We start from the raw sequence: 72,089 nt of genomic DNA, 5'->3' as shown, positions 1-72,089 counted from the left end.
AGGCCTGCGTGTGCATGTTTTCAGTCTAGCCCTGTTTGTTTATTGTGGCCCTATCTGCGTGTGCATGTTTTCAGTCTAGCCCTGTTGGTTGTTTTTGGACAGGCCTGCGTGTGCATGTTTTCAGTCTAGCCCTGTTTGTTTATTGTGGCCCTATCTGCGTGTGCATGTTTTCAGTCTAGCCCTGTTGGTTGTTTTTGGACAGGCCTGCGTGTGCATGTTTTCAGTATAGCCCTGTTTGTTTATTGTGGCCCTATCTGCGTGTGCATGTTTTCAGTCTAGCCCTGTTGGTTGTTTTTGGACAGGCCTGCGTGTGCATGTTTTCTGTTTTTTTAATGTTTTAAAATTTTTGGAGTTGTAAATTTGTGGCCAAACCCCCCCCCCCCAAAAAAAAAAATTTTTTCAAACATCATTTAGGGGCTGAACGCAGAAGCCGGGCTCGCTGCCGAATAAGACGCCGGGCTCGTCCCCTGACGCCGACTACAAGCCCAAACACATCTCCCCAACCTTCCCCCAATTCCCCCTCCACCCCTGACCGGCCACTACCTGAGGCCCCTCCCTCTCCCAATTTGCCCCACCCCCAAAATTCACCCTCCACTCCACCCCCCCTCTCTTTTCTTCACCCTCCCCTACCCCCCCCGGCGCTTTTCATCACCGTCCACCAGATCTGAAATATCTCCTCTGTCTAACGACCAGCACTGGCCCACCTCCGAGGAGGAGGAGGATGGAGGGCCTCAAAGACCCGCAATCCCAATGACCAGTATGTTTCCCTTTACAAGTTTTTTTTTTTTTTTTGGGATACATTTTTAATTTGATAGACAATGTCTTGGATATTTTCCACTGATACATATCACACATGTCCAAACACTCATACTTGGGTATTTATTGTTTACCCTAACAAGGGTACTTATTTATACAATCTTTGCATTTGCCAGTACTTTGTTTTTTTCACCACAACTGGATCTTTGTTTAGACTAGATTTATTTGTTTAGTTTGTTTTGTAAACTTCTAATGTAAGGTGTCATTTTATTAAGGATCCCTTTTTTTTTTTCCAACAGAGAACCAGAGGCGGCTGCATTCTATGCAGGAGGGATTGGCCGCCTTGCGTGGCCACGTCATAGGGATGCTAGTGGTCCTTGACCACATGGCGGCGGTCCTTCGGAGCTGACTTTTTTATTTTTGTATTATGCCCAAACTGTTTGAGTAAATAAAATTGCGTTGTATTTTATCGAGTCTCATTCCTTGTCTGAAAAAATTACATTGTTTGACCTTCCATAAGTCGACTATTTGATCATGTTCTTTAAAGTAAGGTAAATTAGATTGTACAAAGCACTAGTAAGTATGTAAGCTGCCACATTAAACACCTCACCATACCAATAGGTTTGTAGAAATTCAAACATTTTGTTGTTTTTCTTTGGGTGGGTAATGTAAATAGAAAATGAAACCTGCTTAGGCCTAGTTTAGAAAACCTACTGATTCAACCTAATACCTTTGTTGTTTTCTGAAAGACACAAAGCATGTTCAAAGACTTAACCATTTCACACATTACAGGATTAGGCATTACGAAAGGTGGCATTTTTTGTGCCAGGTTACACGTGCTTGTAATTTTAAAAAAACAGACTTTTTAACGGCAAACAAAAATTTAATACACACCAAACACATACAGAAAGTGAATTGTGACAAGCAATTCACACAGTGAAAAGACACTACAAAAAACAACCAACACCAAAAGCAAACAACAAAAGAAACAATCAAGAACTGATGAAATAAGTAGCAGGCCAACATAAATCCACAAATGAGGCGATTAAATAATTGTTCCCAAAGTTAGATCCAATGTGGCCACATGTACATAATTTAGTGGAGCAGGTAGTAGGCATCGTTTTTTGGTGGATTTTAAAGGAAGACAAGAAAAAAAAAGTATCAAAATATTAAAAAGGCACATTACAATCGTACATGTCGACATTGTGTCAATTAAGTAAATGTTTGACAATAATTACCTGAAATATCAGGCCACCACATCATCGCGTATGGCCCCCCCACATACTGACCTCCGACCAACCTCGGGGGGGCCATCCTCAGGCAAGACATCCTCTGGCTGCATTGGGACACCACTCCTTATAGCGATGTTGTGAAATATCCCACACAGGACCACTATTTTCGAAACCGTAGCCGGCAAATACATGAGTTCGCCACCAGAGCGGTGGAGGCATCTGAATCGGCCTTTTAAAAGGCCGATACAGCGCTCCACCACCTGCCTGGTGGCTGTAAGTGTGGAATTATACTCACTTTGTGTCCCTGGTGTGGGAGCCAAATAAGGAGTGAGCAGCCAGGGCGTGCTAGGTTAACCACTGTCTCCTGTGAAAAAACAAATACAACAATCAGGATCATTGTGTATCAAGCTTTGCATTGGTTTCAACTAAAGGTGTCCACTTACCCAGAATCCACGCATCACCAGCTTGTAGGTTGTCTAATTTTGGCCAAATCCCTGATTGCCGGATGACGAAGGAATCATGTGCACTCCCGGGGGAATTTGGCATTCAGGGACAGGATCTGGAGGGAGGCATCACATACCACCATTACATTCAGTGAATGATAGTGCTTGCGGTTCCTAAATATAGCCTCCAGCCTTGCTGGAGGCTGAAGTGGTATGTGAGTGCCATCCACAACCCCTATGATGTGTGAGAAGCCAGCTAGTTGGTAAAAATTGGCCTTCACCACACTAAGGGAACCCATATCCAATGGCATTTTAATAAAATGATGGAGTGTTTGAAAAGGGCCTCCATCACTGCCCTCAGGATCCTTGAAAAGGAGGATTGGGATATTCCGGCAACTATTCCCACCGTGGTTTGAAAGGATCCTAAGGAACAGAAATGTAACACTGACATTAATTGCGTAAGTGGTGGTATTGCTGTAGGACAGTCAATTTGGCATTCAAGATCACTCTCTATTAATGAGAGAGTGTCTATGATGATTTGTGGAGGAAGACGTTATCGTCTTAAAACCTCATCATCGGGCAGTCCAAAAAGGGTGACACGTGTTCTATATATCTGGGGCCTTGCACGCCTACGATGCCTTCGCCTGGGACAAGGTTGAGGTTGGTCGGGTTCCGGAAGCATGGCCAAGATAATACGACCAACATCAACCTGAAATGGTAAGCCAGGTAGTTAATGTTTGAGTCAAATGTGAAACAAAAAATCTACTTATCTTTTGGCAAAAATCCAAAGATGCTTACAGGCCGGGGTATTGTCATGAGTCCAACAACCTACATTTCCAAAATAGAAAATCGTTTTTGAATTTTTGTTTGTCAGATTTGAATCCAAACACTTTTTTAAATGCGTTAAAAGATAGAAGGGAGCACCCAATAGTTCGGAAATGCACGCTACATTTAGTGGACAAACAAGACTGTCCAATTTTTAAGCCAAAAACACATTAGTGCGCTAAATAGTTCGCATTTTGACATGGGGAATAAGGAGACATTAGTGCACTAAATAGTTCGCATTTTGACATGGGGAATAAGGAGACATTAGTGCGCTAAATAGTTCGCATTTTGACATGGGGAATAAGGAGACATTAGTGCGCTAAATAGTTCGCATGTTGACATGGGGAATAAGGAGACAGTGCGTTAATTTTTTAAGGCGGTCAAAATTACATACAACTCAAACAATATTATGCCAAAGAGTACGCTATATTTCGTGTTAAGACAGGATTGGTTAAAGAAACAATTACAAATTACTTAGCCAAACATATGCGAACACCAACACATTGAAACTGTAACTTCAGGCATTAAAAATGACTTACCAAAAACTGACAAATAACCCAAAGTCCAAAAACTTCACGGGGGCAATGCCAAAATAACTGGTAAAAGAAAAAAAAAAACATAAGTACTAACATTTCAAAAACCAATACGATTAGTTTTAAAGGAGGTTTTAGAAAATACTTACTCAAATAAGAAACAAAAATGAAAATCCAAAAAGCAAAAAGCGTACGGAAAGAAAAATAAACTGTCCCAAAATAAAAAACTCCTAAACTTCTCCAACAAACTCCAAATAACGCCAAATACTCCGAAATCCACAACCACAATCCACCATTCACCACCCGCCACCACGACTCGAGTCACCCAAAGCCATAAATAGTGTTTATTTTCCCGCTCAAATTAAGGACGGACAATAGGAGCGCACAATCAATGATGCGGACGAGTAATGCGGACGCAGGTATAAATACGTCACGGAAATCCCAAAACGGTCTGCTGTAGTGAGACTTGAAACACAAAAATGTCTAATGAGCAGCAAAGCACTGGCCAAGAGGCGCACGGTAAGTATTTGTATTTTTGGGGTAAAAGGATTCTTTTAAACCTTACTTTTGTGAACGTTTGACATTACAAATTAAAATATGTTTTATACACAAGGAGTGGAGGATGCCATGTCAGAGGCTGCTGGGCCTAGTAGGCCAACAAGAGCTTCCAAAAAAAAAAGGCAGCCACAATTCACAAGAAAGGAGATGGAGGTTTTAGTCCAAATGTGCACTGACAACCTGCCACAGGCCAAAAGGAATATGGGTGCAAGCCAAAAGTGGAAAATGTGGGATGATATAGCCAGTGCTGTCAATAGGGTGGGTGAGTTGGTCCGTACAACCCTGGAGGTCAAACGACGGTACGTAAAAACTACATTAAAAAAAAAGTGGTTACAGGGCCAAATACTGCAGGAATAACGCCAACTTTGTCACCCACAGATGGAGCGACTTCAAATATCGGCTGAAGCAAAAACTGGCTGATAGGGCTAGGTATGCAAGGGGGACAGGTGGGGGTCCCACCCCTGTGTCATTGGAGCTTAATGATTTGGAGTAGCTGGCACGGGTGTGTGTAGGATGAGGAGGTGTTTGGCGTGTCCAACATGGACACGGACATGCCAGACTTTGCGGCTCCTCATGTTGTCCCAGGTAAATGTTGTAATGTTAACAACTCCGAAATGTGTTTGTGACACTATGCAGATTGTAATGTTACTCTTTTCTCATTTTTCCAACAGAGACACAGGCGGATGAGTCTGCTCCAGAGGGAAGCGTTGGCCGCAGAATTTCTGCTGGCTCTGCAGGGGAGGAAGCAGTAGATCCGGCTGGGGACCCTGCAGCTGCCAGTCCAGGGCAATCCCCCTCGCAGGCAGTGGCCCTCCTCACGGATCTCAAATTTAAATCGGATCACCACACGGAGATTCTGCAGAGGATGGACGCCAGTCTGCTACGGGTGGCGGAGGCCATGGAGCAAAATGCTGCGGCCAACGTGACCATTGCTCAGGCCCTGGCCGACAATGCTGGGGCTAACATCAGGATTGCAAATGCCCTGGAGCAGCTCGTTCGCCAGCACATGTTGGAGTCGGCCTCCCTTCCTGCCGGAACATCAGGACCCTCCCCCTCGGGCACAACAACAGCCATCCCTCCAAATGTGCCTAGCCCTATGCCTAGTCCAGAGGCCACAATATCTGCCTCTGGACAGGCCAGCCGAAGGACCTCCCGGACACGGTCAGGCTCCCTCCCTACCCCGGCCAAACGTGGCAAAAGGCGCTGACAGCACTGGCTAATTTTCCCACAGTCCTTCTGTGCTTGCACCATATTCCTTAAGGGCCAAAACTTCCCTCTCCTTTCTTGTGAATTGTTTTTAATTTGTGTTATTTTGTGTCGGCCAACTGCCACTATTTGTGTTTGTGTGTTTTGTTATTATTTTTTATCTTTATTTACGTTATTCAGATGTGAAATATGCAAATTACACATTAAAAACAAAATGTGTATCCAAAATAAAACATCTGTAAAATCTGTTCAATTGTATTGTGAAATTTTTCAGAAACTGGTTAATAGGTAATCCTGCATAAAAATTCAACAAGAATAGAAGGGAAATCTAAACATTATTTTGGATTTCGAAACCAAAGGGTTAAAATCCATTTAGGAGTTTTAAAGAACACTTTGCAAACCAAAAAAAACCAAAATTTTTCTTGGCCCCTTAAAAATGAAGAAGTAACCTAAACATGCTGACAATAATGTTGCATTAAAAAAAAAAAAAAAAAACAACACATATTTAACACAAAAATTGGTAAGCTAATTGATTGTCTAATCCAGAAATTAGCAGCTGAGTGGTTCACCTGCGTACGGTTTTGTGCTAGAAAAAAAAAACGATTTGCTAAACACATTACAAGCTTGTTTGCAATTCTAAGTTAATTGTTTTTGTGGTCTCAATTGATAAATCGGAAAACCATCGATGAGACTCAGGAGGGACTAAGAGACCATCGCCATTGTGGTAGAGAATACCAGACCACAAGCTGAGCGAGCAGTTTGAATGGAAAGTGGATCAGACTGTGACGTATGACTTTTACCGTTCACATTGGCCGTCCGCATGAGATAATTTATGTACGCCCAAAAAACACCTCGACACGCCTGCGTTTTCCCATCTCCACCCCCGTCACCGCCACAAAACGGACTGTTCTGTCAATCACATTTGACATGTCACTTCCTGTTCGCTATTCGACGAATGACTGAAAAAATGATCGCAATCAGCCGTACGCACATGCGCACTGTTACACCGGCGCATGCGTGGTTGAACAACATCAGATCACTACGAGCGAACGGCCGCTTACGAGCGGCTCTGAATGAGGGCCATCATCCGCTTTCAGAAAGAATGGAGATGTATTGATAAAAACGTTTATAGTGCAGTGGATATTACCCTCTTCCAAGATCCTGTATTAAATAGATTATGACAGGAAATGTTAGAATATTTACCAAATGCAATGGAAAAACAGCAACCAAGAGACGTTTACCGAGAGCTTTTGCATTCATCTCCTTTGTTTCTTGGTGGTGGAAATAGCAGGGAAACATTTCAAGCTCCTGGTCCTACTCACCACGCTCGATGGATGGGTAAAGGTATGAAAGTATGTCTCTCTCTAAATCAGTTAAAGTTAACACGTAGAGAGGCAAACAACATGGTGAATTTGTTTTGTTTGTAAGTCTGGTTTACTGTGTGTAAATAGGAATGAAGCTTCATTGGGAATTAGAGCACCATAGAATGACATCGAGTTCTTAAGTCTCCTAAAAATCTACCGTGATGTAACAATAACAATTTGTAAGAAAGCTTACATTGCTTTTACCAGAAACCTCTGGTTTCTTTCTGAACACTTAGGGCTCTATTTATGTAACCCCCTTCAGTGTGCGGTGTGATACAAAGATGTATTTGGAGAGATACACCTCCTATTGCCTCAGGCTAGCTCTCCAGGGTGTGGGCAATACCTGAGAAGGGGGTCCCTGCCCATGCAGGCTTTATAACAGTCACACATATAGATACAGGTATAGATAGACACATGCAGCAACAGTTCTTTTGAATAACTTGGGCGCCAGACCTTCTCTTATAAAAAATAAACCATTTTATTTCTCTCCTCCTGCACATGACTTTAAAGGACAAGAATATGGTTATAGCAGCTTCTCCTCTCCCTCCAGCTCATATACTTGGCATGTCAGATGGTATAGGACAATCTTATGGATATGGTTACATTACATCACACTCTTCTTCACCTGCACAGTCTTTAAGCACAGTCACAATGAATGTTTTGCATTTTACACACACAGGTCCACCTGGCCCTTTGCTGGCTGGTGCTTGTAGTTCTCCACTTCATACATGCAGGTCCCACCTAGCCCTTCGCTGGCTGGTGCCTGTAGTTCTCCACTTCATACATGCAGGTCCACCTAGCCCTATACTGGCTGGTGCCTGTAGTTCTCTACATTATACGTGCAGGTCCACCTAGCCCTATGCTGGCTGGTGCCTGTAGTTCTCCACTTCATACATGCAGGTCCACCTGGCCCTATGCTGGCTGGTGCCTGTAGTTCCACAGCTTCACACACATCTCACATAACTTCTTTTGCACTCTGCCTCTCCTTTGTCTCTTCTAAGACAATATACAGAGTGTCTCATACCCAGTCTGCCTCTCTCTGCTTACCTTCTCTTTCACATGGGACAGCAATATACAGACTTTTCTATTGCAGCTATCACACTCTCAGCTGCCGCTGATCCCTATCCTACAGGAATGGCTCCTATAGCCACACTGCTGCCACAGTGACCCCCCCCTTTAATGGCTGCTGGGGGGCTTTTATGCATAAGGGACTCCTCTGGTACCTTAACAGTAAAAGCTCCTGGGAAATTCCTCTTCCCCATCTCTTCAACACATATACTTGCGTCTTTTACCCCTCTCATGGGTGCTGAACACTTCACTGAGCGGCTCACACTGCAACCTTCCAGCTCTTTCTCTGTGGTCTCTCACAGACTTTATCTCAGTGGTCTCACTCCAGACCTATTTCTCCTTTGGCGTTAGATGGGCATCGTGGCAGTCACCACGGCCCCGCCAATCTCCCCCTGCCAGGGGAGCACAAGGGCTACATTTCTGCTTCCAGCTCTGAAGCTTCCCAAAGATGTCTGCCCTCTCCCAAATTCTTCTCAACTCCTTTGTTCTCTCCCCCTCCTCCCTCTGCTCTGCCAACTACACACCCAGTCTTCCCACCCCTGCGTGTCTATCTCTCCAGCCCCTCCTTTACCTGAAAACTGATCCCAGGGTCTCAGGAATGTAATATCTACAACAGGAAGCAAGCTTTATCACTGAGAGGGGTGTATTTACAAATACCATCCCTTAGAGGGTGTTACATTTATTATCATTATTTTTACTAAAATAAAGTGAAAAAGGGTGTTTTCATACCCTTTTCACATTATTTTAGTGTCACCTAAAGTTACTACAGGGCAATTGGAGTAGAATTCGTAAAATTCTACTCCAACCCCTAAGTATCACTTATTTTTAGTAATCAGATCGCATTTCCCATAATTGTAATGGGAAATGCGATCTGTATGCAAGTTACTAAAAATAAATTGTGAAAAAAATACCTGGGGAGGCCCTGTGATAATAACGCCACCTGGAGGTGGCGTTATCCAGGGTCTCCCCCGGTTACCGGACTCCTGCTCTGCTCTAACATGCAGAGCAGAGCCCGGAGCCAGCCCCAGTGATCAGCTGTGTGGTCTAAACAGACCACACGCTGATACACTGCAAAAAAAAAATAGTAAAAAAAAAATTTACTTACCTGAGTCCAGGGACCAGAGTTTGGGCTCCTTCCGGACAGCTGGTCTCCCACACTGCACTGCGGCACGGTCATCAGGTGACCGGGTCCCAGTGCAGTATGGGATGTCAGCTGACCGGAGTCATGGAGGACATCACCGGAGCCCGGATCATGCAGGTAAGTGCAATTAAGGGAGGGGGTTCCGCAATCGTGGGGGCGGGGCTTAGCACTGGGGGCGGGGCTTAGCGCCGGGGGGGGGAGTAGCAGCGGCGGCCGGTCAGCGCATGTGCAGGCACTTGTCACAGTATTTTTTGTGAAAATACCACGATAAAGCTGCGGATGGGATTCGCAGGGACAGCGCTTTGTTGCAAGCTCTGTCCCTGCAAGGGAATTTTAGTAAATCCCTGTGATATTGCCATGCGAATTCAGTCGGTAATATCACACTACAATCTGCATTCCCAATGCGGATTGTAATAAATAGAGCCCTTGGTAGCTTTAGAATTCAGCTGTCTATGAAAATCAAAGAAAACATGGTAAAAAATCTGAAACGTCCATAGCTACCCGATTTTCCGCGATGTATTTAACTATTTGAGGACGCAGTTCTAACTCTAGAAAAGTTCAATATAGGGCAACCCTAAATATTATTTGTTTGGAAAATGTTTTGGTGTACTACCCATCAATGTACTAAGGAATAAAAATAACCTTGCTGAGAAAGAAAATTTGAATGTTTTAATTTTTGGACAGCCCTACTGAGTACGGTAAAAACATTTTCACGCTATTGCGACACAATTAGATGTGGATGCATCCCCTGATGTACTTTACAGGAGGTTACTTGTAAGGCAGCTGCATCAATGCATAATGATGACTATGCTCAGCAAAAAGGTCTAGCTGCTTTTGATTTGCGGATTATTGACTCCTCTAACTCATGTATATTCATATGGGCGCATAATGTAATTGACACATACAATTAGATTACTCAAAGGAAAGATTCCCAATTGATATTTAAAGGGTCAAATTGTTAGAAAGCAGTTCTCATCACTGTCCACACATGATGGGTTCTAGGACTCAAGGTCTTTAGGAAGATCCTAACTCTGAACTTATGTGCTTGCTGCACATGTGACTGCAGCCATAGTTTTTTTTATCACTGTATACTATGTAGAAAGACATGATGGGAGACAGTAGTCCTCTGCTTAGCTCCATGTATACCTGCATAAAGGTGTACCAGCATCCTGCACCATTTTTTGCAAGCAGCATACAATCATAGGCTGGTGAGCTGTATAGAACCATGAACCACTCAAGCTATACTCCATCTACCAGTGTGTATAACAGTGAGTACAGCTATATCTGCTTATGTTCAATAAACCAACACATGATGCTCCAGGCACACAGGTGTAAAGTACCCTGACATACAAGCTATTAGAGATGCCCAGAGAAGCATACAAATGCCATCTTAGGCACATATGTAGTGCAGACTGCATAAGGACACTAAGGGCGGAATTCAATCATTTTTCAAGCATCTCCCGTCTAAAGTGACAGGAGATCGCGGGCCGCTATTCAATTGTGCCAGCTTTTCACGCTGATCATGCCCATAGAGGTCAGGTTTAGCCGCGTAAAGCAGCTAAACCCGACCAAAGTGCTGGGCACGATCGCGAAAAGTGATGTTTGGGCGCCCAAACATGTCACTTTTCGCACATTTCAGCTCTCATCCCCCAGGGGCTGCGAGCTGAAATGTAGCGCTTGGCAGCTGATCGCGCCCGACAGGAGCAAGAATAGAATAGCTCCGTCGGGCGCGATAGGGGCTGGAAAGAATTGAATTCCGTCCTAAGTGTAGGCATCACAGTGATTCCAGTGCAATATAGCAGCAGTGAATCTGGAGCCATTCGTGTCAAATCAACACTCTTTTTGTTAAAATTTTACCTTACCTGCTCAGATTTTGTTCAAATTTGGTATATTTATTTATTTATTACCAGTTATTTATATAGCGCACACATTTTCCGCAGCGCTTTACAGAGAATATTTGGCCATTCACATCAGTCCCTGCCCCAGTGGAGCTTACATTCTATATTCCCTATCACATGCTCACACACATACACACAAGGGGTAATTTTTTTTTAGGAGCCAATTAACCTACCAGTATATTTTTGGAGTGTGGGAGGAAACCGGAGTACCGGAAACCATTACACTGTCTATGGAGAGTATATATGTAGCCTAAGAAAAATACAAAATTTTAACTAAATATCTCATGGCGTTTCCAAAATATTGCTATGTAAAGTTTTCAAAAATCTGTCAAAAATGCACAACCAGCATATTTTCAAATCGTCATAGCAGCTCTCCTACTTAAATATAGAGAGGTGGGAGTGGTGTCATTTTACTGTGTTTTGTATGCCCTAATCTACAACACAATAGGCTTTGTGAGGAAAAACTTTTTCCAAATTCAAACTGAAATTTTTATCATGATTATCTCAAAAAGTGCGTCGACAAAAAAGTTCAATACATTTCTGGAAATAGTCTATACTAATGTTAAATGATTTTCAAATTTAAAAGTGGGAGGATAATGGGTTCATAGTTAAAAATTATTTTAAACACGAGTAGGCACTACGTTTGAAAAATGAGGGCCTACTTTTAAATCCAATTATATGATGGAACAACTAAAATTAGCCCAACATTCAATATTTTAATTAAATGTAAATTCTCTTAATTACCTCTTGTCAATATCTACATGTGAGAATATATAATATAGATATAATAAATTCTCACATGTAGATTTGTCAAAAAATAATTAAGAGAATTTACAAAAATTCAAATATTGTAGGCCTAATTCTAAAAGTTCCTATATGACTTTATTAACTAAAAACAATAAGTAGTCCATTGCTTTATTGTAATTACACCTTGTAGCACAACCTTAAGATAACTTATATATTAAAATAACCACACGGACAACAGTGCATTGGTTTAAGGTCACAGCATTTATTAATTGAATTACCTTATTTTAATTCCTAAAAAGGGTGGCAAAGAAGGCGCTACCAAACCCAGCTCCAGACAATTAAAACATTAAAATAGGGAGGGCGACTAATATGATCCCCCCCTGTATGTAGGTGTAACCCGCGCTGCAAAGGTCTCACAACCCTTTAATATGGCACAGTCCGGACGCTCCCGCAAGGCAGCGCCCATTGTTCCGCCCGCATGGGTGGGACATACCCGCAGTCCTTCAAAGGGGCAAGTGCCCACAATGACCACTTACACCAGATGTGCCCGCTGGTTAGCAGTGCCTGCCCGCCAACACCAGGTTCTAAGAACCGCAGCCCTCCACCCAACAGAATGAACAAACAAAGCAAGCCAACCAAAACAATCACTTTAATCAAAAACTGAAAAAAGAGCCTTAAGAAAAATACCCATACCTAAAGAAGAAAGGTGCACACCATCTGCCCTAAAATACTGAGGACTTTGCAAAATTAAAGAAGGATGCTTCACTATCACACCTCCAGAAGATGTCACAAAGTTGGAAATGGCTGAGTTAATTTTCTTTCTAGCTTTCTCCAAAGCACCTGGATCCCTAGAACCTCTCCAAACGTATCTAGGTATGATCTCTGACCAGACTACTCTCACCATCGAGAACAAATTTCCATCAAATCAGCCTTAACCTTCAATATAAGGTCAGTTCCCTTTGCCTGACCGACATCATTACCACCTAGGTGAACTATCAACCAATCTGGCTTCCCACAAAGCTGCTCCTGCTTGCAAAGTAAATCCAACAAAGCCGACCACTTCAAGCCCCTTACACCTAACCATCTAACCCTATGCCCCTTCAATAAAAGAACAGCCTTTCTAGTCAAAGGGTGCCTTTCACCTCAATAGACATAAGTGGCCGACCAGCCACACTTGCTCTGATGATGTTATAGATGCTGTAAAAGAAAAAATCTAAACGTCAGAAAAGACCTCACCCAAAACCAGGTAATGGCAATCAAGGAATATATTATAACCAATAACAATCCAAGTGAAGGAGAAAAATTAAAAAACCTCCCGTGGACCTCTTAATAAGCCAATTGAAATTAGGCCCCCTCGGAGGAAAAATTTTAAAAATCCCTTCACACCCCCAGTTTTTGAATGCTAATCATTCAAAAACTGATAGGTAAACTAAATTTTTGGGTTAGCGCAACAGGCGCAACTTAAACCTTATCACAACGAACATAACTCTTAAATGCTGCTGACTTCCATCGCCCAATGCGCTGAATCTCTGACGCTGAGCAACCGCTAGCCGCAGCGGAAGTAGCTGCTCCAGGGCGAAAAGAGTGAGCACTGTAATCCTCACTCTTTAGGCCCAACTTGGTCAAACAGCGCTTAAATATGGCAGAAAACTGGAATACTGTGAGAGGCAAAGAGTTTAAATGAACAAAGAACTGAGTGCCACCTGCCAGGCGCAACTGAAGGAATAGGGACGCTAAGCGAAATGGGCAAAGCTCCCCTTTAGGGTGGCTTTTAATCAATATCCAACGTCCCCGACCTAATTGGTCTGTTTTAGAACGGGGTATTTTGCCCTAAAATTTATGTTAAAATGAAAACATGTCAAAACTAAATGCCTCAAAAGCCGCAAGGCCTGAGGTGTTGAAGGCCTGCTGGTTATTAACTGCATGCACCACCCCTAAATTATCGCACCGAAACTAGGAAATCTACCCATACCCGCAAATCTTCCTTAATCTCTCTAGACAAACGTATGGTATGATGTGGCTTTGTAGCTCCTGCGGATGCTCTCTCCAGCTTTCGGCAAAAAACCCTCCCCATTGGGATGACCCTGCATGCAAAATTAATGGAGCCTAAAAGCAACTGCACTTGGTGCAACCTCACCCTGTCTGCGCTTAAGCACTCTTCAATTTGCCCCAAAAGCTTATGAACCTTATCTGCAGGGATACGGCAGTACCCTGCCCCCGTATCTACTTCAATGCCCAGGTATAGTATGAGAGACGACAAGTGGGACCCTCTGTCTTATCCCTGGCATCTGGAACCCCCAAAACCCAAAATAGAACACTGGCAGAGAACAAAAGCTCCTGGCAAATGTTACTATAGTTTGGACCTATGAAGAGAAAATCATCCAAATAATGGGTGATGCCCTGATGCCCGGCACCTGCTTGAATGCACCAATGTAAGAAGGAACTAAATTTCTCAAAATAGGCTCAAGAGACAGAACAACCCATGGGCAAACATTTATCAACATAAAATTGCCCATCTATTTTAAACCCCATAAACTGCAGGGAATCGGGGTGTAATGGCAAAAGCCTGAATGCTGAGTCAATGTCTAACTTTGCTAATAAGGCCCCAGGGCCAAAACTCCGAATCAAATCAAGTGCCTCCTCAAATAACTGATCACGTTGGGATGCTCATTGGGACTGGTCTCTAAGTAGCAGGCTGCAAATACCTAAAAACCCCTTAACCACTGGTGGTAACTCCTAAAGGCATTCTCTCCCATACCCCCTGACTTTTTTGCCTTCTAGAAAGCCTGTCTCATATCTTCCGTAAGGGTAAAAACATCCACGTACTTCCCTTTTCTAATTTTTTCCCGCATCCTTTTTCTCAAACTCCTAGTTACTGCCGTATTGGAACAATGTACCATTTCTGAGCACAACGTTGGTTCCGTTTGAACGGCGGAAGCATTGGAACATTTACGCTTTGTGCTTTTCTTAACCAGCTGATGTGCTATCAATTTTGCCAGGTTATGCGGGTGCTTAGGTGATCCTGATGACTCACTGCTAACACTAGAAACAGATGAAGAACTGGCAGACAAATCATGCATAACGTCATGCTCACCGGATCCAGATGGACCTGGAAGTTCGGACACTTCCTCAGCAGCACCTGCCGCCGTGCCGCATGAGTCCCTCGCTGTCTCCAACTGCACAACATCAGGCTGTCTCCTTTTCTGTGCTCTCGCAACCTGAACCGTTTGTTCTGATAACATGCTAGTGAACCTCGGAGACAAATGCAGAAACCGTTAAAGGAGGCAGGGGTGCAGGTTCCACGGATGAAGGAGGTAGTGGGGGAGGGGGAGAAGCTATGGCTGTCGAAACAGCTGAGGTGAAGGCTACTGAGAAATTGGTTGGGTATAATTGCCCGGCATGTGCACCGCAGCCCCAGAAAGTTGCAGTATATTAGAGGTAGGGTAACCTTGCAACCAATGACCCTGTGGACCATAAGCAGCCTGCCATGGTGACATGTACGTACTAGGTAGTTGTGGCGAAAGTGCATAAGGAGGCTGCCAATAGGGAAACTGCCCGACCACCGATGTGGGTGGGGTGAAAACCGGATATGATACAGGCAATGAGGCACTACCCAAGGGGAGGGACATTCCATGCCGAGCTGGCGAGGACCATGTGGGTTGAACATGTGCAGGAGAGGAAAACGATGGAGGGAATTGAGGGCTAAAAGGAGGGTTAGCAGAGACTGGAAAGTAAGGCAGTGTTGAGGTGACAGAGGACGGAAAAGCTGAATAGGAATAACCTGCTGCAGCCCTAGAAGTGAAAAACAGAGAAGGATGCGTAGGTAGATTAAATGTAGTAGCCATAGAATGATGAGAAACAGAAAATTGGGTCACTCCTGCAGGGGGCGCCCCTGCTAATGGCAGCATGCTGTTTGTCTGTGAAACAACCACAGGAGCCACTGCAGTTGACACAAGCAGACCTGGTGGTGGAACAGGTGCAAGGGGCGCTGTCATTGCCCCGGCAACTGCCAAATCGGACCCATGCTGGGATACTGCCGCAGGAGCCGCAGGAGCCGCAGGAAGCGCACCCGCATCTGGCATCATGTATCCTGGCTGAAGCACAGCTGCAGGAGCTGCTGAAAGTGCCCCCCACAGCTGGCCTTTTATCCCCTGACTGCAACATCACTGCAGAGACTACAGACAAAGTCCCTGCTAGCGGTGATATGCTACCCTGCTGTGCGCTGGCGGGTGCAGGTCCCGCGACCTCCGGACGGGGCTATCACATACAGACGCGGCCGGGGACTCCCAGTCCCTGGCGCTCGCATCATCAACTAGCCCTTCAATGGCCCGAGCGGCAGTCTCGCGGCTCACGGGAACACTCGAGCCGCACTGCACGCCGAGGCCGGAGACAGACGCCGGAGCGGGAGCTTGGCAAGCAGCTTCCCGCTCCGATGCCACAGCAACGGTTGAACTAACGCCCACGCTTGGGCGCCTATAACCCGCAGCTGACAGCAGGCGGGCTGACTAAGCCAGCTGCTGGAGGGGCGGTGGGGGGGGGGGGCGGAACGCATTGGACGGGGCATAACGGCAAGGGGAAAGGAGCAGTTGAGAAAATATGAATAAAAGGGGAGGAGAGCAAAAGAGAAGAAAATAAAAATAAATGACAATAAAAATTTCACTGAGAGTATAAAATGTGAAGGAAAAAAGGGGTAAATTAAGAGAATTAAATGTAGAAAGAAGAAAACAAGGAATGAATAATGAAAGAAATTGACAGAATTATCTGAGGTAACAAAACCACGAAACAGATTCTACTCAGCCTGACTTGCAACTGTAAAGGGGCTGGACTAAATTCAAACTGGCCCTTAAATACCCCTGCAAAGTATACGCCGCCTTGCTATCTTCAAATTGGCTACCCAGCACCCATGCAAAACCTACTGACCCTGCCTAGCAACAGCTTACTTACACTACACAATTACAAAAAAATTAGGACTCTTAAATAGCCTCGTGCCTAATCAGCACTCATCTAGTCTGAATAATAATTGCAAGAAATAAATAATGATCTTCAATAATCTTAATGCATTATTAATCATGCTCATGAATCATTGTTCTCATGAATCAATGGTCAGGAATCATGCTCAGTATTGCAGGACAGTTTGTAGCATGTCTGTGAAAGCCGTGCAAGAAAAACTTCACAAACTTGTGTTATCATAAGCTAGACTTCGATGTTGAGGCCGAGTGACATTTTTCAGCCACAGCGCATGGGAAAGGCCCCTGTGATGGTGTTGACGGCTCAGTCAAGAGACTGGCAGCTAGAGTCAGCCTAGAACATCCATATGAGAACCAAATCCTCACAACTATATGAATGGGCAGTAGAAAATATATCTGGAATTAATTTGACATTCACAGCGCAAGAAGACTATATTGAGTCTGAAACATTTTTGAATGATCGTTTCAGCCAATCAGTAACTATTCAGGGAGCACAGCAGTATCATGCTTTTTTACCTGTTGATTCAAGTACATCAAAAATATCTGTGAAAACCTTTTCTAAGGTTATAACATCATCTATAGTATTTGTTACAAAATCTCTAGACAAACTCCAATTGAGAAAATTAAATGGCTATATAGTATATCCGTGTATAACAAGAAATGGTGGCTTGCTTATGTGATGGACAAGAATGAAGATGAAGACGAATTAAAAGTGACCTTTCTTCATCCAGCTGGACCTTCGCCATCATGCAAAGTCTTATGCAAAGTCGACCTTATAACTCCAACTGGAAGAATTTATGTCATGTCTCCTGATGACACTTTAAAAACCACTGAGGCATTGTCCAACTATCTTCAGCTAACATTGTTGACTGACTAATACAATGTCAATTATTTCTATTCGATTTTATTTATTTAATTAAGCTAATGAAGTCATCAAATCTATTATTACCTATTGCTACTTGTAATACACCTGGCTTTTTTGATTAAACTACCTTGCTTTAAAATAATTTTTAACTATGAACCCATTATCCTCCCACTTTTAAATGTTGACAAACATTTAACATTAGTATAAAGTTAAACTATTTTCAAATTTTTTTTAAACTTTTTGTTGATGTACTTTTTGAGGTAATCATGATCAAAAATTTAAGTTTGAATTTGGAAAAAGTGTTCTCTCACAAAGCCTTTTGTGTTGTATATCATAGAAAAGGGCATAAAAAACACAGTAAAATGACACCACTTCCACCTTTCTAGTTTAATTAGGAGAGCTGCTATGGCGATTGGAATATATGCTGGTTGTGTGTTTTTGACAGATTTTTGAAAACTTTACATAGTCATATTATGGAAACGGCATTTAATTATATTTAGATAAAATTTTGTATTTTTCTTAGACTACAAATAAACTCTCCATATAACAAATTTTAACAAAATCTGAGCTTGTGAGGTAAAATCAGTGTGTTGATTTGACACGGAATGACCCTCTGATTAAAGTACAGAAGCTGCACATTTACAGTATGTATGTAAGAAGCATAAATACAGGAGCTAAACTCATAATGGGGGTTATCAAACTAAGGTGCATAAAATTATACAACCTGGAAATTTGCTATGGAAATGCAATTAAAATGTGAAAGGCTGTGGAAGGTTATTGTAGAACCAGATGCAGGTTCAAGCCAAAGTTAAGAAAGAACCATGGGGATCGTAGGCTTAAGTGTAGAGCAACATGTGTACTCTATAATACATGGGAAAGATTCAGCAAAAGACATGTGGACAGCACTGCAAGTAGCATATCAAGATGTAGGTCTCATGATGAGGATACATTTAAGACATGTTATGTATAACACCAAATTGAATGAATGCAGCAGTATGAGTGATTACATAAACAAAATTATGCCTGTCTCTCAGAAACTAACATCTGTTGGAGTGCAAGGGGAGTATGAAGAGATTGCTCCAGCAAACTTGACACCTGAGTTTGACTTTTTGGTTGTGGCATTAGAAACAGTCAAAGCAAAGTTGTTACCGTTTTAAGAATGTGTGCCCTGTGATTCAAGTGCTGAGACTACTCCATTACATACAAAAAATAAGAAATTCTGAAAATTTAAATTCAAGTGTTACAATTGTCAAAAGATAGGTCACAAAACAAATAAGTGCAGACAAAAGAATGTGAATCATATGCAAAGCAAGAAATGCAATGGCAAAGATGAAACAGCCCTGAGTGTAACAGATAGTCATAGAAAGGTTTACTGGTATATCGATTAAGGTGCAACAAAGCATTTCAGCTGCAATGAGGAATGGCTCACCAAGTTAACCAAATGTGAGCCTATCACTATCAAATGAATGGCAATCAAGTTCTTACAGCTACTAAAGTTGGGACAATTAAAGATCACTTAAAAATTGGGAAAATAACAAAAGTTACGCAGATACAAGGTGTGCTTTATGTACCAGATTTGGGAGCAAATATTATCACCATCAATGTCCTAGAACAGAGAGGTTGCAGAGTTCAATTCACTGAAGGAAAGAAGAGTGCATTGTGAAAACAGAAGTGGGACTGTCATAGGTACAGGCACAACATGTTAGCAATTGTACTTGATACACGGCACTGTTACATTATGATGACAACTGAGTCACTAGAACTCTGTCATAGAAGATTTGTTCACCTTGCATATGACAGTGTTCAGAAGCTACATAGCAGGACGGTCACAGGAATGTTGGTGACTTACGCAGAGAAACCCATATGTGAGATCTGTATTGCAGGAAAACAAAGTCAGCATTCATTTACAAAATCAACAATTTTCCCATTGCTGTTTAAAGGGTTAAACTGAAAGAAAGCAATCACTGTGTATACATGCTGGGTAATAGGACTCTAAGGAAGGTACTACCTCTAACCTCATGTGCTACTGCACATGTGACTGCAACCATCTTAGTTTTTCACTGTTTACTGTGTAGACAGACATGGTGGTAGACAGAAATCTTCTGCGCAGCTCCATGTGAGAGACCCCAGTGTATACCTGCATAAAGCTGTTCCAGCAACAATATCTGCAAGCAGCATACACTCACAGGCTAGTGAGCAGTATAGGACCATACTCCACACAGGCTACACTCCATCTACCAGTGTTTACAGCAGTAAAAATGGCTGTACCTGCTAATCTTCAGTAAACTAACACCACTGGTTAAGTAACTGGGCTGTTCATATACATCATTTACAGCACAAACCACACTTCTGGCAAATGCTGTTGCTGCTGCTGAGCGCAGGCTTACCAGGTCGGTACTGCAGTATTCAGCGTTTACCTTGTTTTTTTCCGTGGCTACATCAGTGCGTAATGATGTCATGATGCGGCCGCGTCATGACGTCATTACGCGACCGTCGGCCCGTGCAGCTGGAGGTTATTTAGCCAGCTCCTGAGCTGCCTGGTGTTAAGTGTGGCCGCATCATGACACGACCGCGTCAAGACGTCATGACGTGGCCAGGTTCTATACGCAGTGGGGGTGGGACACAGCCATTAGCTCCTGTGAGCTGACTGCAGGGGGACTGACTGGTGCGCGACAGGCGCCGTGACACCATGCTGAGATCCACTCCAGACTCTCCAGTGGAGCGTCACGTGCGGTCCCCGGAATCTGTGCACTGGACCGACGCCATCTTCAGACCTCATGAGCTGCTGCTGAGAGGCTGACAGACACCAGCTGAGACTGCAGCCAAGACCCCAGACAATCGTGTGTGCAGTCACAGTGAGTGTGCACAATTTTTAGTCCCCTTGGTGTGGTGGGTGGGCTACTCTGTGGGGACTACTACTGGGGCCACTGCATAGGGGGTTCTACTACTGGGGGCACTGTATAGGAGGGGGTAACTACTAGGTGGACTACTACCACGGGCAGTGCATGGGGGGACCACTACTGTGGGCACTGTGGACCACTACTGGGGGGCACTGCATAGGTGGGGTGGCTGCTACTGGGGGCACTGTATGGGGGTGGCCGCTTTTGGGACAAAGTATAAGGATGGGGCACTGTATAGGGTGGGCCGCTACTAGGGGCAATGCGTAGTGGGGACTACTACTGGGGGCACTACTACTGGGGGCACTGCATAGGGGGGACTACTACTGGGGGCACTGTTAATGAGGCACTGTATATGGAGCACTGCATTTCCCCCTATTCCTTCTCTCTTTTCCAAGTTACCCTCTTTCTCCTATGTCTCTCCCGTCTCCCCTTATTCCTCCTCTCTCCCAGATTCCCCTCTTTCTCCTATGTATCTCCCGTCTTCCCCCTATTTCTCCTACCTCTCCCCCTATTCCTCCTACCTCTCCGGTCTCCCCCTATTCCTTCTCTTTCCCAGCTTCCCCTCTTTCTCCTATGACTCTCCCATCTCCTCCTATTCATTCCTCCCTCTCCCATCTCCCCCTATTCCTTCTCTCTCTTTCCCAGGTTCCCCTCTTTCTCCTATGTCTCCCCCATTCCTACCCTCTATCTCCCAGCTTCCCCTCTTTCTCCTATGTCTCTCCCATCTCCCCTTATTCTTGCCCTCTACCTCCCAGCTTCCCATCTTTCTCCTATTTCTCTCCTGTCTCCCCCTATTCCTCCTCTCTCCCAGATTCCCCTCTTTCTCCTATGTATCTCCCGTCTTCCCCTTATTTCTCCTACCTCTCCCCCTATTCCTCCTACCTCTCCCGTCTCCCCCTATTCCTTCTCTTTCCCAGCTTCCCCTCTTTCTCCTATGACTCTCCCATCTCCCCCTATTCCTCCTCCCTCTCCCATCTCCCCCTATTCCTTCTCTCTCTTTCCCAGGTTCCCCTCTTTCTCCTATGTCTCCCCCTATTCCTACCCTCTATCTCCCAGCTTCCCCTCTTTCTCCTATGTCTCTCCCATCTCCCCCTATTCCTACCCTCCACCTCCCAGATTCCCATCTTTCTCCTATGTCTCTCCTGGCTTCCCCTATTCCTTCTCTCTCTCCCAGCTTCCCCTATTCCTCCTCTCTCTCCCGTCTCCGCCTATTCCTTCTCTCTCTTTCCCAGATTCCCCTCTTTCTCCTATGTATCTCCCGTCTTCCCCTATTCCTCCTACCTCTCTCCCCTATTCCTCCTACCTCTCCCCCCTATTCCTCCTACCTCTCCTGTCTCCCCCTATTCCTTCTCTTTCCCAGCTTCCCCTCTTTCTCCTATGACTCTCCCATCTCCCCCTATTCCTCCTCCCTCTGTCTCCCCCTATTCCTTATCTCTCTTTCCCAGCTTCCCCTCTTTCTCCTATGTCTCCCCCTATTCCTACCCTCTATCTCCCAGCTTCCCCTCTTTCTCCCATGTCTCTCCCATCTCCCCCTTTGCCTATGCTCTATCTCCCAGCTTCCCCTCTTTCTCCTATGTCTCTCCTGGCTTCCCCTATTCCTTCTCTCTCTCCCAGCTTCCCCTATTCCTCCTCTCTCTCCCGTCTCCCCCTATTCCTTCTCTCTCTTTCCCAGGTTCCCCTCTTTCTCCTATGTATCTCCTGGTCCCTCTCTCTCCCCCCCTATTCCTCCTCTCTCTCCCGGTTTCCCCTATTCCTCCTCTCTCTCTCATCTTTCCCTATTCCTTCTCTCTTTCATAGGTTCCTCTTTTTCTCCTATGTCTCTCCCGTCTCCCCCTATTCCTCCTCTCTCTCCCAGCTTCCCCTCTTTCTCCTATGTCTCTCCTGGCTTCCCCTCTTCCTTCTCTCTCTCTCCTAGTTTCACTCTTTCTCCTATATCTCTCCTGGCTTCCCCTCTGCCTCCTCTCTTTCTCTCTTCTTTCCCAATTCCTTCCTACTCTCTCCCAGCTCCCTTCTCCTATGTCTTTCCCAGCCTCCCCAATTCCTTCTCTCTCTCTGCTTCCCCTATTCCTTCTTTCTCTCCCAGCTCACCCTATTTCTCCTATGTCTCTCTAGCTTCCCCAATTCCTCCTCTCTTTCTCTCAGCTCAATCTGTTCCTGCACTCTCTCGCAGCTCTCCCTATTTCTGCCCTCTCCCGGGTTCAATCTATACCTTCTATTTCTCTCCTGGCTCTCCCTATTTCTTCTCTCTCTCTTCCCACTCCCCATATTTCTCCTATGTCTCACCTGGCTCCCCATATTCTCTCTCTACCCCAGTTCCTCCTATTACGCCTCTCTCTATTTCTCTCTCCTGGCTCTCCCTAATTCTCCTATGTTGGGTCCCCTCTTTCCATCTCTCTCCCCAGCTGCTCAAAATTCCTCCTTTTTTTCTCCTGGCTCCCCCCTTTCCTCCTCTTTTTCCTGTCTCCCTCTATTCCTTTTAGTATGTTGCTATTTCAAACCTGCAGATCCATGTACTATTAATATTAATTGTATACAATATATTGTTTATAATATTTCTATTTTATATTATTTGTTATGTGCAAATATTCATGTTGTGTATGTGAATAAGGGACACTATTGTGTGACTTAACATGAAAAAGGGACACTGACGTAATGTGAAAAAGAGACACTACTGTGTGTTGTAACATGAAAAAGGGACACTACTGTCGGACGACAGGTGAAAAAGGGCACTACTGTGTGATGTAACATGAATAAGGGACACTACTGTGCAGTGTAGTATGGTGAAGGGACACTACCGTGTGGTGTAATGTGACTAAGGGACACTACTGTGTGACGTAACGTGATTATGGGGCACTACTGTCTGATGTATTGTGAAAAAGGGACACTACTGTGTGACGTAATGTGAAAAAGATACACTACTGTGTGACATAACGTGAAAAATTAGGTGGCTACGCCCCTTGTCAGCAAGACCACACCTGGATTTTTTTGCGTGTGCCATCGGCACGCACTCTCCCTGCTTCACCTATGGATGGCGGCACACATGCTCTTTTGTCAAAATGTGTAGTTACAGCTCTGCTTTGGTGTCCTCTGCGTTCAGCACCCCTGTCCTAAAAAAGTCCTACAGTGAACACTATCTAATCTTCTACAACTGCTAAAATAGGGCTTGGAAAAATGCCTTCCCCTTTCTTTGTGTATGACCTACACCAGTGAAGTGCCAGCTTTACCTATAGATATCTGTCCAATCTGTCTGGTGGGAAAGAAAATCTGGTCCATTCTCCAGCATCTGGGAGCAAATTATTACTGTTATTTGCTCCCATACATTTCCAGATTTTGTGTCCCACCACATGAATTGGACAGATGTCTATAGGTGTATACACAGTTTAACAGAACCAACACAATACCAAATGTTTGACTCCCCTGCAGGATGTGCTCTGTTGTATGTATTTTAATAGAGAATGATGTGTACTTGTCTGTTGTTCTAAGATTAATTATATATGTAAGAGCATAGACTAAGAAGTGGGAGGGGTCAGGAATAGTAAGGGGAGGAGTCTATGCCAGCCAGATGCTGACACAAGGTGGGCCTGTGTGCTCTTTAAATGCCAGGGCCTATTTTAAGTCCCAGTCCGGCCCTGATCATGGGGCATAAGTATAGACATCTGTTAGCTATGATGTACACCTGACACAAGTGCTACTGTTATCGTGTGATGAGTCCAACTTAGCTTAAGGCCCCCATACATCAGCGACGGATCGCCACATCAAGTTGCCGGGTCGGCGGATCGGTGAAATCCAACAGATTGGATTTCACAGATTTGCCGATACGATCAAAAATGTATTGCGATTGGCAGATCGGTGAAATTTAACATGTAGAATTTCACCGATCCTGTGATGGATCGCAAAACATCGATGGCCACCGGTCTGCATTTCCGACCGGCGGGTCCGATCCCATCGCAACGATCCGTCGCAGATGTATGGGGACCTTAAAATGTGTAATATTTTCCTACAGTACATATCCATAATTATTTGCTTCCTTCCTTAAATGATTACTGGGATATTCATATACTGAGTTTAGTTACTGTGTGACCCTCATCTCCACTTAAACCAGTGATAAGAATTGTCTGTATAAATAGTTTTTTTTATATCTGTGATCTATATGTCTGTGCAGAGGCCATGCTGGAAAGATATCTAGCTTTTAGAAGTATGAAAAACTTACTAGAGCTTTATAACCACAGTGGGAACAGTGCCACCATCATGAGGAGAAAAGGGAAGATTAGAAATGGAGATTGCTGTTCCCACAGACACTGTTCTAAACATAGAAAGTTTTACATAACGTAACCCTGTAATTAAATGCCCTGATCAGCAGTAACATGAAAGACTTGTTGCTTACCCTGGTTTGAATCCCAGTGTCAGCTTCTTGTGTCCTTGGACGAGTCACCATGTCTCTCTGTGTCCAAATACAATAAACTAGGAGGCTTGCTTCACTGGGCAAGGAAACTAAAAAAAAATCTGCATTGAGCACTGTTTAAAAACTGTATAGAACACATATAAAATGTACAGGTGTGGTATCTCTTGTCCAGACATGTGTGATCGCTTACCTCCTAACTGTCCCGATTTAGGCAGGACAATGCTGATAGGGGGGCTCTGTTGATTTGTCCACATTGTCTACATTGGGTACAGTTGTGTCCCGATTGGGGTGGTAGTTATCGATTCCTGCCTGTCTATACCTTCTAACAATCGATTCCTGCCTATACCTTCTAAACAATATTGTTGCTATTCAGCGTTATGAGTTGCACAATAAATAAATGCTTTCAGACTTTGAGTGTGGTTCCAAAGCACAAAAATATATTATTCAATATAAAAACAGATGGTTACACGCTGTGATCTAAATACAATTAGCGCAGGCAAATCATACAGACCCAAGGTACAGTTGTTACATACGCACGCGCTCTGGACCCAGATACCTGCATCAGCAATAGAAACCTCTGTCAACAGCACAGCAAGAAGACTGAGGTCTGAGTTCAGAGAGCCCACATATATACTCTTTACAGGGATAGGCAATACAATAGACAAGTTTGGCATGATTCCATTGATTCTTCTTAAAAGTGCTTCTGTTACAGGATAGTTCATAGGTCAATTCAAATGGACACAAGTCAGCCTCCAACAGCCCTTTGTGTCCTATTTCCCGCTGCATGCTAATCTAAGTTGATAACATTACACAGTACATTTTAATGTTTTAACTCTCTATAGTCCATAGTTTGCAGACGCATGTTGCGATTTTCTCACCGATGATACTGGAAATCTGTTGAGACATAGTGGATCAGTACGACACTAAACACTGTCTGCTTACCATGTACTAAACCGTAGATATCAAATAACCTTTATTTCACAACATTAATAATTACTGAATAAACCTTGAATATTACACTTTAATGTTAAGGAACCTTTCGTGTAAGTGTGTAGTGTGTAAGTATTGGGGAATTGGGAAAAGACGCTAGTTAGTGCTGTGCGACTATGTCTTTTGTGGAGTATACCATGGTACGTGTTTTCCAGGGTTAATCATTTTATATGTTTTAGTGACTGTCTGTATTTGTATGGTGAGGACTTTTAACTTCTTTCTATTGCGTGGGAATCGCACGACGCAAAATAATAGCATCGCCATATGTACTTACAATGGCGTGATTCACTAAAATGGTGCTGGGCGGCCAGTCGCAAAATAGCGTCTTGTTGCCATTCGCAAAATGGCATCGCCCCAATCTAATTTTAAACCGACTCTGTCTCAGCCAATTATCCGGCTTCGACATAGTTGTTGGCTTATGTTCCATTTACTGCCTCTCTGCAGTGTACTGTGCACATCTGCCATGGTGGTTATTGTTATTATTATCCTTTATTGATATGGCGCCACAAGTGTTCCGCAGCGCCTTACATAGTACATAGAACTAATAGGTGAACAAGAAACAAGTAACTTACAGTAAATTACAGTGCAGGACAAGGACGTGATTTATATACATTGCTGCAATAGCGATTAAAGCACTCACAATAAGCAGCCGGGAGTTGGCAGTCACGTGTTAGGTCCCCTAGTGGGGAGTAAAGAGTAGAAGAAAATGTAAAGAGAAGCACATGAGGGAGGGGCAGACAGACAGGCGTGACACAGAAGGGGAAGATAGGGAGGAAAGAGCATGAGGTGGGTTAGGATGAGTGCTGGAAGGCCTTGATGAAGTAGTGGGTCTTGAGAGCCCATTTGAAGATTTGTAGAGAGGTGGAAAGTCTGATGGGGAGAGGGAGAGCATTCCAAAGGTAGGGAGCAGCACGGGCAAGATCTTGGATGATTGAGTGGGAGAAGTAATCAGTTGGCAGGAGAGGCGGCATGCATTTGTTGAGCGAAGTGAATGGGCGGGAGTGTGAAGGGAGAGAAGGTCAGAAATGTATGCGGGAGAGGATTTGGTGAGGGCTTTGTAGGTGAGTGTAAGAACCTTGAATTGGTATCTGAAGGGGAAGGGGAGCCAGTGTAGGGCTTGAAGGACAGGGGAAGCAGATGTAGAACGTCTGGAGAGGAAGATGAGCTGAGCAGCAGCATTGACAACTGATTGTAGTGGAGAGAGGTGAGAGACTGGGAGGCAAGCTAGGAGAAGGTTACAGTAGTCCAATCTGGAGATGACCAGTGAGTGGATGAGGGTTTTAGTGGCATCCTGGGTGAGGAAGGGTCTAATCCTGGAGATATTTTTAGATGGAAATGGCAGGACTGCGAGAGGTGCTGAATGTGTGGTTTAAAGGAGAGGGAGGAGTCTAGGATAACTTGAAGACAGCGCACTTTGTGGCTAGAGGAGATAGTTGTGGCATCAATAGATAATGAATTGAAAGGATTTGCAGGTGGAGAGGGTGGTCTACAGTGTCAAATGCAGCAGAGACGTCAAGGAGAATGAGCAGAGGTGGTGAGGAATCGTGACAGGATTCCAGGAAGTTGGAAGACTGGGAACACCATATGATGCATGAGCTATTGGCATGACCTATAGGAGTTGATATAGGTTGGTGGCAGCTCTGTGTGATGGAAATAAGTGCACATAATTAATAATTCAACCAGGATGTGGTTTATTAACCAGGCAGAATGGTTTTTAGAATAACACAGGGTTAATGCAGTAGGCATACAATATATGTAGCAGGTTCTACTGATCCAGACAGGTGTGCTATATAGTGAGGCACAAAACTGTGTTAACAATGGTTGCAGTGGAGTATTTAGTGCAATGAGTGGTAGTGAGACAGTGGCACTGGCAGGGTGTCTGGCATTGAAATGTGCTATGATAGGCAATGGCGCAAGCAATGTTAAGCAATGTTAAATAATTATCCTTCATAAGTAGAAAAACACACAGCCTCAAACGCCGTCAATAGGTGTGAAAATAAATGTCAATAGGACGACGCCTTAGTATCACCCAGAGTTGTTGCCGACCAAGCCCAGCCCCTAAGAGGTTGTGCAATTACAGAACTCCTAGTGGGATCATGACATCCATACAATTTAACAGGCTCTCTCTCTAAATCAGGCCCTCCATCACTACAGGGAAACTTCCATAGTGTAATACTTAAGAGGCCTATCCATTAGCAGATGTATTTCTGAGCGATGAAAGACAAAAGATATCCCTTGAAAATTCCGGGGGCTGTGCTGAACGATATCTGTCATGTACTGTACATGACAGATTTTGGCAAACAACGAACGATGAACGATATCGCATGACATCATTCAGGGAGTGGATATTTTTCTCTGCAGCGCTCTGTACCTGTTGCTAATATCTTTCGTCGTTTACTGCATATAAACTGCACGATATTTCTAATATCTGGCAGCGATATGCGATAATTGACCAACATGTTGGAGAGATGATAGATGCGATTTATCGGCCGCGGGAGAGCGCATCTGTCATCGTTCAGGGCCTATCCATTAGCAGATATAATGAACGATTGAACGATATATCGTTCAATTGTTCATTTTATCTGCTAATGGATAGGCCCCTTTATACTAATAAAATCACTATATTCAGAACACAGTCAAGAACTATTTCCAGGGGTTAAAGTGGGCAGGAATGGGGTGGAACTGAGGAGTCGATTCAAACCTAGACGCTAAGCTGCGCTCTCTCACTGCCAAAAAGGGTCTGGGTATGCAAATTCCACGATCACATTGTCTGGCACAGGTCGCATTACCTTAGTTATGGCCCTGTCTCCTGTAATCAGCAAAACTCACACAGCCTCCACAAATCCTTCTGCAGCTCTCAGCGCTGCCACGCTGCGTCACAGGATCTCTCACACACACTGCTGGCACTTCTGCTGCAGTCCCCAGCACTCTGTCTGTGGGCATCAGTGGCGTCTCCAGAGGTGTGGCTGCAGCGCAGTCCAAAATTCAAATAGGGGAGCCACACCAACTGCCACTCCAAACTCTGCCTCTCGGGGTGTCTCACACACACACACATTGCAGGCACTTCTGCTGCAGTACCCAGCATTCTTTTAGTTTGTACTCATTGGCCCTGGCACTTGGCACCACCTTAGCATCATTGCTTGCCCAGTCTCAGCTTTCAGACCTGAGGAACCTCACTCCATTTTCCAGCTCCGCTCCTCTGTGTCTCTCTTTGTCCACTGCACATGTGCCACAACCAAATCCTCTTTCTCTTACCAGCTTGTCTCTCTTTACACTACATCTCCACCCTGTGGTAGCCTCCGATATTACAGCGTCCATTGGCTTCCTTTGAAGCCATAGGTATTACACATTCATTTCAGTGTAAAGCTCAGCAATCTATGCAGGAGCTGGACATGGTGACTTTGATGAGAGGCACTAGGTGAACAAGAAACAAGTAACTTACAGTAAATTACAGTGCAGGACAAGGACGTGATTTATATACATTGCTGCAATAGCGATTAAAGCACTCACAATAAGCAGCCGGGAGTTGGCAGTCACGTGTTAGGTCCCCTAGTGGGGAGTAAAGAGTAGAAGAAAATGTAAAGAGAAGCACATGAGGGAGGGGCAGACAGACAGGCGTGACACAGAAGGGGAAGATAGGGAGGAAAGAGCATGAGGTGGGTTAGGATGAGTGCTGGAAGGCCTTGATGAAGTAGTGGGTCTTGAGAGCCCATTTGAAGATTTGTAGAGAGGTGGAAAGTCTGATGGGGAGAGGGAGAGCATTCCAAAGGTAGGGAGCAGCACGGGCAAGATCTTGGATGATTGAGTGGGAGAAGTAATCAGTTGGCAGGAGAGGCGGCATGCATTTGTTGAGCGAAGTGAATGGGCGGGAGTGTGAAGGGAGAGAAGGTCAGAAATGTATGCGGGAGAGGATTTGGTGAGGGCTTTGTAGGTGAGTGTAAGAACCTTGAATTGGTATCTGAAGGGGAAGGGGAGCCAGTGTAGGGCTTGAAGGACAGGGGAAGCAGATGTAGAACGTCTGGAGAGGAAGATGAGCTGAGCAGCAGCATTGACAACTGATTGTAGTGGAGAGAGGTGAGAGACTGGGAGGCAAGCTAGGAGAAGGTTACAGTAGTCCAATCTGGAGATGACCAGTGAGTGGATGAGGGTTTTAGTGGCATCCTGGGTGAGGAAGGGTCTAATCCTGGAGATATTTTTAGATGGAAATGGCAGGACTGCGAGAGGTGCTGAATGTGTGGTTTAAAGGAGAGGGAGGAGTCTAGGATAACTTGAAGACAGCGCACTTTGTGGCTAGAGGAGATAGTTGTGGCATCAATAGATAATGAATTGAAAGGATTTGCAGGTGGAGAGGGTGGTCTACAGTGTCAAATGCAGCAGAGACGTCAAGGAGAATGAGCAGAGGTGGTGAGGAATCGTGACAGGATTCCAGGAAGTTGGAAGACTGGGAACACCATATGATGCATGAGCTATTGGCATGACCTATAGGAGTTGATATAGGTTGGTGGCAGCTCTGTGTGATGGAAATAAGTGAACATAATTAATAATTCAACCAGGATGTGGTTTATTAACCAGGCAGAATGGTTTTTAGAATAACACAGGGTTAATGCAGTAGGCATACAATATATGTAGCAGGTTCTACTGATCCAGACAGGTGTGCTATATAGTGAGGCACAAAACTGTGTTAACAATGGTTGCAGTGGAGTATTTAGTGCAATGAGTGGTAGTGAGACAGTGGCACTGGCAGGGTGTCTGGCATTGAAATGTGCTATGATAGGCAATGGCGCAAGCAATGTTAAGCAATGTTAAATAATTATCCTTCATAAGTAGAAAAACACACAGCCTCAAACGCCGTCAATAGGTGTGAAAATAAATGTCAATAGGACGACGCCTTAGTATCACCCAGAGTTGTTGCCGACCAAGCCCAGCCCCTAAGAGGTTGTGCAATTACAGAACTCCTAGTGGGATCATGACATCCATACAATTTAACAGGCTCTCTCTCTAAATCAGGCCCTCCATCACTACAGGGAAACTTCCATAGTGTAATACTTAAGAGGCCTATCCATTAGCAGATGTATTTCTGAGCGATGAAAGACAAAAGATATCCCTTGAAAATTCCGGGGGCTGTGCTGAACGATATCTGTCATGTACTGTACATGACAGATTTTGGCAAACAACGAACGATGAACGATATCGCATGACATCATTCAGGGAGTGGATATTTTTCTCTGCAGCGCTCTGTACCTGTTGCTAATATCTTTCGTCGTTTACTGCATATAAACTGCACGATATTTCTAATATCTGGCAGCGATATGCGATAATTGACCAACATGTTGGAGAGATGATAGATGCGATTTATCGGCCGCGGGAGAGCGCATCTGTCATCGTTCAGGGCCTATCCATTAGCAGATATAATGAACGATTGAACGATATATCGTTCAATTGTTCATTTTATCTGCTAATGGATAGGCCCCTTTATACTAATAAAATCACTATATTCAGAACACAGTCAAGAACTATTTCCAGGGGTTAAAGTGGGCAGGAATGGGGTGGAACTGAGGAGTCGATTCAAACCTAGACGCTAAGCTGCGCTCTCTCACTGCCAAAAAGGGTCTGGGTATGCAAATTCCACGATCACATTGTCTGGCACAGGTCGCATTACCTTAGTTATGGCCCTGTCTCCTGTAATCAGCAAAACTCACACAGCCTCCACAAATCCTTCTGCAGCTCTCAGCGCTGCCACGCTGCGTCACAGGATCTCTCACACACACTGCTGGCACTTCTGCTGCAGTCCCCAGCACTCTGTCTGTGGGCATCAGTGGCGTCTCCAGAGGTGTGGCTGCAGCGCAGTCCAAAATTCAAATAGGGGAGCCACACCAACTGCCACTCCAAACTCTGCCTCTCGGGGTGTCTCACACACACACACATTGCAGGCACTTCTGCTGCAGTACCCAGCATTCTTTTAGTTTGTACTCATTGGCCCTGGCACTTGGCACCACCTTAGCATCATTGCTTGCCCAGTCTCAGCTTTCAGACCTGAGGAACCTCACTCCATTTTCCAGCTCCGCTCCTCTGTGTCTCTCTTTGTCCACTGCACATGTGCCACAACCAAATCCTCTTTCTCTTACCAGCTTGTCTCTCTTTACACTACATCTCCACCCTGTGGTAGCCTCCGATATTACAGCGTCCATTGGCTTCCTTTGAAGCCATAGGTATTACACATTCATTTCAGTGTAAAGCTCAGCAATGTGCACAAATGTACATATTTCCGAGAATAGCAGTAGAGCAACATTACAGATTTTCCTGTGCACTTCTGCACTGGTCCGCGAAGGAAAGTCAGTTATGTTTGTGTCTGCGAGTTGCCGGGAACAGGAACTTGCGGCCATCTCTATCAATTGACTAGCCACTTAGGTGTGTAAGTGGGTGTGCGTTTGTATATGTTTGTGTGAGAGAGTGCAGAATAGGTTCTGTAAAAGGGGGTAGCAGCATTTCCCTGGGAGCAGGTACTAACGCTGAGATAAACAATGGAGAGTTAAATATGAAAGCAACCTGTGTAAAACACAGAAGTGAAATTGGAAATTCACAGCAGTCAGCTTAAGCAATTAAAAGAGCAGACAGGATTTGGGAGCTCTGGAGGTTGCTACAGGACTGTGCTGTAGGTGAGCTCGCCTTTGGTTCTTTAAAGATAAAATGAGCTCTATTCAGCTGAAATTATTTTGAGTCTCTTGTGGCTCCCATGCTGTGTAACCTTGTAGTTCTTGGCTGGACAGAGTGAGATTCTAGTGAGGAGAGCGCAGTCAGACCCACTGCAGCTCCTCACATCTATATCTGCAGGCTGCCATAATTATGCCCTTCCTTTTTCAGCCACTCAAACACTGTTTTCTGTTTTGTAGCCCAGAGCCGCGTAATGTGACATTCGCTGACACACATTTCTTAAGCTGTTATCTGCATTTTAGATCTGAACATGTAAATTTGAAATAAAAAGACAGTATGGTAACTTCCAAAACAATATTTAACCCTGCTGCAGATGATTTTAAAGGGTCAAGTCCACAGCCCCCTCTATAGAACTTTGCTTAAAGAATAACTGAAAAACGAATTTTCAACACTGAAAGAAGCAGAATGATAAAGGTGTATTTTATGGCTACTTTCTGTTTCCTCCACTTCCAGAAAATACTCTAGAGTCTTTTAGGAAGTAACCAAGTAACACATATTAAAAGAATACGGTGTTCTTTCATGCAGCAGGGAACAGTCCTTTACCACTCTCCCACTGTGATCACAGGGCTTTTCATAGCTTCGTCCCATTCAGAGGAGGGGTTACCATGTATAAATCTCAGATTCCTCCAGAGGTGCCCCTGATTAGTGTAAATATCGCTTCCCCATAAACTAGTGTGGGTGAAACGATTCAGAGAAGAATTTCTGGTTTCCATTTTGCTTCTCAAAAAAATGTTGCCATCTGTGGATGGTGTAAGGAGCTTCCTGACGGGAGAAAAGCAGTGAAGACATTTGTCTTCCTGTCTCCTCCCTGTTCTCCCCGCCACCTTCAGTGACACCAGCCAATCAGAGATGACCCAGGAAGCAATTGTTGCACAAGAAGAAAGTGGCAGAAAAAAATGGACTACTCATTAACACAGCAATAAAAGAGTTTTCAGTGCACAAGATTCAGGGGTGACTTACACTGCTTGTTTTCCAGCATCTGCCCCTGCTCTCTGTATGACCTTAACACTCAACTTCGGGCAGCATGGAGAGGTTCCCAGAGACCCCTGCCTTAGACACATAGATGGACCGGTGTCTGACCCAAGCACAGTGGCAGCACTGGGGTCAGTGACACCCAGTGCAGCAAGTAAACCCCTTTGTGCACACCAAAAGGGGGTGTGGCCTCGCTGGGAGTTGGCGTGATCTTGTCGAACTCCCTCTGTTTCTTCACTCTGGGGGCGTGCCCAGCACTCCTGAAGGCACCAGGATAACTGCTTTCTGCAGCCCGAACGCCACAACAGAACTCACAGTCTGTCGTCCAGCGAGTCCATGATCTCACACCTGCACATGGCCAGAGTGGAAACCTCATCTATGCAGGAGCTGGACATGGTGACTTTGATGAGAGGCACTACTTAGCTATGTCTAAGGGGGGAGCGTTGAATAAACATACATTACTTTGTAACCTCCAGTCTGAGAAGTGAATGAACTGCACGTCTCAGTGGCCAAGCAGAAGGATGAAGTCAGGGGTCAGTCTTTGAAAGTGCATCTGCCCTTTCACTGGAACGCATGCGCAATGGGGGCCTGATTCTGCAAAGATCGTAATTGCAAAGCTGCACGCAGGCTATAAATATGATGTATGCACGCAGGCTATAGATATGATGTATGCACGCAGGCTATAGATATGATGTATGCATGCAGGCAGCTTTGCAATTGCGACCCTCCAACGCAGCATCAGATAATCTGCATATCATCGGCCGGCTGCGGTGACCCATGGGGTCCCGCAGCCGGCCGCCGCAGTTTAGAGGAAGAGGTCAGGAAACCTCCATCAGTCGACGGAGATCCTGGCTTCTTCCCTCCTCCACAACGGTGGCAACACATCTCCGAAACGGAGGGCATTACCGCCCCCTCCCCGCCCACAAACATCAGCAGACTGTCAATCACTGCCAGTCTGTGAGCAAGTCAGCAGGACCCATTCTGCACACTCGCAGAATAGGTCCTGCGCTTGCGCAGATTCCCAAACATCAGGAATATGCGTTCAGCAGTGCACTGCTGAATCAGGCCCCGAGTTTTACATTTCATATAATTACAATATTTTAAGTACCACATATCTTGCAGTAGGTCGGCACTTTGCTGTAGACCCGTATTTTTGTCCACATTTACGTGAAAGATCAGTGCTCTTGAATAACTGCTGAACTTATCAAATAATCTTATTGATGCAATACATTGACATATGTTAATTAATGTTCAACACAAATGATTCTTTATAAATATGTGCCCTAAGGATGGAAATAGTGTACATCACTTATAGTTACATATTGTCTTCTGTCCCAGGAACAAGAGGAACACGTGTATACCTCCAGTACATGAAACGAAATCTCATAGAGTAACCTTGAAATCTCCTGTTTATCCCACTTACTATGGCACAGTCTATATACACTTAAAATACTGGAAGATTTATCATGCTTTCTACAGAGGACAAGTAGAGAAGTTGCCCATAGTAACCAATATCATTTATCTAGTACATTCTATAAAATGTGTGAGCTGCAAAATGCAAAACTACAATAAAAGTCCCCTCTTGTTACAGGAAAATAAGTTATTGCGATTGTCCCACCAGATAAGGGCATAATGTGGTTTTGGAGGAGGTGCAAAGTACAAAAATTTGAGATATGGGCGGTTGGTGAGTCCGGACAGATCCGAGTTCTAATCTCCTGAGGAGATCCGAGTAAATCTGAGTCGCGGTTCTGATCTTCCTTTGGTTCGGAATTCTTATTTTAAATCTGAATTTCGGTTTTGGATTGCAAAAATGTACATGATTTTAGCTGTTTTGAAAAACTTATCATTTAAAAAAAAAAAAATCCAGATCCAAACCCAAAACTAAAATACAGGGGTCAGCGCACATCTCTGTAAGAAACCCATCGGGCTACATAGGATGTATTGGGTTCTCTCTCTCTGCTTTTATCATGCAGGTCTCGTTTTCCAGCGCTGGCAGAAATAGTTACACCCGGCAGCATTAAAAAATGAGCTGCAAGTGAGATCATTAAGAAAATTGTATGAAATGGTAATGATGTTGGGTTAAGCACATCTCAAGAACTCCCCCCACCTCAGTTTTGTCGAACTCTAATTATTTCTGAAGCTGTAATATATTAATCATGATATGTTGTTAACTTTTCCTTTTCTCCCCTAAGGGGTATAGTTCGGCTAAGCAGGCAGCCTGGTTTTGAAATAAGAAGATTGCGTGTAACCCCTTCTGTGCTGATAGCAGGTGCTTATTACCTCTCTCCCCCCGATCTGACATTAACAGGTCTTCCACTAGTATAGAACAAAAGCAATTTCTGCCGTTGGCAAATTACTTTAGGCTTTAAATTTACTAGCCAATTAAACGCATGTTAAGTTATTACTTGGATATTAAAGGTACAATTATGTCAAAGAAAACAAACCAGGGTATATAGGGCTTGTTTCAGCAAGGAACGCAGTTGCTAATACACACGCAATCGGTCAATTAATTTGCACTGCGCATGCGTATGCAACGTAGGGCGCGTGCGCGAGACAGGCGCAGCGGGCAGAGCTGCGTATGCAGAGGCTACATAGACTCACGACAGAGTGAGTGACAGGAAGTGCTGTATGTGGGTGGTGACAGGGGGTGGTCGGGCGAATGCAGGCGTGCCAGTATGTTTCAACGCTGTTGCATGGGTGTGGATAAATTATCCACTGCAATTCCAGGCGCCTTATGAGGTCTCATAGCATGCGCAGAAGTTAGCAATTCCTGAGTGAGTTCTGACCTGACTTAACTGTGCATATGGGTCTGATGTTACTCGATGTTACTGATTGTTTTCGCTATGTTGGCCAAGTGTACGGATGTGAGCAAGGGGAAGTGAGCATCCTTCTGTCAGGCTGTGATCGCAATGTGAATGCAAACATTTACATATCACCGCTGATATTAGCAACTGCACTGCGTGCGTATAAGCAGAATTGCGATCCGAACTGAATCAGGCCCATAGTCCTTAACCTTAAAAATGAGGTGACAATAAAAGATCAAGAAATACTCAGATAGGAATAATACGATAGATAATCAGCAGTAGGACTAATGTAACTACTATTAGAGGGATGGTGTGGATGATAACTGACATGAAACAAGGAACCGATGGGCAGAGAGGGAAGCAGGAACCAATGTAAAGTTTCTGGGTGTATAATAATATATATATATAGTTTTTCCCTCCTGCAATCATTTTAAAGACAAAACAGAAAAAGACACCTATGTGGCTTACACCCCATAATACCATAAATCAGCTGTAGAATTTTATTGTATAAGTCAAGTAACACACCTGTGCTCCAGCCAGATGATCTGGAAAACATGCACTGTTAGGGTTCCATGCGGACGGGGTTTGAGAAACACTGCTTTATACTACTGTATAGACCAGTGCTTTCCAAACTTGGGGCCTGATTCAGAGGTAGACGCTAATGCGTATGCAGCCGTGCATTCCCACGTACGCAGCTGTGAAAATATGCTAATGTTTGCAAAGATCACCTGAGCATAAAGACGCCCACTGCTGCCTTCATACATGCATGCGCGATCACATGCACGCATAAATATCAGTAACATTGAAGGACATCGGCGGCCATTTACCCTTGCGGCAGGTCTGCTATAGACCATCCACAGTGTTTATTATTAAACTGTATTACTGTACATACACTATCCAATGTATAAGGAGACCAATGCAGAGACGGTTTTACACTTCATGGGGCCCTAGGCAAGTTACTGATCTGGGCCCCCCACCTGCCCTTACATGAAAAAATAAATACAAATTTGACATAAACTAAAGATATTCTGTAAAGAATAAAGCATTTTTTTAATTATTTTGAACTGTTGAAAGAACAGGTATTGTGGCGATACAAGTACCTCCATAATACCTGTGCTGTTCAGGGTATTCGCCAGCGACAGCAGCATTATAGAGAAAAATAATAATTTAAATAGAGGATTGTGCTCAGGTTTCTCCTCACCACTTCTGATTGTAGGCCAGCAGGACCCCATCGCCTTCAGTAGAAATGGAGGCGGAAGGTAATGGGTGAAGAAAAAAGGGGGTGGCGGAAGGAGGAGCAGGGTGAGAGGAACAGTGGTAGGGGCACAATGGAAAGGTGGGTGGTGGGGGAACAGAAAATTATGGGTGGTGTGGCCACAGGAAAAAGATGTGTGTTGGGGGCACAGGAAAAAAAGATAGGTTGTGAGGGATAAAAGACAGAATTAGATGGGGGACAGACAGTGGCGAGCTGGGCTGTGGGGCAGGGTGCCATGTGCCCCCCGGGCCGCAGCGTCACTGTGACACAGACTGCACTGCGTGTGTAGCGCTGACCGATGGAGTTCGGTCAGCGCTACACAAGTGACAAACACACAGCCGCCGGCTCCGGCAGCTGTGTGTTTGTTGTAAGCAGCAGCCAATGAGAGTCTGTCAGACTCTCACTGACTGCTGCTGCACCCACTGCAGGAGCCGCTTCATCTCCCGGCTCCCACAGTGGGCAATGGGAGAGACGTCATGATGTCATATGACGTCTCTCCCATAATGCAGAGTGTCCCGGCCCGGGTGGACAGACGGAGGAGCAGATGGCGGGAGCGGCGGGAGCGGGGATTCAGGTAAGTGTTTTTTTTATTTCGTTTTTTTATATTACGTGTGTCTTCTGGGGGGGGGGGTCTGGCACTACAATGAGGAGACCACTACTGGGGGCACTACAAAGGGGGGACTACTACTACTGGGGGCACTACAAGGGGGGTGGGGGACTACTACTACTACTGGGGACACTACAAGGGGGGGACTACTACTGAGGGCACTACAAGGGGGGGACTACTACTACTGGGGGCACTACAAGGGAGTGACTACTACTACTGGGGGCACTACAAGGGGGGGACTACTACTACTGGGGGCACTACAAGGGGGGGACTACTACTGGGGGCACTATAAAGGGGGGACTACTACTACTGGGGGCACTACAAGGGGGGGGACTACTACTGGGGGCACTACAAAGGGGGGACTACTACTACTGGGGGCACTGCAAGGGGGCGACTACTACTACTGGGGGCACTACAAGGGGGGGCTACTACTGGAGGCACTACAAGGGGGGACTACTACTACGGGCACTGCATAGGGGGGAGGGGACTACTACTAGGGGCACTACATAAGGGGAGGGGACTACCACTGGGGGCACTGCATCGAGGGACCACTGCTGGGGGCTCTATATAAAGGGCAATACTGGGGGTACTGCATAGGGGGGAGACTACAACTGGGGCCACTATTTAAGGGGCATTGAATAAGGGTTACCACTATTGGGGGCACTGCATGGGGGGTGGACTGCTACTGGGGGCACTATATAAGGGGCACTGCATAGGGGGTACCACTATTGGGGGCACTATATAAGGGGCGGACTGCTACTGGGGGCACAAGGGGCACTGCACAGGGGGGACCACTACTGTGGGCACTATATAAGGGGCTTACTACTGGGGGAACTGCATAGGGGGGATCACTACTGGGGGCACTACTGGAGGCCTGCATAAGGGTGTTCTCTCCTGTGGCACATGGGGGCACTGCATATGGGCACTACGACAGGGAGCTGCCCCTAATCTTTACTTTTACCTTACATTAATCCCATATGGACCCGCCTCCTTCCTGAAACACTTGAGGGGGGGCGGCGCCGTAGCACGCACATTCTTCGGGCACCCTGGCTACAAGCTACTCCTCTGCCAGGGCCACCTGCATGCATTTGCCCCCCAGGCTAAAAGTTGCCAGCCAGCCCCTGGGGACAGATATAAAAGGAGTCATGCAAGGGAATCAGCATGATTTACCGCCAGCCGCAGGGGTGAAGATCCCGACTGCTAATTTAGGTAAGTATCGCTAACCTAACCCCCCCTCCCTAACCCTCCCTTAGGGGTGCCTAACCCTAACCCCCCTCTAAATGCCTAAATCTAACCCACCCTTCCCCGCAGCCAGGGCTGCAACTAGGGGGGCCTATAGGTGCAGATGCACGTGCACCGAGTGCCGGATAGCAGGGGGTGAAAAAAGCTGACTCGCGGTGGCTTGGGGGCTGTAGATTCAGAAAACGGCCTTCCAAAAATGGCCGCCACCAAAGAGGAGACAAATGCTAGCGGTCCTTACTGGACCTCTAGTGTTTGTCTCCTCCTTGGCGGTGGCCATTTTTGGATGGCAGTTTTCAGCAAATTCCATGCGGACTAGCCATCCGCATGGACTGTGCTGAAAAGGGCCATCCAAAAATGGCAGCCGCCGAGGAGGAGACAGATACTAGAGGTCCTACTGAACCTCTAGTGTCTGTTAGGCCAGCGCAATACACACAGCGTTCCCGACACCGGGAACGCTAGCGCTGCCGGGAGAAGATGCTGAAAGCTTCATCTTCTCCCCTGAAACCCCCTGGCAATGAGCATAAACCCCCCTGGCAACGAGCATGAAACCCCATGGCAACGAGCATAAACCCCATGGCAATGAGCATGTAACCTCTGGCAATGAGCATAAACCCCCTGGCAACGAGCATGAAACCCCCTGGCAACGAGCATGTAACCCCTGGCAATGAGCATGTAACCCCTGGCAATGAGCATAAACCCCCTGGCAACAAGCATGAAACCCCATGGCAACGAGCATGTAACCCCTGGCAACGAGCATGTAACCCCTGGCAACGAGCATAAACCCCCTGGCAACGAGCATGGAAATGGTACTGAGCATAAAACCCCTGACAACGAGCAGGTAATTTTAAAGTAATTAGAAGCCTTACTGTGGGGTATAAAATGGTGTTGGGCAAATATGTAAGTGACACTTTGGTAATAGGCATTACAGTGTGTGACATAATGTGTAAAGGACATTATGGTGTGTGGAATAATGTAAGTCACTATACCAGGGACGTCTGAGTAGTGCACTGCCTTATGGAGGAGCAAGGACAAAATCCAGGTACAGGAAGGGAGGGGGCGCAAAATTGCTGCCTTGCACCGGGTGACATATATCCTAGTTTCGGCCCTGCCACAGCCTCCCCCCCGGGAGGGTGCCTAACCCTAACCCCCCCCAGGGGTGCCTAACCCTAACCCCCCTTCCAATAGCTTAACCCTCCCGGGGGGCTGACTAACCCTAAGTCCCCCCCGGTTGCCCCTAACCTAACCCTCCCCCCCGTGGCTGTCCGCACCCGGTGCCCGGCTTACCTTTGATCGGGATGCTGGGCATCAGGCTCCCGGCATAGGTAAAATGACAGGTGCCTGTCATTAGACCCTTGCCGGGATTAGACAGTCAGGATACCGACGGTCGGCATTAAGACCATCGGCATCCCGACTGCTTACTCATGGAAGACACAGGTAAAGGAGAAAAGATAGAGCCCAAACACACAGATATGCACAAAGATGATACAGAGATACTCTGGGGCATGGGGACACACGGACATACACACCTGTGACTGGGAGGTGGGGACATGAAAAAAATACACACTGGTGACTGGGGGAGACGTACACACTGGTGACTGGGGGAGACGTACACACTGGTGAAGGGAAGGGACATGGAGATGTACACACTGGTGCCTGGAGTGGGGAAAGTGGGACATGGAAACGTAGACACTGGGTGGGGAAAGGGGATTTGGAGACGTGCACACTGGTGACCTGGGTGGGGGAAGGGGGACTTGGAGACATACATACTGGTTAGTTTACTGGAGTGAGGGAAGAGGGACATGGAGACATACACACTCATGACATGGGGGGAAGACATTGAGACATACACACTGGTGGATGGGGTGAGGGGGACATAGAGACATACACTGGTGACTGGGTGTGGGGAACATGGAGAAGCACACAATGATGAATAGGGGGGCATGGAGATGTACACTTGTGACTGGGGGGTAATGGGGACATACACACTGGTAGGTGGAGAGAGGGGGGACTAGGAGACATTCACATTGCTGACTGGGGGAGGTAGACATACACATTGGTGACTGTGGGGGAGGGGGAGATGGAGACATACACACTATTGGTGGGAGGAGGGGACATGGAGACATACACACTGTTGGTGGGAGGAGGGGACATGGAGACATACACACTGTTGGTGGGGGGAGGGAGACATGGAGACATACACACTGCTGGTGGGGAAGGAGCACATGGAGACATAATGAGTTCTGAGGGGGACATGGAGACACACACATGACTGGATGAGACCCGTAGCGGCTCTAGGCACGGGCAAGCCGGGCCGTCGCCCGAGTACAATTGTATCCGGCGGGCACTAGAAACACCCACCCTCCCTCCCAGCACTATAGTGACTATGTAACTTCAGGGGGAGGGAGCGGAGGAGGGAAGGGACGGCAACACAGGACGGTGCTGGGCACAGCAAAGCCTAGCGCCAGCCCTGGATGAGACAGACAGCATACCTCCCAACATTGTAGAGTTCGAAAGAGGGACATACCATGCCACCGAAAAGGGGGTGGTGCCTACCATTGAGGAGGCCTGGCTTAGAGCAGATGGGTATGGCCTCACCATGCACCCCCGTTTCGTCACTTTGGGGGCATACCCAGCAGTCCCGGAGATGCTGGGCTGCCCCCAGACACGCTGCCTACACAAGTATAGAAAGGACAGAGTGGAGAAAGAGCACAGCACAGTGCAATCACCTTTACTGGAGAGCGTGTGGCCAGTTGCTGGTCTTCCACTGGTCTTCTGTGCTGGGGGCGGGGCTAAAGGTGATGATGGGCAGAATGCATCATTGTGCCCTCCCCCAACTCCTCAACAGCACTGGTGGCTCCGCCCACACCTCACTCCCTGCCTTAAGGTAGCAATGTCAGCTTACTTCAGGAGGTGGATTCCCTACCACCCCATGAAATGCAGCAGTACAGTAATTGGAGTTTACTGAATTAGATGAAGCCAGAGCACTATATAACAACTAGCTACTGTATAACCTACACTGGCAATATGTGGCATACACAGTACCATAAAGATAGTACATATCCTGAATTTTTTGGTGAACTATTATTATTATTATTAAATCATGTACATACTGTGTGTATATATACTATTGTAGTACTCGGCAGTGCTGTGCTTAAGCTCCACCCCTGTGATTAAGCCCCACCTCCGAGGGCTGTTGCGATTAAGCCCCGCCTCCCGGGGATTTCATTCGTCAATCATCCGAAGGACAGGCAGAAGCATCACTGCATGGCCTAGCGGAGGGCGCCATCGCATCCCATCCATGGCTACAGTGTGTGACATTGGGCCCTGAGTTTATAAAGACGGTTTTATAAAGACTCAGGTTCCCGGCGTCCTCATGGAGAAGGGCAGCCATTTTGCACTGCGGCCGCAGGACGTGAGGAGGGAGGTCCCGCAGTACCCTGGCACTCAAGGGGGGTGCGTGGCGGCTGCCATGAGCCACAATTTGTATGCACAGGACAATGGCCCTGTAAGACAGTAAGGGTCCCCTGCAAGAAGCCCCTAGGCAATAAGGGGCCTTAGACAGAGAAGCCTCTGGGTACAGACCAGAAGGGGAGAGGTCCCTCCCCACAGTCTTGCAGGGGAGCTGCAGATAAAAGGCAGCCCCATTGATAAAATGTACCCCTTATAAGAAGTCCCTATCAGTACTGATGAAAGTGACCTCCCAGCTGTACCCTCTAATCTGGCTCGATGACCTCAGGAATCCGGACGGCCTCCAACGGACAAGAAAAGCAAAGAAGTGGCTTCTAGATCTCCATCCTCCAGGCAGGATGAATTGACCTTGGAATCTGAAAAAGGCAGATTAAGTTAACATCCACAATAGTAGTGACAGGCAGGCAACTCGTCCAAGGCTTCACCATCCGACAATCTACTTTACCAAGGATTGGATGGGACAGGGATAACAGCGACAACTGGCAGATAGTTGGAGCCTGCATCATGGTATAAACCACAAAACTAATATGCCTATTTCCTTAAATCCTAAAGGTATGAGACTAAAAGAAATTGGCAAAGCTGCATGTAGTAAAAGGAGCTAACCACTATAGTAAATTCAAATAAGAATATAGAATTTTTACAGGGGTGTAGGAATGGGGAAGGGAGGGGGGTTAGTTCTGCATACATTTTCTTCTTGCAAATGCTTTTTTTTCTATCTTAGAAGCCCCAATCATTTTGCTGTAAGCATAAGCAAACACACGAGACCGGGAAGCTGCGCTTCTCAATGGCTGTTCTTGTAAGTTGTACGTCAATGGAACTTAGAGAGCTAATGATTGCGGCCTGCAGACGGTTTGAAATGTTAGCAGTAGTCTCATTGTTGAATTTATCTATCTTTCTAACAGCTATTATGCTAATTGGTAGTTAATATTAATAATAATATTTAGTTATTAATATATAAATACATTTATATAGCAAAATAAACAATGAAAATGGAGCTGCCGAACACCAGAAACACTGACTAAAATTAACATAGGATTAGGAGTCTTTGTATATCTACAGTCACTGTTACAACTGTCGTAAAACGAGAGACTAAACACGACAAAAAGGGGCACCAGGCCTTATAGTAGTACTTGGACTTTTGCCCCCTCATGAAGTTTCCATTCCTATGCCTCTGCATATATAGGATACGCTTAATTAAAATAATCGCTGCGTGTCTCCCTTCTAAACCCCAGAATACGTGGCTAAGGAAAGGTGTTAAAGGAGCGTTATAGCACAAAGGGAGTGAACCTAAGATAGGAAATACCAACCATAGAACAAAAACTCAGGAGAGCTAGCTAGCAGCAATATGATACAAGTCATAACTCCCACATAACGCCGTCAAATCTCAAAAATAGGAGAACAGACACAAGTGGCAGTGGGCGTCTAGTACTAAAGGAGCTAACCCACTGGGAAATCTGAACCAGATAATAAAAGCTCAAGGAGGTCAGCAGGGAAAAGATATAAGACCTCATTCAGAGTCGGTCGAAGCGGCCGCACGGTCGTACGGGAAAAGGGGCCGGATATGCAAATGATTCCCTCGCAAGTTGCGTCCCTAAGTTCGGATCGGTAGCTGGCCGACCAAGGGGAGGAAGCGGCCGGAAGACCAAAAAATACGCCCCCTTCTCATACGCATTACACGTCATCTCCGGCCATATAAGGATTAATCGAGACCATCGAGAACCATCGGAACTGGTCGTAGAGCTTAAGGTTGACCATACCCTCTCTTAAGCTCTACGATCATGTCAGTGTAAAAACCTCCCATGTCACATGTGCCATGACGCTACTTTGTTAATTATGCACTCCCATAAACCGTATGCACTCCCATAAAACGCCGTTCGCATAATTAGGCACGCCTGCATTCGGATCTCCACTCCCCCGTTTTCAAGCACCTTCCCCTGTTACCACCCACAAACGCCTCAATCTGTCACTCAAACTACCGACCTCGCTGTGTTCAAGGAGAGAGAAATGTCTGATCGTGGCGGCTAGTTTGCGCACGCGCATTGCGACCTTTACGCATGCGCAGTATAGCGAACATCGGTGGCGTAAAACCGTGCGGCCGCTTCGACCGACTCTGAATGAGGTCCATAGAACTAGTAGACCATACTCGCATGTATCTTCTGTTAATCCTCAGAAAAAGGAGGTCAGAAGTGGCACCAGCATGAGGTACAGAAAGGAACTAACCAGCGGGGAAAAGCTGAACCAGATTAAAAAAAACTCAATAAGAGCAAGCATAGATGTGAGGACAACTTATAAACATAACATCTATGCAGCTCCTGTTAAGTCTTAGAGGCAAAAACAAATCGGAAGAGGCAGAAGCTTGCGTGGGACAAAATAGAGTTAACTCTCTGTGGGAAGTCCTAAACATGTAATAAAACCTCAGAGAGAGCTAGCTTACAGTATATGGTAAGTTAGCAAACAGAACTCCTCCTTAAACCCCAACAAGAAGAGAGTGGCTGAGGGTGACCAATACAAAAGGAGCCACCCCATTGGGAAATCACTACCTGACAATAAAAGCACAAGAAGGGTTAGCAGGGATATGATAAATGCATAGAAAACAACACCCTCATGCATCTTTGCTCGTGCAGCCCCCCTTCACTGGAATGAGCTCCCTCGCTCGATCAGGCTCTCCCCGACCTTGCAGAGCTTCAAACGTGCACTGAAAACCCACCTGTTCACCAAAGCATACCCTTCCACCACATAACCATGTTACCAGGTCTCTGTCCCTCCCGCTTCAGCCATCTCTACCCTGCTTACTTCCTCCACTCAGGTCCCCCTCTACATACTCATGCCTCATGTCATCTGTCTGTCTCCCCTTTCCCCTAGATTGTAAGCTCCTAGGAGCAGGGTCCTCCTCCTCACTGTCTCACAGCCTTCTTCTCTAGCACTTCTATGACAGCCTTCACCTTCCCAGCTGTATTGTGTATGGAGAATTGTGTTGCTAATTGTTACTTGTGCTCTGTTTATAAGTTGGTTACTGTATTGTAATGTAATGTTCTGTGTACCCTTTACTGTATGTACGGCGCTGTGGACCACTTGTGGCGCCCTATAAATAAAATATAATAATAATAATAATAATAATCTTCTGTTAGACCTCAGAAAGGTGAGGCCAGAGGTGGCACCAGAGCTTAAGGTATAAAAGGAGCAAAACTACTATAGCCAATCTTATCCATATAGGAAAAAACTGAAGAAGAGCCAGCATTTTTATGATACATAGCGAGGCTGAGACATGCCAATGGAAGATACAATAGTGAGAGGTGTACAAACCTAATGGGATCAGTGTGTCACCCAAATCTAAAACCAAGCAGGCCTAAATTGTCAAGCGGTCAGCATACAACACATATAGACATACATAACGACACACATAGACATACCCACACACTCACATACTGTAACTACAGTTTTAGACATAAGATATATTCACAAAATGCAGCCAAATACTTATCATGAGCATAGGCGAAACTAGAGATCTGGTAATGGGTGGTCCCAGTTTTAGCACCATGTCAGATATTGGAAAAAAAACACCAGGGGCGTCCTTCCCCATGGTGTCACCTGGTGTAGGGAGGCATGCTGTGCTTAGCCGCACGCCACCCAAAAATGGGGCGTGGCCTCGTGATCAGGGGAAGTGGTCACTTAAGAAGGAGGAATGGCCTCGCAGCCCGAACCCCAGTGGTCTGGTGTGCGGAAGAAGTACAGGTGAGCACTGAGCCGAGTGCTGGATTTAATGCTACAGTGCAGCACCCGGCTCCTGTCACCTTGGTGTCACCTCTAGGTGTGTTTTTGGGACCCCAGTCAGTTTGAAAGTCTTTTCTTACCTGTATGGTGGTTTCTCTGCAACAGGGAACCTCTGAAGAATTTGAACCTCACTGGGCAGCATCTTCAGCTGGTATTCACTATTCATGTAGGAGATAACATTGTCTGGAAGATGCCTGTTTAGGTAGAAATATAACCCATGTCATCATCATAACCAGATATTATATACTGTAGTAACAGGAGCTTTTGTGCAGGAAAAATGTGAATTTCCCTGATCAAACTTCTGTGTCTCTCCAAGCTCCCCTGTGTTATTCCAGACCCCCCAATGTCTCCATCCCCAGGCCCCCTTGTGGTTGTCCAGGCTCTCTGTGTCTCTTTATCTCCAGGCCTCCATGTCTCTCTATCTCCAGGCCCCAGTATACGTCTCTCTGCCCCATTCCCCAACCCCAGTGTGCACCTCTCAGCCCCAGTGTGCATCACTCTGTCCCATTCCCCCAACCCCAGTGTGCATCTCTCAGCCCCATTTCCCCGACCCCAGTGTGCATCTCTCAGCCCCAGTGTGCATCTCTTTGCCCCAGTGCATCTCTCAGCCCCATTGCCCCAGCCCCAGTGTGTGTCTCTCAGCCCCATTCCCCCAGCGACAGTGTGCATCAGCATCATTCCCCAGGACTTGTCACCCCAGCCCTGTGTTAACTCCAAACCCCCCAGCCCTTTGCAGTCAGCTCCAACCTCCCCACCCCAGCCCCCTGTGCAGTCAGCTCCAATTCCCCACAGTCCTGTGCAGTCACCTCCAACCAATCCCCCCAGCCTACTCTGCAGTAAGCTCCAATCCCCCCTCCCCCCTCAGCCCTGTGCAGTCAGCTCCAATACCCCCCAACCCTGTACAGTTAGCTCCAACCTTCCTCCGCAGCCCCCAATCCTCCCCAGCCCTGTGCAGTCAGCTCCAATCCCCCCTCATAACAGTACACAGCTCAAATCCCCCCTCCCCCCTCAGCACTGTGCACAGCTCCAATCCCACCCCTCCCCCCTAGGAACTGTGCACAGCTCCAATCCCCCTCCACCCTTAGCACTGTGCACAGCTCCAATCCCCCCTCAGCATTGTGCACAGCTCCAGTCCCCTCCTCCCTCAGCACTGTGCACAGCTCCAGTCCCCTCCTCCCTCAGCACTGTGCACAGCTCCAATACCCCCTCCGCCCTCATCACTGTGCATAGCTCCAATCCCCCCACCCCCCTCCATGCAGTCGCCACTAGCACTAACCTGCTGCTCCTTTGCTGCTTGTGGGAAGAGCTGCTGCTGGGCATGCGCAGCAGCTCCCCCGGTGGCCATTTTTTTAAGCGAACTGGGCTAATGGGCGGTCCTGTGCACCCCCGGACCACCCCCCAGTTTCGCCTATGATCATGAGGACAAGTAAGCAAACCATCGAGTATAACATCATGCAAAACGTCCCACTGTGCCCATGATTAGACAATCATTTATTAACAGTTATGTATATAGCGCACACATACTCCACAGAGCTATACAGAGAGTCTCAGCGGGAAAAATACTCCCGTATTCTGGGAGACCAGAGCGCAATTCCAATACAGAGAATGAGTACCCATGATTCCCTTCACACAAACAAATTGTAATGGCCTAGTGAGCCAGGAAAACCTCCCCGGCACACTTGTCTACCCTCCTGAAAATCAGGTGGCGCTTCTGGCCACCAAGAAAGGTGGATAAGTCTCCCGAAGGCTTCCCCAGTGAAATGGGTGGCACAGGTGAAATTGCGCCATTGTGGCTTCGCACCTCGCTTCCCAATGCCGTAATCGCTGAACTCTCTCCCTCTCCCCATCAGACTCTCCACCTCTCTACAATCCTTCAAACGGGCTCTCAAGACCCACTACTTCATCAATGCTTTCCAGCTCTCATCCTAACTTGCTACTACATGCTCCCTCCTCCCTGTCTTCCCCATCTGTATCATGCCCGTCTGTCTGCCCCTTCCCTTGAGAATGTAAGCTCTTGCGAGCAGGGCCCTCTACCCTCTTGTGCTTCTCCTTACTTTATGTTCTTCTACTTCTTACTCACCACTAGGACACCTAACACTTGGTGCCTATGCTTTGTTGCTAAATTGGGTGTTATGGCCACCTATGTTTCAATGTATATTATCCATGTCCTTGTCCTTCATTGTATTGTATTTTACTGTAAGTCACTTTTTGGTTATGTACCTTGTAAGGCGCTGCGGAACACTTGTGGCGCCATATAAATAAACGATAATAATAATAATGGCATAGCAGGGGTGGGGCTATAATGATGCAATTGTGTTGTCATTCCTTCCAGACCTGACCACCTCCGCCGAGGCCTGCAGCCCGCAATGCTAACTTGGCTGCCTCCGCCCAGGGGGGGCAGCCATAAGGTCGGCAGATATTCTTCCCGGTAGTGAATGTATGCCCATGGGAGCTGAATCTAAAAAAATATGTATGGTTCCACAGACAAAAAATCTACTGGAGCTGTCATGTTCAGGTACCAACAAAACCTAACTTATCTGTGCCCACATCAACAACTGGGTACCACATACTCCTCCAGTGCCGGATTAACAATGGGGCAAGTGGAGCTGCAGCTCCAGGCCCCCCATGAAAGTAGGCATACCTCTTGCAGAGATGTCCGGAAACCGGATACATTATTCTGCCTGATTAAGACCACTGCAGCTCTCACAGAGTTCTGCTGAAGTGACAACTCACAGAGCATTTTTTTTCACTCTCCAATGCAGTGCCATAGCTAGCGCCCCCAGCGCAGGCTACGTCCCCTCCATATGATGTCATGTGGAGGGGGCATGGCCTGCACCCGGCGCTGGGAACGAGTGATTACACCAATGCCCGGAGCACCCTCAGGATGCTCCGGGTTGCTGTAAGGGCAGCGTTGTGACCATTTGGTGCGTCCTAAGGAAGCTCCAGGCGGCACTGCTGCAAAGATTCTGGCGGTACTGTTTACATCTAATAGTGAGTGCATATGATTATAATATACAGCTTTTTTTTCAAAAGGAACTGTATGAGCTGGGATCGTTTATCATGAAAGCTGGGATTTGCTGCAGCAACACTAACCCTTTGCATGCAGGCATACCAGTTTATCCTGTGTTATTTTCAATTTTAGGGTTATATATACGTATAAATCTGTTATCTGTATTTGCAGCTATACATTATATTTAATACTTTGTAGTCAATGTTTTATACTATTTGGCATTTTAATAAATTATAGGTATTTATATTTTAAGCCAAAGACCATGCAAGTGTTTTTCAACCACCCATACTGCCACTTTTTCTCCCTATTACAGCATTGCATTAATATTTTAATAGTTATTTACAAGTTGCCTGATAAGCTCCGCCTCCTCCCTTACGTGAGCGGGAACACTGTCTGTGTATTGTACAGTGTGAGTGCACTGCATCCACTTGTGTTGTGTGTGACTCGTAAGGGTGACAGAGAGATGAACCTTAATGGGTTATGCCACCTTTACGGTTCTTCACTTTGCCATGGCACCTAGATTCCTATATACGGCCTGACCACTGACGAGCGGTGGTGGGCAACAAATGTGACTGAAATTCTGACAGTAAGGAATGTACTAGTTGCAATGATCTCGGTGCCTGATCACTTTGGAAGCCAATGGTTAGCAACCATCGATGTTCCTGATTCAATGGAAATATTTTTCACATGTGATTTTCTGTTAAAAGCTCAAAAATGGGTTTAATTAAGTGAGAGAATTATTTTGGGTGTTATATCGATGTTAACTTGTAGATGGGAATTACAGTATAAGTGTTTTTTCCCAATATTTTTGAAACTTTTTCAATCAATGAAAAATTACATTACATACATTTAGCTGTAACCGAAAATATTCTAGAGACTTTAGTTAAGTGAAAAACACTTTTTTTCTACTGTTATTTTCCCACTGTTAATAAATAAGGTAAAAATCAGCCATTCAACACCTTTTAAGAGCCTCAATTAATTTACTTATGGCCACTAAGTAGCCTTGGAAATGAAATGATCAAAATGAAATAAATAAATAAATAAAAATACTAAGTGCCCTTTTTAACCCAGACTTCTTTTATTTTTTTATTTTATTTTATTTTTTAAATGTACTTGCTCCTCTTTGTTCTCACACTGGCTATCATTTAAAAAATGTTCATCCTATCATATAACAAGTATCCCATCATAAAAAGTGAAAGATACGGAGCCTAGGTAAATCAAAACTTGCATTGGAATAACACTTGAGAAGTAGTTTAATGAATTTCCCAGCATGTGTTAATTAAAAAGCTTAGATCTTGTAATGGTATGAAACATTCAACCACAAAATTGCATGCCATTAGGAAAATGATCTTCCCTTTGATCATCATCTATAGCAAGTGCTAACTTGACCCTGCTTCCAAAGATGGACATATTATAGTCTTTGAGGCCATTGATGCGTTCAGAAGTGCTTTGCAAGGCAGCCTTACCACCGGACTAGGCAGATCATAAATCAGTAATAACAGTGATACTGTAAGAGCCTGGACTGAATAACCTGGGAATGATATTCAGAATGACACTTGAAATATGTTATGGTATTATTTTAAATAAGAATATATAATAATTCGGTAATATATTCCAGCATTCCAAACACAGTTTTAAATGGTTACCACATATACAGAGTTTGAGACATCCGTAGGACTGAAATCACAACAGAAAGTCATTAGCAACAAAAGTAAGGAGACGGGGAAACGCTGAAAGGTCCTACTGCCTATTTGTAGAGGATACCGGTCGATAGGCTGACAATAAAAGGGTCGACATTCAGAAGATTGATCAGATTGACTATCATTCTTTAGACAAGTATTAAGGAAGACAAGGTTAAATGGCCGAAACAGTAAAAAGGTCGACATTTAACATGTTGACACTAAAATGCTGACACGTTTTTTTTCTTGATTTTTAGGGCTGGGGTTAGGGGATAGGGTTAGGCTAAAATAGCGAAAAATATGTGTCAACATGTTAAATGTTGACTTTTTGACTGTGTCGACCATTTAACCCTGTCGACATTCAGAACCAGTCGTCCTTTTATACCACAGCCTTTGTAGAGCCACTGTCCATAAACAGTTCTCCTGAGATGGACATACACTTTACTATAGCAGCAGAGTCATTAAAGTGAATTTGTTTTGCAACATTTCCATTTGAAAACTGTAACTAAAAATAAATCTTGGCATTGCTGAATATTATACACATAGGACACTACAAATAAAATAAAACATGAACTGCATCTTTAAGCCAGTGCCTAGTAAGCAAATGCTCAGATTTCAAAACCACCGCAGGAGTTTACAGCTAACCACAACGTGGCAGAACTTATTGAAAGAATCTACCAAAGCAAAACAGGCTCAAGGACTGAATAACCCTATTTCTTCTCAGGCCACAGTCTTATTCTATAGCAACAGTATAGCAAACATTATTAGTGTACTCCATGGAAGATAATACAATACATTGTACTGTACATCACATACTGTACAACATACTGTAGACTGCTGATGAGCTATGGTAACGTACAATAACTAATTTATGTATAATATTGACATTTTATTTAATAATGTCACTTTTTACACGGTAACATCTAAACAACAACAAAAATACTGAGCCGGACGCTCTGAACGAGCGCCCACTCTGAATCAGAGCGTTTTTTGGTTTTTTTTGTGCGTCCTCCTCGCAGTTCTCGCGGAATCAGTGTGTTCTCGCGTCGAAGTCCTGTTTTTTGATGCGTGGAAAAAGCTATTCAATTGAATAGCTTAACCCCGCATCGCGGGACTTTCACCCCTCAATTACTCGCGGGAGAAGTCCCGCGGGTAATTGAATATGCCCCTATGTTGTAATGAATTCATGTGCCCTCAGTTTACCTTTTATATTTTGTCCACTCACTCCCTACTTTGATTGGTCTATATATCCCAGCCACTTAGCGTTATTGGCTTGTTTACCTCATGCTTTTACACATGCGATGATTCATAGTGACTCTGATGCCAGCATTGTTGTGTTGCTGGGAGACCTGAGATTCTCCATGATTGGTGCTTGTGCGCGGCTTGCCACGGTGCAGGTGTCTGCCCCACGTGACTCAATGACGTGATCTCTCTCCTTGTCCTGTTGGTGTGTTAAGAATGAGGCTTGGAACTCCTTCCTCTTTAGTGGGCGTGGCTATGGTGGTGTACGTCTCAGCATGTTCTGTACTGTGATACTCTGATTACATGGCTCACACCCAGTGGCGGTTCTAGGGGCAGGCCAACAGGGCAGTCGCCCGGGGAGCCGGCCCCTAGAGGGTGCCACTGAGTCCCCAGAAGGTAAAAAAAATATTCCCATAATAAAAAAGAAAAACAGCGCCGGTCTCCCCCGCGTTGCCGGGCACCCGCTGATATTTGTTATTAGCGGACACACAGCTCCCTCCCTGCAAAGGCAGCCGAAGCTCACTCCAGAGCTCCGGCTCCCACATAGAGCACTATGGGAGGAACGTCATGACGTCTCTCCCACAGATCCGTGGAGCCGGAGCTCACTCCAGAGCTCCGGCCCCAGCAGAGAGCACTATGGGAGGGACGTCATGACGTCTCTCCCATAGATCCGCGGTGGAGCCGTGGTCGGATCGGATGGCAGCGGACACAGGAGCGGGGCCTAAGGTAAGTATTGTGTTTGTATTTTATATTTTTCAGAAGGGAGGCATGTGGGCATTACTACTGGGGGCATGTCTATAAGGGGGCATTACTACTGGGGGCATGTCTATAAGGGGCATTACTACTGGGGACATGTCTATAGGGGGGCATTACTACTGGGAGCATGTCTATAAGGGTGCATTACTACTGGGGGCATGTCTATAAGGGGTATTACTACTGGGGGCATGTCTATAAGGGGCATTACTACAGGGGGTATTACTACTGGGGGCATGTCTATAAGGGGCATTACTACTGGGGGCATGTCTATAGGGGGGCATTACTACTGGGAGCATGTCTATGAAGGGGCATTACTACTGGAAGCATGTCTATAAGGGGGCATTACTACTGGGGGCATGTCTATAAGGGGCATTACTACTGGGGGCATGTCTATAGGGGGGCATTACTACTGGGAGCATGCCTATAAGGGGGCATTTCTACTGGGGGCATGTCTATAAGGGGGCATTACTACTGGGGGCATGTCTATAAGGGGACATTACTACTGGGGGCATGTCTATAAGGGGGCATTACTACTGGGGACATGTCTATAAGGGGGCATTCCTACTGGGGGCACTACTATAGGGGGCACTAATGGGGGCATTCCAACTTTGGGAAATACTATTAGGGGCATGCCTACTGTGGGCACTACTATAGGGGGCATTATTACTGGGGCTCTACTAATGTGGGCACTACTATTGTGGGCATTGTATTAGGGGCACTACTACTCAGTACTGTGGGCCTTGTGTATAAGGGGCACTAATTTGGGCATTGTGTAAAAGGGGCACCACTGTGTGTCATAACATGAATAAGGGACTAATGTGTGGCGTAATTTGAATTGGGGATACTGTATTGTAAAGGGAATTACTGCATGTGGCATAATGTGCTATACAGGGCATTACTGCATGTGGCATAATGTGTTATACAGGGCATTACTGCGTGTGGCATAATGTGTTATAAAAGCCATTACTGCATGTGGCATAATGTGTTATACAGGGCATTACTGTATGTAGCATAATGTGTTATACAGGGCATTACTGCGTGTGGCATAATGTGTTATAAAGGCCATTACTGTGTGTCGAATAATGTTTTATAAAGGGCATTACTGCGTGTGGCATAATGTGTTATAAAGGCCATTACTACGTGTGACATAATGTGTTATAAAGGGTATTACTGCGTGTCGCATAATGTGTTATACAGGTCATTACTGCATGTGGCATAATGTGTTATAAAGGGCATTACTGCGTGTGGCATAATGTATTTATAAAGGGCATTACTGTGTAAGGCGCATTACTGCACATGGCAATTATTCGCCAAGAGGGGAGAGCTTGGGGGAAGCCCAGCACCTTCATAAGTGTTGGGCACGCCCCACAGTGTGATGAATTGGGGGTGTTCCGCAAGGACACGCCCCCTTTCAGGAAGCGCGTGTGCTTTCAGCGCGTGTAGAGGAACGTCATCTACAAAAAGTTTTTTTTGTTTGTTTGTTTTTTTTGGGGGGGGGGGGCGCAACTGTGAACTTTTGCCCTGAGCTCCACAATGTCTAGAAACGGCCCTGCTCACACCTGGTAGGTATTGCCTTTGTTATTTAAACTTTGTTGTATGTGTAATATGGTTGCATTTTATTCGATGGCTTGAGCAGTGTCTGGTATCTTACTTACCTTGACAAAGGTTCCACATGGGGACTGAAACGTCGGACTTAGCCTACAACACTGGTGGTATTTGATAAATAAATATCTGTTCCATCTCTGCAATGGTGAGTGCCCTCCCTATCTTGGATTTCTTCTCTCAATGTTCCCGATTAATCCTACAACTGCTGGAGATGACGTGTGTTGCGAGTGGCAAAGGGGCGACTACTAATGCGATCACTTCACTACTAATAGAGCCTCTGTCCCTGCATGTGGTTATTGATACATTCAGGTGGTAAATAATTTCTTATTACCACAAATAGTGGAGACAAGAAAATTCTCAGTCTAAAACCCGATAATTGATAAATATGCCCCTAGATCTTAGTATAAAAGTACTAAGCCCTATCCCGGGTGTCAATCATAAAATGAGTTGGTGATACTTCCACGAATCATATGTAGTTAGCATACTGTATGTATCACAAAGAAAGAAAAAGCAAGACTCCTTTGTGATCCACTTTTGTTTAGTATTTATCTCTATGAGTCTTATTAAAATGTTAGGTGCAGATCATCTGTCTGAGTGTGGCCTCCAATGTGAGCGAGGAAGCATCTCTGTATACAACCACTTTCGGCAACACGTCTGTGTCACGCCAATAGCACGCCCATACTATACTACATCTGCGTCTGATTAGCCAACCCACTGTAACCACCCAGGAACACCCAATAGCTTTCTAATACACTTCCTGGTGTTTACGTCTGACTTCTTACTGTGACTCTGTACGAACACCTTCAGGATGTATGCTTGGTGCAACACAGACGCAAACACAGATGAAAAACATCACCACTGTGTGGAGGAGCAAGCGTTGGTTTCCTCCAATCAGGTCTCAGCATACACTCCTCTGACCCCTAGTGCTCAGACTCATGATTGAGGGAATTAGGGATTGGAATCACCCACACACCAGTGATTGGTGCCATCTGAGGGTGAGTAAGAGATTCAGACAAAAATGCCAAAAGAGGTCTCAGGCTAGGAAAACACTGGCACTGCCATTCTAGACTGAGTTTTCTTTTGCAATTTTAAGGCTCATACACACTTGCCGATACTGGCAAGGGACGAACAATGGCGGGGGGAGGGGGGAAGCAGGGCCATGCTGCATTCGTTAACGATATCCTCAGATTGAGCTATATGTACAGATGACTGGGGACATTGTTAACGATCTGCGGGAGCGCACATTGTTTGTCATTAAGTTTATACACACTGATTTGAACAACATATCGTTCAACGATATCGTTATCGTTCATAAAAATCATTCTCACTATACATTTTATTCCTGGGGTTTTATAAGTGACCATCTATTGCGATAGAATAATGAAAATAAAAAACAACAACAATATATTATAATAATCATCTCCAATGAAGGTGTAATTGTGGGAATTGCAGAACTTCAATAGGACAATGAGTAAGACAATGAATTAGGTTGAACTTAAGTAGAACACAAAGATACTGAGTAAGATTATGGCTCCGTGATGGATAAACTGGGGGAACAAGTCTCTGGGCTGTGTTGTGTTGCTATTTGAAACTGACAGATTCTCATTATTTTTACAATGCAGCTTCAAATCGCTAAATAAGCGGCTCAATAAAAAGTATGAACATCTGCCAGGAAGACTCTCAGACAACAACTTGGACATAGAGGCAATGCTAGAGCGCCAGCTATCTAAACTAGGTAATACTTATTTCTTTCTTCTACAAAGTGGTCACTACTAGGTATTACTTATACTAAGGGAGCCAACACTTGTTATCACTACAATTGTCAGTAATAGTTCTGTACATTTATATACATAACACATCTCTCCCAATAGGACAGAAAGCACTTTGCATTATTGCAGTGGGTAAAGCAGCCATCATTGGCTCCCTCAGTTGCTATTCTATACAATCATTCACATCAGTCCCTGCACCATTGGAGCTTACAGTCTAAATATTTTGCCGACTTCACAAATACATACATAAGGATCAATTTTTGTCAAAAGCTATTCATTCTACCAGTATTTTTTGTCAGTGCATGCTGATACTTATAGTACCATGAGTGCTTGCACTCTTATTTTTACAATATTAGCATTAGGCTGGTCATCTTTTGGTGTGGGGTGTGTGTGTCTGTGTGAGCTCTCCCCTACAGGACAGTCCTGATGCGCAGTAAGGGAGGAACAGTGGCGGATCTAGACATCTTTTAGGGGGGTGGCTTACCGTTTAGTCCTGACTCCTCCCCTCTCCAGACCCAACTCCTCCCCTCTCCAGTCCCAACTCCTCCCCTCTCCAGTCCCGACTCCTCCCCTCTCCTGTCCCAACTCCTGTAGGCCCTGCAGTCTACACTATGTGTCACTAAAATAAATGTATTTTAATATCTAGTTTGTTCTTTGCAATATTCATTCACTAAAAGAAATTCATTAAACACTTGCTGTAGTGAACAGCCACTATACTACTTAACAGCCATTGGGCCTGGTTCAGAATTGTACGGTAATGCTCCTGCAGCTGCAATTTTCCCAGTTGTGAATATGCGGAAATATGCTAAGTCAATAGCGACCGGGACTTGTACTGAGACACCCACCTGAGCCATCGCAGCTATCCATTACTGCGTACATATACTTAACATCGTTCGCTGATCATGCAAACATCGACATCCTGAGTGACTTTATGGTCACTCAGAATGACCAACATAAAGATGCCGGAGCCTTCCCTAAATGCTCCCTGACTGTCAATCACACTGCGAATATAGATAGCAGTGTGCGACTACAGTAAAGTAACTTCACGCATGTGCAATGGCAAAACATCGCTCCATTTGCAAAAACATAGGTATAGCGTACTATGAATCAAGCCTGTAATCCCTAATTGACATCCCAAGAATAGAACAGCAGATTATAATACTACTAATACCCTCACTAGGGAATTTAACAATAACATAAACTTTATTTTGGAGGGACAATTTATATATTTCGGACATTCTGTTTAAATCTATATGTGATTAAACATAAGGAGAGGACACAGAAAATGACATATAACACAAACTTTCTAACCCATAATTTAGAGTTCACTCACTGCGATAAACAGCCCCCCCAAGATACCACAAAATGGACAAGCTATCAGGGGCTTCCCACTCCACTTTCTTGGTTTGCAGATTGCTGGCTGGCAGGCAGGCAGGCAGGCTGGTCCCTCTGGCTGGCTAATCTCTCTGGTTGGCTAGTACCTCTAGTTGGCAGGCTGGTCCCTCTGGCTGGCAGGCTGGTCCCTCTGACTGGCTAGTCCCTCTGGCTGGCAGGCTGGTTCTTCTTCCTGTGTACACAGCACACATTCCACTAGGGGTGTGCACCGGCCACTTTTCGTGTTTTGTGTTTTGGTTTTGGATCTGGATCTTTCTTCGTGTTTTGGATCTGGATTGGTTTTGCCAAAACCACCCTTGCGTGTTTTGGGTTCTGGGTTTTGTGTTTTGGATCTGTATTTTTTTGAAAAAAAGCATAAAAACAGCTAAAATCACAGAATTTGTAGGTTTTTCTGCTCCTATGCTATTATTAACCTCAATAACCTTAATTTCCACTCATTTCCAGTCTATTCTGAATACCTCACACCTCACAATAGTGTTTTTATGTCCAAAAGGTTGCACCGAGGTAGCTGGATGACTATGCTAAGCGACACAAGTGGGCGGCACAAACACGTGACCCATCTAGGCGTGAAACTGCAGTGGCAGACAGGATGGCATTGAAAAACTAGGCCCCAAACTGTACATAATGCAAAGAAAAAAAAGAGGTGCAAGATGGAATTGTCCTTGGGCCCTCCCACCCACCCTTATGTTGTATAAACAGGACATGCACACTTTAACAAACCAATCATTTCAGCGCCAGGGTCTGCCACACAACTGTGGCTGAAATGATTGGTTCGTTTGGGCCCCCACAAAACAAGCTGGCAATTTATCTGTCCCTGCACAAACTGGCTCTACGGAGGCAAGATGTCATCCTCATCCTCCTCATCCACCGATTCCTCACCCTCTTCAGTGTGTACATCCTCATCCTCACAGAGTATTAATTCGTCCCTGCTGGAACCACAGGTCCCTCTGTACGTTCTGGAGGCTGGTCTCCCTGGAAGAGTTGATAATTCATTTTATGAACATCATCTTCTCCACATTTTGTGGAAGCAACCTCCTACGCCTTTCGCTGACAAGGTTCCCGGCTGCACTAAACACTCTTTCGGAGTACACACTGGAGGGGGGGCAACTCAGGTAAAATAGAGCCAGTTTGTACAGGGACCTCCAAATTGCTTCTTTTTCCTGCCAGTACAGGTACGGACTGTCTGACATGCCTACTTGGATGCTGTCACCGATGTAATCCTTTAACAGACAGACGCACGCTTGTCGCTGCTGCTTTGAGGATTCAAGTGCGGCTACAGCCCACACAATTCACAAAGACAGAAAAAAAAAAGAATATTTTTATTGTTTGTGGAGCACACTTTGAGGGTTACACCACCCTTTAACAGACAGACGCACGCTTGTCGCTGCTGCTTTGAGGATGCAAGTGCGGCTACAGCCCACACAATTCACAAAGACAGAAAAAAGAAGAATATTTTAATTGTTTGTGTAGAACACTTTGAGGTGTCACCACCCTTTAACAGACAGACGCACGCTTGTCGCTGCTGCTTTAAGGATGCAGGTGCGGCTACAGCCCACACATTTCACAAAGACCAAAAAAAAAAGAACAATATTTTAATTGTTTGTGTAGAACACTTTGAGGTGTCACCACCGTTTAACAGACAGACGCACGCTTGTCGCTGCTGCTTTAAGGATGCAGGTGCGGCTACAGCCCACACAATTCACATAGACAGAAAAAAAAAGAACAATATTTTAATTGTTTGTGTAGCACACTTTGAGGGTGTCACCACCCTTTAACAGACAGACGCACGCTTGTCGCTGCTGCTTTGAGGATGCAAGTGTGGCTACATCGCACACAAGTCACAAACACATTAAAAAAATAGTTTTTTATTTTTTGGAACACTTTGAGAGTTACACCACCCTTTAACAGACAGACGCACGCTTGTTGCTGCTGCTTTAAGGATGCAGGTGCGGCTACAGCCCACACAATTCACAAAGACCGAAAAAAAAAGAACAATATTTTAATTGTTTGTGTAGAACACTTTGAGGGTGTCACCACCCTTTAACAGACAGACGCACGCTTGTCGCTGCTGCTTTAAGGATGCAGGTGCGGCTACACCCCACACAATTCACATAGACAGAAAAAAGAAGAATATTTTTATTGTTTGTGTAGCACACTTTGAGGGTGTCACCACCCTTTAACAGACAGACGCACGCTTGTCGCTGCTGCTTTAAGGATGCAGGTGCGGCTACATCGCACACAAGTCACAAACACATTAAAAAAATAGTTTTTTATTTTTTGGAGCACTTTGAGAGTTACACCACCCTTTAACAGACAGACGCACGCTTGTCGCTGCTGCTTTAAGGATGCAGGTGCGGCTACAGCCCACACATTTCACAAAGACCGAAAAAAAAAGAACAATATTTTAATTGTTTGTGTAGAACACTTTGAGGGTGTCACCACCCTTTAACAGACAGACGCACGCTTGTCGCTGCTGCTTTAAGGATGCAGGTGCGGCTACAGCCCACACATTTCACAAAGACCAAAAAAAAAGAACAATATTTTAATTGTTTGTGTAGCACACTTTGAGGGTGTCACCACCCTTTAACAGACAGACGCACGCTTGTCGCTGCTGCTTTGAGGATGCAGGTGGAATCTAGACGGGATTTGGAACCGAGGACACACTACCTCCATCAATTGTCTAAATCCCACTGCACTAATGTCGGATACCGGACGCACGTCTAACACCAACATAGCAGTCAAGGCCTCAGTTATACGTTTTGCTTCAGGATGACTGCTGTCGTACTTCATCCTCATCGCTAGGGACTGTTGGAGGGTCAATTGTTTAGTAAAAGTAGTGATGTTCCTACTTCCTCTCTGGGATGATGAACAACTCCCAGCAGCAGCAACAGCACTAGGAGGAAGTGGTTCTTGATCTTTCCCTATTTTATTTTTATCGGAGAAAGTTTGGTCCTCCATTTATGTTATATTGATATATATATACGTGCGGCTAAAGCGCACACAAACACAGAAAATATTATTTTATTTTTGCTGGAGAGTAGTGCACTTTGTGGGTTACACCACCCTTTAAGAAATGAGCCAGCCGGCTCTTTACTTATGGGACACAGGCGCACGCTTGGCGCTGCTCCTTTGTTGATGCACGTGCAGCCACAGTGCACACAATTCACAAACACAGAAAATAATTTTTTTTTTGGTTTGGACTGGAGTGTACTTTCGGGGGTTACAGCACCCTTAACGGTCAAGCCAGCCGGCCCTTTACTTATGACACAGGCGCACGCTTGGCACTACTTTGTTGATGCACGTGCGGCTACTGCGCACACAATTCACAAACACAGAAAATAATTTTTTTTTTGGTTTGGACTGGAGTGTACTTTCGGGGGTTACAGCACCCTTAACGGTCAAGCCAGCCGGCCCTTTACTTATGACACAGGCGCACGCTTGGCACTACTTTGTTGATGCACGTGCGGCTACTGCGCACACAATTCACAAACACAGAAAATAATTTTTTTTTTGGTTTGGACTGGAGTGTACTTTCGGGGGTTACAGCACCCTTAACGGTCAAGCCAGCCGGCCCTTTACTTATGACACAGGCGCACGCTTGGCACTACTTTGTTGATGCACGTGCGGCTACTGCGCACACAATTCACAAACACAGAAAATAATTTTTTTTTTGGTTTGGACTGGAGTGTACTTTCGGGGGTTACAGCACCCTTAACGGTCAAGCCAGCCGGCCCTTTACTTATGACACAGGCGCACGCTTGGTACTACTTTGTTGATGCACGTGCGGCTACTGCGCACACAATTCACAAACACAGAAAATAATTTTTTTTTTGGTTTGGACTGGAGTGTACTTTCGGGGGTTACAGCACCCTTAACGGTCAAGCCAGCCGGCCCTTTACTTATGACACAGGCGCAAGCTTGGCACTACTTTGTTGATGCACGTGCGGCTACTGCGCAGCGCACACAATTCACAAACACAGAAAATAATTTTTTTTTTGGTTTGGACTGGAGTGTACTTTCGGGGGTTACAGCACCCTTAACGGTCAAGCCAGCCGGCCCTTTACTTATGACACAGGCGCACGCTTGGCACTACTTTGTTGATGCACGTGCGGCTACTGCGCACACAATTCACAAAGACCGAAAAAAAAAGAACAATATTTTAATTGTTTGTGTAGAACACTTTGAGGGTGTCACCACCCTTTAACAGACAGACGCACGCTTGTCGCTGCTGCTTTAAGGATGCAGGTGCGGCTACACCCCACACAATTCACATAGACAGAAAAAAGAAGAATATTTTTATTGTTTGTGTAGCACACTTTGAGGGTGTCACCACCCTTTAACAGACAGACGCACGCTTGTCGCTGCTGCTTTAAGGATGCAGGTGCGGCTACATCGCACACAAGTCACAAACACATTAAAAAAATAGTTTTTTATTTTTTGGAGCACTTTGAGAGTTACACCACCCTTTAACAGACAGACGCACGCTTGTCGCTGCTGCTTTAAGGATGCAGGTGCGGCTACAGCCCACACATTTCACAAAGACCGAAAAAAAAAGAACAATATTTTAATTGTTTGTGTAGAACACTTTGAGGGTGTCACCACCCTTTAACAGACAGACGCACGCTTGTCGCTGCTGCTTTAAGGATGCAGGTGCGGCTACAGCCCACACATTTCACAAAGACCAAAAAAAAAGAACAATATTTTAATTGTTTGTGTAGCACACTTTGAGGGTGTCACCACCCTTTAACAGACAGACGCACGCTTGTCGCTGCTGCTTTGAGGATGCAGGTGGAATCTAGACGGGATTTGGAACCGAGGACACACTACCTCCATCAATTGTCTAAATCCCACTGCACTAATGTCGGATACCGGACGCACGTCTAACACCAACATAGCAGTCAAGGCCTCAGTTATACGTTTTGCTTCAGGATGACTGCTGTCGTACTTCATCCTCATCGCTAGGGACTGTTGGAGGGTCAATTGTTTAGTAAAAGTAGTGATGTTCCTACTTCCTCTCTGGGATGATGAACAACTCCCAGCAGCAGCAACAGCACTAGGAGGAAGTGGTTCTTGATCTTTCCCTATTTTATTTTTATCGGAGAAAGTTTGGTCCTCCATTTATGTTATATTGATATATATATACGTGCGGCTAAAGCGCACACAAACACAGAAAATATTATTTTATTTTTGCTGGAGAGTAGTGCACTTTGTGGGTTACACCACCCTTTAAGAAATGAGCCAGCCGGCTCTTTACTTATGGGACACAGGCGCACGCTTGGCGCTGCTCCTTTGTTGATGCACGTGCAGCCACAGTGCACACAATTCACAAACACAGAAAATAATTTTTTTTTTGGTTTGGACTGGAGTGTACTTTCGGGGGTTACAGCACCCTTAACGGTCAAGCCAGCCGGCCCTTTACTTATGACACAGGCGCACGCTTGGCACTACTTTGTTGATGCACGTGCGGCTACTGCGCACACAATTCACAAACACAGAAAATAATTTTTTTTTTGGTTTGGACTGGAGTGTACTTTCGGGGGTTACAGCACCCTTAACGGTCAAGCCAGCCGGCCCTTTACTTATGACACAGGCGCACGCTTGGCACTACTTTGTTGATGCACGTGCGGCTACTGCGCACACAATTCACAAACACAGAAAATAATTTTTTTTTTGGTTTGGACTGGAGTGTACTTTCGGGGGTTACAGCACCCTTAACGGTCAAGCCAGCCGGCCCTTTACTTATGACACAGGCGCACGCTTGGCACTACTTTGTTGATGCACGTGCGGCTACTGCGCACACAATTCACAAACACAGAAAATAATTTTTTTTTTGGTTTGGACTGGAGTGTACTTTCGGGGGTTACAGCACCCTTAACGGTCAAGCCAGCCGGCCCTTTACTTATGACACAGGCGCACGCTTGGTACTACTTTGTTGATGCACGTGCGGCTACTGCGCACACAATTCACAAACACAGAAAATAATTTTTTTTTTGGTTTGGACTGGAGTGTACTTTCGGGGGTTACAGCACCCTTAACGGTCAAGCCAGCCGGCCCTTTACTTATGACACAGGCGCAAGCTTGGCACTACTTTGTTGATGCACGTGCGGCTACTGCGCAGCGCACACAATTCACAAACACAGAAAATAATTTTTTTTTTGGTTTGGACTGGAGTGTACTTTCGGGGGTTACAGCACCCTTAACGGTCAAGCCAGCCGGCCCTTTACTTATGACACAGGCGCACGCTTGGCACTACTTTGTTGATGCACGTGCGGCTACTGCGCACACAATTCACAAACACAGAAAATAATTTTTTTTTTGGTTTGGACTGGAGTGTACTTTCGGGGGTTACAGCACCCTTAACGGTCAAGCCAGCCGGCCCTTTACTTATGACACAGGCGCACGCTTGGCACTACTTTGTTGATGCACGTGCGGCTACTGCGCACACAATTCACAAACACAGAAAATAATTTTTTTTTTGGTTTGGACTGGAGTGTACTTTCGGGGGTTACAGCACCCTTAACGGTCAAGCCAGCCGGCCCTTTACTTATGACACAGGCGCACGCTTGGCACTACTTTGTTGATGCACGTGCGGCTACTGCGCACACAATTCACAAACACAGAAAATAATTTTTTTTTTGATTTGGACTGGAGTGTACTTTCGGGGGTTACAGCACCCTTAACGGTCAAGCCAGCCGGCCCTTTACTTATGACACAGGCGCACGCTTGGCACTACTTTGTTGATGCACGTGCGGCTACTGCGCACACAATTCACAAACACAGAAAATAATTTTTTTTTTGGTTTGGACTGGAGTGTACTTTCGGGGGTTACAGCACCCTTAACGGTCAAGCCAGCCGGCCCTTTACTTATGACACAGGCGCACGCTTGGCACTACTTTGTTGATGCACGTGCGGCTACTGCGCACACAATTCACAAACACAGAAAATAATTTTTTTTTTGGTTTGGACTGGAGTGTACTTTCGGGGGTTACAGCACCCTTAACGGTCAAGCCAGCCGGCCCTTTACTTATGACACAGGCGCACGCTTGGCACTACTTTGTTGATGCACGTGCGGCTACTGCGCACACAATTCACAAACACAGAAAATAATTTTTTTTTTGGTTTGGACTGGAGTGTACTTTCGGGGGTTACAGCACCCTTAACGGTCAAGCCAGCCGGCCCTTTACTTATGACACAGGCGCACGCTTGGCACTACTTTGTTGATGCACGTGCGGCTACTGCGCACACAATTCACAAACACAGAAAATATATTATTTTTTTAGCACTTGGGGGGAGCACCCCTGATGGACAGAGCACCCCCTGGACAACACTGCAGCACTCCTTTAGGACTGGGACACTGCACAGGACTTTGGAGTGGACACAGCCCCTATGGAGAACTGACTGCACAACACAGTCCAGCCAGCCCCTATGGACTTTGAAGTAGTGGACACAGCCCCTATTAACAACAGCAGCACAGCACAACACAGCCAGCCCCTATGGACTTTGAAGTAGTGGACAACAGCAGCACTACACTACACAGCCCTAACTCCCACCCTCCCTCTTCACTGTCCACAGCCGAGTGAGAAAATGGCGCCGACGTGGGTACCTTATATAGGATCCAAAACCCGCGAGACTCGGAAGGCGGGATGATGACGTTTTGCCTCGATTTCAGATCCGAGTCAGGCGGGAAAAGTCGAGCCTGATTCGGATCGGACTCGGATCGGGGGGGCTCGGGGGGGTTCGGATTTCAGAAATCCGAACCCGCTCACCCCTACATTCCACCCACCCAACACTATACCGTTTATTCATTGGTCGAGTAAACTGTAATCTGCCTACCCTGCCAGTCAATGGAGTGAGTGGGGAGGAGGGACCTGTGAGACGCTGCAGCAGGGAACTGAGCCCGGCGTAGCTGTACACAAGCTGACACTCAGCACAGTGAGAATACAGGAGAGAGAAGAACTGCCGGGACATTGTACGTGCATCCTGTCGCAGTCACACCGGAAATAGCAGTGTGTTAGGGGTGACGATTGCCCCAATCGCCCCCCCCCCTGGATCCGCCACTGGGAGGGAGAATTTAATTTGTCAATTCTTTATTACTGTATCTATAATTTACAGTTCTGCCAGCACAGCATGCAGCACTTCCTAGTATCTCCGGGATAAACATTACACTTACACGTGCTCACTCTACTGTACTGAGATTATGCCCCCCCGATCCAGCTCTCCAGACATAAGGGGCCACAAGTGTTATTTATGTCCAAATGTAATACAATATATTTTTCTGCATATTCACATTGTAGGACAGCGTATTCTTACACGCTGCAAATGGTCTTGTGTCCAACTTTGAGTGTGCCAAGTCAGTAATATGGAGAAAACATTTTTCTATTTTATTTTAATTGATATTAGAGCAGTGCCTTGTATTAAACATAATAAAATCCTACCTGTTTTCAGAGTTTCCATAACTAAGTCTAGAATATTCCATGTTTTTCCTATTCTGCACTTACATTTCTTATAATTTCTTTTAGGATCAAAAGCGCAGGATCATAAGGAGGAAGAGACGGACAAACTAAAGCAGAACATCAGAACGCAGAAAGAGCAGTGGATACCAAGCATGGGAAAAATAGCAAAAACATCACTCAAGAAACCAAAAATTACCAAAATTAAAAAAAAATAATTAAATTGAAGACACCTAAATTTAAAAAATGTTGGCGATAAAAAAAAAACTACCATTTGGCATAGTTGGGCATAATTGGGAAAAATTGGCAAAATTATTTTCATTATATTTATTTTATTTTTAATTAATTAAAAACACAATTATTCCATATATTATTGCCGGAATAAAGAATGATCTTTGTGTTTATAAAATATGTTGAGTGTATTTGTGAAGCCTTGTGCTGATCATGCTCCTCTCACTACATAGAAACATGATGAGATGTTGGGAAGAGGGACAAAGGAGTAAAAGCCTGTCTCATGAGCCCCCGCGCTGCTCGCAGCGGCTCACAACAGCCTTCCGGGTCCCGGCCATCACTAGGAGACCAGGACACCGGAGCGCAGCGTCACTATCCACTTTACATGCCGGGTCCTGGCCGTCACTAGGAGACTGGGAATGCATTATATTTGAGGTACTACAGGTTGAGTCTCCCATATCCAAAATGCTTGGGACCAGAGGTATTTTGGATATCGGAATATTCCGTATTTTGGAATAATTGCATACCATATTGAAATGTCTTAGGTATATGGCCCAAATCTAAACACAGAATGCATTTATGTATTATATACACCTTATACGCACAGCCTGAAGGTAATTTTATACAATATTTTCAATAATTTTGTGGCTCTAACAAAGTTTGTGTAAATACATGAAATTCATTTATGTATCATATACACCTTATACACACAGCCTATAGGTAATTTTATACGTTATTTTTAATAATTTTGTGCCTTAAACAAAGTTTGTGTGCATTGAACCATCAAAAATCAAAGTTTTCACTATCTCAGTCATGCTAAAAATATTCCGTATTTCGGAATATTCCGTATTTCGGAATATTTGGATATGGGAGACTCAACCTGTATTTCCCTTCTGAGCATGGACACATTTATACATGAAGGTGCTGCTTGTCAGACCTGTTAGAGATGAATGCACTCCACACTATCTCCTTTCTCTATATACTATACATGCTGGGCACTAGGACTCAGAGTCAGGGAGCCATGATATGGTATGGGGTTTGAAATCTGATGGGTAATGATGTATTATTTAAATTTCAGTCAAAACTGACGCATAGTAAATGCTGTTTTTTTAAGACTGCTATCTGATGTCAATAACCATCGTTGTCTATCAGTTTTGAAAACCAACAAATGATTAGTGAATTTACCCCAAAGTCTCTCTTAAGCATAAGGCTTCTGGCATGCAAAGTGGCTATTGACGCCGTGCTCCTAGAGATGGCTGGGACCCAGCATGCAAGTATATCATGTGATTGACACTCTCACTCCCTCATCCTATTATCACTCACTTATCAACACTATCTAATCATCGAATGCTTTGACTATTGTAAACTTCTCCTATCTGCCTCCCCCTCCATCTCATCCCTCACTTCTCCATTCTCCCTCCATTCACTCCCCTCTGCCAATGACTGCTGTCTCTCATTTCCTCTGCTAACCACCACTCACTCCCTACTCTACAGCTTGTCCTGCTCTGCTCTCCATCTATGAATGATACCCCAAGCTCTATTAGGCTTCGCCCACACCCACTCATACTCTTAACGCTCCCTCAAAGCTCTCTTGTTCATAAAAGTCTATGTGGCCATTGTCTAACTCCTCTCACCTTCTTCTCCTCCTCCTCCTTCTCATATTTCCACTTCTTCCTCTACTACTTAGAGTATAAGTTCTCATGAGCATTACCCTTCCTCCTCTTGCTTTCTATCTTCTCTCTCTTTACCTCTTGTTTCCTACCCATCCCTTGTTTGCTACATTGCCACCCTTGTAATTGCCTTTTGTAATTCTACCTGCTTTATGTTACCCTGCTTGCATTACTACTTGATGCTTGTAATACCTTTTTGTAATTCTACTTGTATTATGCCATAAATTATGAAATATCTACATAAATTGTCAAGATCTACAGCAATGAGAAAGTAGTGTTGTGTGTGCTCCAGTCTGCATAGAGGGCCTGATTCAGAGCCGGACGCTCTGACCAGAGCGCTCGCTCTGAATCAGGGCCCTCCGACCTCAACTTAGAGCAGCCTCATGGACGCTCGCATAGCCGTGGGTTACCACCCACAGCTATAGCGAGCGTCCATGATGATGGTCGCGATGGTCAAGACCATCGCGACCTTCGGGCTTGCGATGAGACCCTGCGCAAGCCCTGGCGTGATTTTGGCTCTATCAGAGCCAAAATCACTCCCACTGACATCATTAGTGATGTCAGTGGGGCCGGACCCAGGCGGTAGGTGTTCCTATGGGAACGCCTCTGTCTGGCAGCCATGCCCCCGGCACGCCCACCAAAGGGGGCGTGCTGTCACTCACCATCGACAGCACGCCCCCTTTGGTGCGAGACCCCGAGCAACGGATTCCCCGTCGCTCGCCGGGTCTCGCGCATGCGCACGACGGAGCTCCCTCCGTCGTGCGCATGCGCACTTGTGCACCATCGACCCGCTTGCGAGCGTACAGAGAGCGGGTCAGAATCAGGCCCAGAGTTTCTACCTCTAGCAATCCATCTCTGGGACACAGAATTCTTGCTCTACTACTGTGGATCAAAAGCACAGCATTGGTGTAAGCCAGTGGTTGGGGTAGTGGGGTGTGGTTTCGGCTGCTGCTATGGCCAAGCCATGTTCCTTGCTGTCATCTTGTTGTATTTACTGTAGAAGGAAAGATGAGAGACTGCCACCTGCTGGTTGAAAATATTGAATGGACTACTAAAATAAATGAGTTCAGCAAAGAGATACACATGGCAACATTCCATTACTTATTTTGCTGCAGAAAAAATCCAACCCTTCCATGGTGGTACCTGTTAAAGTGCACCTGCCTCCTCCTCCTCTCATATACTCTGACAAAAACTGTCAATTCAATTAGGTGCGATTTGGGTACTGTAAGACGTTCTCACGCTGAACTCGCACCGCAAATTTCAGTTGCACTCCAATTCTAAACTTGCATTGAATTTTCGCGTTTTCTTGTTTGCAGCCTCCTGAGGAAAGGTAGGGTAAAAATATCTTTATATTAAGGTAAAATTGTTGGGATACAGTTCAGAACCTCTAGTACTGTATAACCCTCCCAATGAATAATCATGCACTTTGAGGGGTTTAAATAGCATACTTTGGCCAATACAAACATGTCAGTTTTCAGGTGAATTTCTCTTAAAAGCTCAATAACATGTTTAATTATGTGGGACAGGTAGGTGGAGGTGTAAATGATGTGGGGCAGGTAGGTGGAGGTGTACATGATGTGGGGCAGGTATGTGGAGGTGTACATGATTTGGGTCAGGTATGTGGAGATGTAAATGATTTGGGTCAGGTATGTGGAGGTGTAAATAACATGGGACAGGCATGTGGAGGTGTAAATGATGTGAGACAGGTATGTGGAGGTGTAAATGATGTGGGATTGGGATGTGGAGGTGTAATGATGTGGGACATGTACGTGGTGGTGTCAATGATGAGGGACATTCATGTGGAGGTGTAAATGGTGAGGGACAGGTACATGGAGGTATAATGATGTGGGACAGGTATGTGGAGGTGTACATTATGTGGGACAGGTGCGTGGAGGTGTAAATGATGTGGGACAGGTACGTTGAGGTGCAATGATGTGGGACAGGTATGTGGAGGTGTAAATTATGTTAGATGGGTATGTGGAGGTGTAATGATGTGGGACAGGCATGTGGAGGTGTAAATGATGTGGGACAGGTATGTGGAGGTGTAATGATGTGGGACAGGTGCGTGGAGGTGTAAATTATGTTAGACAGGTATGTGGAGGTGTAATGATGTGGGACAGGTATGTGGAGGTGTAAATGATGTGGGACAGGTATGTGGAGGTGTAAATTATGTGGGACAGGTATGTGGAGGTGTAAATGATGTGGGACAGGTGTGTGGAGGTGTAAATGATGTGGGAGAGGTATGTGGAGGTGTAAATGATGTGGGGCAAATATGTGAAGGTGTAAATGATGTGGGACAGGTATATGGAGGTGTAAATGATGTGGGAGAGGTATGTGGAGGTTTAAATGATGTGGGGCAAACATGTGAAGGTGTAAATGATGTGGGACAGGTATATGGAGGTGTAAATGATGTGGGACAGGTATATGGAGGTGTAATGATGTGGGACAGGTACGTGGAGGTGTAAATGATGTGGGACAGATATGTGGAGGTGTAAATGATGTGGGACAGGTATGTGCATGTGTAAATGATGTGGGACAGGTATGTGGAGGTGTAAATGTTGTGGGATAGGGATGTGGAAGTGCTGTATTGATGGGAGAGGGGATTGTTGAACTTGCAGATGAGAGGTAAAAGTGTTTGTTCCTACTTTTTATAAACATGTTTAAAAACACTGGAAAAATATACTAGGAAGACTTTGATGAAAAACACTTGCTTGCTATTATTTTTCAACCATTATTACAACGTGCAAAAAACAGATATTTGACACTAACAGCCTTCCATATGGTCCTGCTATCTAAGTTGCCAGTTTTTGGGGGTCGAGGATGGTTTTCCCACTTTTTCATGCTCTTCCCCCTGTTCACTTTTCGTACAATATTTGTGGAACTTCACAGCAAGTAGCGCAAAATGGCATTTCTAATTGGATCTTGCATTTCCCAGGAGCGCGCATTAGTGTGAAACATACAAGGTTCACTAAACAAACTCGCATTTGCAAACTTGCACCTAATTGGATTGAGCCCTTTATGTAGAATAGACGGTGCATAATAAGGCCATAAAGCATTGCCTACACCTCTCCAGAGCTTCCATGGTTATATAAGGGTTTTCCCACTGTTCTTTTTCTATCAATGCTCACTTAAGAAATCCAGTGCTATGTCTCATTGAGGTATGACTGGGAGGAACAAACTGCACTGTTTTTGAAAATTGAAACATATAAGCCATGACGTAAATAGGATTATAAAAAAAAAACAAAGATGTTTTTCTTCAGCAATCTTGCAATAACATAATAGCTTTGCCACAAGGTTCTCCTTTGTACTCCATGCAATACTAACTTATTTCTTTCCCATTGGGAGAAGCAGCTTAGTGGCACCTGGAGTGTTTGCACCAAGGTCAAGGTTAGAAGTGACTCCTTGTAATGAGAAGTTGTATCATTAACTCTGAGAGGTCACAGGCCAACGAGCTTGTCTTACTAACTCTCCCCAATGTGCAATTAATTGATTGCGAAAGCAAAACATAGACCATCATACAGTATTTCTCCAAAAGCCACAGCAATTCGTACAACACG

This window comes from Taudactylus pleione, unplaced genomic scaffold (assembly GCF_031769625.1).
Source record: "Taudactylus pleione unplaced genomic scaffold, aTauple2 ptg000032l, whole genome shotgun sequence".
NCBI lineage: Eukaryota > Metazoa > Chordata > Amphibia > Anura > Myobatrachidae > Taudactylus > Taudactylus pleione.
This window is presented reverse-complemented; position numbering follows the sequence as displayed.